A 72,089-nucleotide genomic window follows, 5' to 3' on the forward strand; every position below is an offset into this window, starting at 1 on the left:
ACCTAGTTGTGAAATTGCAGTTGAGACAGTTAGGGAGCTGCGACCTAGTTGTGATTTGCTGATTAAACACACTTTCGGTGTAGTATGACGGTGTAGTATGGTCTCATGTAGATGTCATATTGCTTATAACACGCAATGCAGGACGCTGTGTCACACCTGTGATATTGCAGATTGGACACATAAAATACCTGCTATGGGATATTGCCATTGACTAAAGGCGATTTTTGTTATTTACGTTATTTCTTTGATCTATATTTGTATACAGTCTGTATCTGTTGACAAATCTCACTTATATAAGCCACGCAGTAAAATACTCTATATCACAGATCATGACATTTTCGGCAACGTCATAGCCTCAAGGCATTAAATATACCTTTTCTTGTAAAAAATATGTAGATACAGTTGATTCTCAGTGGAGGAGACGTGTTCCTGTCTCGAGTGTTGTGACATTTCAGAAATGCCTCAAACATGTCTATATGTACACAGGTCTCATTTTAAACGCTAAAACAGCAGTCCACTGCTGTGGGCTTTTTGAATGCCGTCTCTTATCTTTGATTGAAAACTATTTCTGTACAAAGCTGTGCATTTAGGATCGCCAGTTTTAACAGATTTGCGTTGGTACGTATGTTTGCCAGCTGTGAGGTTCCAATGTCACCGAAATTTTAGGAAGAATGATAATTTTATCGCTTGTGTTCTTTTACCATCTTACATAGCGTGAGGAACGAACCCATTAACTAAAACGTAATAGATGTTTTTACTCGATGCTATATGCTCGCTGATTGGTCAGATTACATTTACCGGCTCTGTTACTTAGGGGACGCAACTCTGTACTTCAGCCGTCATATATAACGTTACAAAACACTAAGAACTCAGGTTCTCGAGTACTCATGTGATCGTGTGATCAATCGCCATGGTTACTAAATCATTGTCCTTCAGGTGTGCTTTCGTCTTTATATGTAAAAAAATAAATCACTGAAAACATGTATGTAAGAAAAATATCAAATGTTTTATTCATATTCGTACGTTGTAATGGTAGTAGTATTAGTTTCTTTCTTAGGTACACTGTGTATATAATTTCGGATTGTCGATCGCATGAAGGACGCTTATGGATCTTGAAGTGACTTGAGGTTAACTCTACGTTTCAAAACAGCAACCATTAGTAAGGGCAGATGCCTCTGTGTCTCTATCAAACACAATCACAGTGGAAGCTGTCTAAACCGGCACTCATTGGGACTGAAGAAATAATCCAGCTTTGACAATGTGCCCGATTGTAGATTGATGATACATGTACAAGCCAGGGACGAGACTTAGATTTTACGCCAGTGTTGACAACTTGTCGGATTGGACAGATGACAGTTTTAATCGAATTTCAGCCAATCAGTGTTCATGTCCACCCACCCAAGTGACCGAACAGAGACATGTATAAGATTGCCAGCATGTAAACCTGAAGATTTTGGGGCGGGGTGGGCGAACAGGCTAAAACGTTAGGCTAGTGATCTAGCGAGGTTGAGGTGTCGGGATTCAGCCCACCTGTGACCGGGTGTAAAAACCCTGGCGTCAACTTTGTGCGCAGACTCTTTCCATGTTGTCACATTTCTAGTGTACAGTACCCACGAATCATTTGTTATATGACGCACAATAAACTCGATGCGCCCAGTGGCAGCAAGAGGTGTATACTGCCCATGGAGTTGAGATTGATAATACTATGTGACGTTGAGATTGACATCTTACGAGGGAAACAAATATGAGTGCCTTTAGCAAGCACTAGTTGCATGGATATGTGCGTTATGTAAATATCTTATAATAACAATGATTTAAATCAATGGTAGAATCAAACCGCGATTCCACAGATACTCGTCACTAATAAAATTTTCTGAACCCTTAACTGGGTCTTTACCTGTCAAAAATACCATCAGTGTCATTGTTATTACGGTAGGGGGCGACACCGACCTATGTTGCTGTCAGCTGATATGACAGTCACTGTCAGCCGCACATCCCGGTCAGCCACCGTGACTATCCTACAATGGAAGCGTGACAACTAGACGGTAGTCTAGACGGCGACTTTGTGTACCCTTTGTGTCGATTTGGTCCCTGACTCCCGGATTGGATTCAACCCAACAAAAGTACTAGAATCTGTACTTTAATAAGAAAGTGTAGTTCCAAACATGACATATATTGAATATATAATTGAATCTGGCCACCTTCTAAATGGATTTTGTAACGGGAGAAAAACGATTTACGTTTTTGTTCTGGAATTTTCCATTACAAACATGCCAGGGAGACAGTATTTAGATGTTTTTATTGCACTGATAGGACACGATGACATTTGTCTAACAGGGTCACGGTGATATAAGAATACAGCTTTTGTTGTATTTGCCATTGATCTTTAGCATGCTAGCATCCTTGGCGTCAAGGGTCAAGGCCAACTCTTCTAAACACGACCACAACGCAAGAAATCGTCTCCGCGGAAGCTTAATAAGGTCAACTGGAAGGTTCTTTATTTCGTAATTTACCTCGGAGACGTGATCAATGGAGTTTGAGATGCATTGTGAAGGAAGAAACTCATATTTTGACTAGATGCAAGGATAACGGAAACGCTTGTCGTCAGCGCCATCGATTCCATGGCCGATTTCAGTTTGATGAGATAGAATGAAAACTGACGGTTGTGGACGTATTTATGTACCCTCTTATCTTTATATTGAATGAGATCACTTGAGTGATATTTATTCATAGATTTTACATGATAATGTGTTTCTCGTGTCGTCTTTATTGTGATCTAAGTCTGAGGGCCATTGGTTTTATGTACACACGTCCATTAAACGTACCCCAAGGCGTGGTAACAGACAGTGAGATTCCTTATGAAAGATTTTACCATTCTTCAAATAAACCCTGCTCATAGCTGCCTTTTGTTCACAACTTGTGTTCCATTAACTGGTAGCAGCTGGAGATCTATGGTTGTGTCATGCTTTGGGTTTCAGATTTTCTGGTGGTGTAAGAATGGTATTTGAACCGCGAAAGTGTGTGGAATAATGTGTAATGGATAAGGTCTCGTGTTTACTAGACTTGATGTTGTGGGAAGTAGCTTGCAATATGATAATATAAATGCCGGTTTGAAACGTCTGTCAATATATCAGTGCAGGATGAACGACAAGCGAAATGACGGAAATTTGTTATTCCTTACTCATAGGAGGTCGCACCCAAATCGTTTTGCCATTTAGCAGCGCTGTTTGAAGGACAAAATAGTGCATGAATCTAAATTCAGGAGTATAAAAGACGAATAGCGGAAACCACGGTAGTTCAATCGTCTAAACGGTTACCGGTATAGGGTCTTTGCCAACAGATGCTGAGAGTGAAAACAGCAAGTTAGAGCATCACATAAGAGAAGAACAAAATAAAAGATAGATTGTATTCTTTGCCTGCAACATCTCACGTCATTGGGATAAACACTGGAAAGAGAGCAGACCTTCCAAAGCTCTTGTGTAGTACATCCGCATAATCTTACCCACCCATCCGCCTTTGTATAGTTCAGTTTGAGATGAATGACAAATTTGGTCAAATAATTCTGGTTTGTAACACGTGTGTAAGTAAAGCTCTATTTAATCTTATTGATAAACGTTGGCTTACAATTAGTCAAAGATTCCAAAAGGTCGTCCCAACATGACTGTCATTGGAGGTCCTTAGATCTCTCTGTGTTCTGGGTTCTGAGTTTGGATAAAGATTGGAATAGAAACATTACTAGGACGACACCCAGATGACCATTACTTGGCATTCCAGATATGTTCAAACCATATGTACTCACCCCTTATCTTCTGAATACACCTCCAAAATACAGAAAATCAGTACCAGGCACTCTATTTTGTAGTGTATTAATCTGTAGTAATTTGTAAAATCTTGTGAAAGATTGTTAATTACATCATGTTACCTTGGTGCTTCCAAGTCGAGGTCTTTAAGGACTGATAGCAAGTTACTGTTTTATGTTTTAACATGGCCTATAGATGGTAAATATTCCCGATTAAAGCATAGCTGCCAGACCAAGTGCGAATCGAAACGATGAGACGAGAACATATATGCAATTCTGAATTTTCACTCCAATTCAATTTCTCTTCTAGAATCGGATCCCCAGGGGTCTTGTTTCTAAGATTTACGCCGACAATTCTACATTTACAGAATCTAAAATCTGCATCACATGTAAGAAAGAATATACACTCGATGTACACTGGAAGACAGCGCGATATCATCTATTGTGACAACGTGACCCATGTCTATCTTTCAACAGCTTTATTAACATTCCTACTGGTGACTTTACGAACCGAGTCATTTTAGGCAACATAAAGTAGTAGTGTATATTGGTGTCCTCCATCTAAACTCTGTTGTTGTGTCACATTTACATCACATTTACTTTCTCTGGCTACGCACTCCACCTTTCCCCAGCACGTAACTCTTCTCCCACCTGATATTTCCCTGAAATATATTACCAGTCCTTTCCATGTGAGTTTTCATTAACAAATATCTCAGGCTAAACTAAATTATTTTCAAACAAAAACAGCACTCTGGGGTTTACCTTGAAGCGTCTGTGATTCCAATTACTCCAGTTTGATATGTGACATTCTGCGTTTTTACATGCTGCTCTTAAAAACTTTAAAAGAGAAAACCACGAATGTTCTCCTAACCCTCTTGTCTCCGGGGGAACGTACCGTCTAATTCATATTGATTCTTTCCTCAAGCATACTCGTTAACTCTCCGCCGCCATCATAGATCAAATCCACTTTAACGAAGTGGAAATAATCAAAATTAATAACTCCTCATACTAATTAAGATAAATTACTTTAGAATTTAATTTCCAATATATTATTCATCGATCTCCCATGGGAATCGAAGACAGTCGTAACAGGCGCTATAATTCACTGATTTATTCATTCTCGCGAGAGTGTTTCAGTCAGATTCATACTTATACGTATGCCATATTGCTCTTCACCCAACACGGTCCTTCCCAACATATTTCCCTCCCAATAAAACTGAGATTTAATTAACCGACGGCATTGGTGTCTTGTAGAGGGACGATCTATAGTGAGAGAACACTTTATCAAGACACTTTGCCAGCGAGAAGAAGCGTAAATTATAAGACAGAGAAATCTATATTGGCGCCTCGTGTTTAAATGCTTTGGTAGGACGAAATGAATAGTGAGCACATGATGTACATGTTTCAGTATGGTGCATGCATGGACGACTGTAGTTTGTTGTGGATGAGCGATTCATTGGTGGATTTCTTGTTTCAGATAAGAAGGAAAATAGTCTGTTTGTTTGTTGTTTCAAGTCTCAACCTGTATGGTTCACAGTACATGTCGGTGTAGACTGACATCTGGTTCCAGCAAGTTATCTAAATTGGCAACATAAACCTACAAAAAGTATCCAAATGGAGCAAAGAACAATCAAACCATACGTGAAAAGCATTCTAAACTTGATTAGGACTCATCTTCAATTCCATCTTTAAGTTCTAGGAGACAGACTAACGCGTCGATCTAACATTCACGTCTGGTTAATATGATAAGAATTGACCGATGTGCATGAGATACGACACACCCACAAACCAAGTCAGCAAAGCTGACCACCTGATTCCTTTCCTCGTCTTTTACAGCCAGTATGTGTGGCTGAAATTTCCAGTCAGGATCTTTACGAGTTAAATAAATATACAGTGTATATCTTACATTATTGATCCTGTATAATTAACTCTCCTGTTATGTATAGTAGTCCTACAGAGGATATCCGCACCACTTTAGCGGTATAAAATGGACAACTGTTATCTTTATTTGGAGAGCTACGGAAAAATAGAAGACCCAAGCTGCCATCTGAACACCGACACGCAAAGATCAACCTATGAGGGTAAATACACAAACAGGACCATGATGCTGTTTATACCACTGTGTGTGGGAATACAATGCCAGACTATGTCATGCGATGTCGCCTTTGATGAGTTTGAAGTTTACGATGTTACCATGATGCCAAAATTTATCTACTCCGTGGTATTACGATGGTACAGTGATGTCATCGGTGATCTACTCCGTGGTATTATGATGGTACAATGATGTCATCACTTATCTACTCCGTGGTATTACGATGTTACAGTGATGTCATCGTTGATCTACTCCGTGGTATTATGATGGTACAATGATGTCATCATTTATCTACTCCGTGGTATTACGATGTTACGACGACGCCATCGTTGATCTACTCCTTAGAGGACATTGAGCCTCCCTGTTCGTGAGGAACGTATCATTTTTTCTACTCCTTGGTATTACGATGGTACAATGATGTCATCACTTATCTACTCCGTGGTATTACGGTGTTACAGTGATGTCATCGTTGATCTACTCCGTGGTATTATGATGGTACAATGATGTCATCATTTATCTACTCCGTGGTATTACGATGTTACGACGACGCCATCGTTGATCTACTCCTTAGAGGACATTGAGCCTCCCTGTTCGTGAGGAACGTATCATTTTTTCTACTCCTTGGTATTACGATGGTACAATGATGTCATCACTTATCTACTCCGTGGTATTACGATGTTACAGTGATGTCATCGGTGATCTACTCCGTGGTATTATGATGGTACAATGATGTCATCATTTATCTACTCCGTGGTATTACGATGTTACGACGACGCCATCGTTGATCTACTCCTTAGAGGACATTGAGCCTCCCTGTTCGTGAGGAACGTATCATTTTTTCTACTCCTTGGTATTACGATGGTACAATGATGTCATCACTTATCTACTCCGTGGTATTACGATGTTACAGTGATGTCATCGGTGATCTACTCCGTGGTATTATGATGGTACAATGATGTCATCATTTATCTACTCCGTTGTATTACGATGTTACGACGACGCCATCGTTGATCTACTCCTTAGAGGACATTGAGCCTCCCTGTTCGTGAGGAACGTAAAGGTAATACTGTGGGTATTTTCATTTCTTTAAGAGAAACACTGTAAAATTTGTGCCCGTTTCGTAATATCGTTTACCGGTATTTACAGCTGCGTTTTCAAATGCAGCTCAAATGTACTCAAGGGAAAGGGAGGTAACCCAAGTATAGCACTTTGTGTCAGAGTTGAAAAAGAGGGCATAGCGTTATTCGAACAAATGGAATTTCACACACTCACCGTGGTCATTCTGTGGGTGGAAGTTGATAAATATGAAAAAAGCTCATATACACCCTATAGTCGCCATATCTGCTCATGTCCGTTTTAAGAGACGAACATTTCAAACGAGGACATACATTTTCCTGAAACCAGAAATGGCTGAATCTTGAGTCAGACGTTCCTAATCGTTTGGCTGACAATGATAATAGATTCCCTAATAGCATTGGCAATATCGCTGACTGACTGGAGACATATTTAGAATTCTACAGACATATGGTATTGGGTTGTGTAATTATAATCTCTGCTGGTGTCACTCTACTTTGCAAATCCCAAATAATCTTAATTCAGCAACCATTGTACGAGGACGTCAGTTAATTTCCAAAAGACATTTTCAACTCCAAGATAAAGATGTATCCGAGGAAACAGGGATGTAGTAGACGTGTCGTCGAAGATATTGCTCAGTAGACTTAGCAGAGAGTGACGGAGTAGACGTAGAGTCGTACAAACGATTGGTCTAGACACACGCGCACGACAGTGTGCATTGTAATCAGATATGGCGTTTGATGTCTTCTACATCCAATTTAGATATAACACATCGCGCATAGCAACTAGTATACCCAGTTAGGAAGATCAAACTCCATCATAATCTGTCGACGGTGAAGCGCTCACTGAGCGAATATAGTCATGATTCGTCTAAGGTCTTTAATTGACATACGTGTTCGTTTTACAACATGGCGATTCCCACGTTAATATTCGATATCAATGGTATTCAACGACGACGTGATTTGATTTAATGAGTTTCATGTCTGTACAGAATCACATGTATTCTATATATTCAGTAGATTTAAATGTATGTAGTGTATACTATTGCCCTTACTGTATGTGTTGAAGCAAATCATTGTGACATCCGTAGGTTGTAGCACATTATTATGATACACATTATTATGATACACATTATTATGATACACATTATTATGATACACTTTATTATGATACACTATGTGCCGGGGTGTGTTTGCATTTAACAGCCTTGCGTTTTTTTCTGTAATAGCAAATGCATGGGCAAGACGTGGAAGGTTCAAAACGTATACTGCTTTGGTGAAACCTAAGATAAGGAAAGATAAGGTGCAGATAGACCATGCATTATGATCATGGAGGATATCGGATTTGAACTATTAATCATCGGATTCTGGAAAGCTTAAAGATCACATATACTCTAGTGGGTGCAAATGCATACATCACTCATTGACATCGTTATAAATGAAACCCCGTCATTAAAGCTGCACATTTCGATCTTTAATTGACCTTAAATCGACCTTTTTGACAACAGTGCACAATTCTCAGCCGCAAACGAAATTTCAAATTTCGCTTGCACAAGAATGCGTCTCACGTTTGCACCTGGAGCGCTGAGGCAGCAGTGATGGTGATGATGATGATGATGATGATGATGATGCTGATGAATACTGCTGCAACTGATGATGATGGTATAGCCATACTCCTGAAACAAAATCACATGGACATTCTGCTCATCAGTAATGCACAACTCCTATGCCTTTTATGCGCCCTTTTACAAAACTAATTTACCATCTCAGTAGGCCGTCTTAGCAAAGTGCCACCATTCTGACAGGCTTGCAGTCCCGCCACAGTGACATCGTCTGTTTTTACTGGGTCTACAAGATGCACTCAGTACGTACAACAAGGTCGAAAATACACGAAACACGGCAAAAGATCAATATCCCCTGTAGAAAGAGCGTGTCGGTAATTACTTTTTAAATAAACTCGCAGAACATTCGAGCACTCTTCCTGTCCTACACCAGACAAGAGACACGCCAAGTGTGCCCCGATGGGTTCCTTCCGTTGCAGGTCGAGCCAAGTTATTACTTATTACTCTGGAATCACGTGGGTGTTAGTTCCAGCACAAGGTAATTCTGCGGGCATACAGGTTTAGATGCTATGTGGGTCTTTCATGTTCAAGACAATCCATGTCAAAGTGCATCAGACATGTCAATAAGTTCGGCTTTCATAACGAAACTTCATTATCGGCAGAGCGGTCCTTTAGATTGGTTTCTTATATTCATACTTCTGAAATGACATTAGGATTATCTGCCTTTAGTACGATGAGGTCGTGCGATGTTTGGTACATCAATGTAAGATTTTGTCTTTGTATTGCTCTACAAAGGCTTTTTCTGAGCCTTTAAATGAACCGCCAGACATTTTATCATGCACTTCATATATAGTACGTCTGGCCATATTACTTTTCTGCCCAATGTTTTATTCAGACCGATTTTTCCATATTATATTTAATAAAATATATATATTCTCCGTGTTTGTGGCGTGTCGACAGAACCCTGCAAACGTTGTGATTATAGTGTCTATATACATTTTACAAATTAAAAACGCCAACTATAGAAGAAAATCCGGGTGTCTACCGAAACGAATTCCTTCGGGCCTTGGGTGCTTAATATTTATATATGAATCACCAAAAGTCGCTCCCTGTACCCAATTCAAGCGACGTGTTTTAACAGACTACTTAATGATTAATGCATTAAAGCATTCCTATATGCAATGCGCTGGCACCTCAAAGTGACTTAAGGTCACACTCTAGGAAACCATTCAATTAAATAATGTATTTTACGTCTACACCAGCTGTAACTAGCCCAGTCAATGACATGGCAATGTAGCAGGACACGAGATGCTCGCGAGATGCATGCCGGTCCCTGTGTGTCGTATCTGTAATTCACAAAATTAGACATCCTTGACACTGGCACCGACCTTGAAGTGGAGACATCTTCTTTGACGTTTGGCACGAGCTTTGACGTTCTCAGTAATAACGTTGCCTTGCGTCCGCACAACGATGCTGTCTGACGATGGCTGGAACTATCTTTGATATTACAGTAGAACGTCCGATCACCTATCCTCACATTGGACATATGCCATGGGTTCCTAATATACAATTACCTTATTAATTTAACTGGCGTGGTTGTAAATAATTGGATTATTGATTCTCGATATGAACTCTCTTTCTGGCATCAAAGAGGCACGTAGTCCAAAGCAAGAGTCCTTAGTATATTCGCTCCTGTTTTATCTCAAACCCCTTCTCTGTATACGTATTACGTTTGAGCACCTACATATGACATATAGACATATAAGTGTACGGTCTACAGGTAACAAATATACATGGTTTATAGACTGCGGGTAACACAAAGTATAACCATCTTCTTGTTTGATCTGCATTCTAGAAACTGTTGAGTCAGAAATGATGCATATAATAACTTTGTGGATGGTTATGGAAGACGCAAGGTATGTTTCTCTGCGCATGCGTCTCTGGTGAATGCCAATATTCTGTGGTTCAGTGACAGAGACGCGAACAAAATCAGGAAACCAACCCTGTTGAATTTTGGTGATAGTTTTCACACGAAAAAAATGGCGATTTACTAGAAAATTATAAATATCATATTTCCAAAATAGTAAATGTCTTGTAGATCTCATCTTTGTGAGACACTTACACAGTTGTAAATGTAGACTTTTCCAGTGCTTGTTACATTAAGAGACCCTCTGGTCTAGTAGCCATCAAGATATGATACTTAAACTCATGCAAATTATCAGTATCGATTACATTCAATTTACAAAAAAAGTAAATAAGAAAATAAAATAAATAGGAAATTCAAAAAATGTCACGAAGAAAAAAATACTGTAACTGAAATATTTCCTGGTCAATTCCCCCTACTTGGAATAGAATGCCATTCATGCGATTGTAAATCTCAAGAGAAGAGCGATTTATCCTCACAGACTTTGACGCATTGGTCTCTCTGGCCATGGTACGATTCATGCTGAAAAGGATTCAACATTTCCATTCGGTATTTCATATTGACATTCTTTGGGGCACCAACCATTTGTATCGTGTACTTCGTTTCAGAGACTGATGTATATGGTGTCATCTTGAATTTTGGCCAACAATTCATTCCATTTGTCATATTGATTATCAAATGCTTATCCCCTGGAGTTTAATTGCTTATGAATGCCAAGTATTTTAGGAGAAAGACATTTTGTCTACAATGGTTGTAACCATTGGGACTGGAGGGTACTCAAGTGTCTCCCCATGGGCAGGAGATACGGAAAGCACAGGAACATCGCCTCCTGCCAGCAGTGATGTGGGCTTATACTCTCGACAACAGCAGACTGTGACGGATAACTTCATAACATCTGCATTCTTTCACATATACAAGTGGGAGGAGAACAGAGGTATTTCACTTCATGTCAGCTCACAAACAATTTTAGATGTGATATTTGCAAGTTATTACTTAATACATTTAATTGAACGGTGCAGCTCATATGTGAACTAGCGACTCATTTACTCTGATCACAACGTTCTTGCAATACAGTTTCCTGCAACTTCCAGCCGCCAGCGTTCTTGTAGTAACTGGCAAAAGGGTCACGGATTCATTAGCTGCACATTTATGTGTAGCATATTTTGTTAGGTGCAGTCCATACATTGAGCAAGCACCTATCCCAATCTGATTACGTGCAAGTCTTTTTTTAGCAATACATTTTCTTGAAACTTCAAGCCACCTGGGCCTAGATCGAAGCTCTCTTAGTGCTAAGATAATCATAAGTGCCATTCATTAACATTACCTTACGACAATCTTAGCGCTAAGAGAGCTTCGAAAATCAAGGCCCTGGTGTATTTTGTTAATTTCCATATCGCAGTGTTGGGTGGAGGTTGAAACACCAGGTCAATATTATCTTGTTGTAAAGGTTTTTCCATATTGTTACTTTGAGAATAAATGTCAATTATCCCTTGTCAGAGGCACCTATGAGTATGAAAGTGTATGCTGCCTTGTTTGACGTTTAAACCTAAACGACAATATTAATAAGAACAGTAAGAATAAGATATATTTATAGATTAAATCTAATCACCCATACGATATATCAAGGACTGGTAAAATATGAATCACATGCAAAGGTCAACATTATTATAGCTGAAATATTCCTGAGGTTCATCGGCCAATACCGTAAAATTATTCATTTAATGGGCTCCCATGGTATCAATACTACTTCATGCAGAATTTCCTTAAAACGGATCCCATTAACAGGATTAAATGAAAAAAGGAACCCATTGTTTTTCGTCTTCACATGTGCGAGTGAAATTCCTTGACACTGAATTTAGAGAAAGAAAGTTACAATGTGCTAAACCTTGAGGTAAATTTGCCAGAATCTAATCTGTCCAAAATTTCAGCAAATGAGCATGAAACTCGTGGGTGATTATAAGATCATGTTTAATAGTTAATTAAAGATATCCCTTTTCTGTGTACATTTTCCTGATGTGAAACACTGAACTGTCGTTCCTCGATTATGTACCATCAGCACCCATACAGCTTTAAGGTCTTTGATACTGAGGTACCTCTTCCCACACTATAATACTGACTTCAAATGACGTAAAACAACATTCTCTCATTAACTCGCCTATTGACTGGACTGATTAAAGGCACCGGGAATATCTTCAAAGTCACGAAATTATGCGAAATGGCATTCCTAAAACATGTCTGTGAATGAGGTGAACGAAATTATTGTTGTGTTTAGTGCAAAGTATTGCTGTATCCATTCCACGTAATGGGGGAAACATGGTGCCACGAGGGAAGATGAATGTTTCTTGTGGGAACATCATAGTTTCTCAAGCCACTGTTAATGATAAATCGTGCATATATTAAATGCAACGTGAAGAATGACCTCTCATACTAACATCTGAAATCAGACATACCTAATCGATGTGTTTAAAGCACCAGCTTGGAGTAAACGCAAAAAGGAAAATACAACAATAAATCATCAAATTCCAAGCCATCAGCTTTAACAAAGTCAGACATGAAACGAACCATTTCCCGGTTTAGGATGTTCCACAAAAATATCAAATGAAATTATATATCGACGTCCACCAGTAGTGATACTGAAATGCTCTTGGGAATTAATGGACGCATTCAGGTTGTTTCAACTTGAGGCTTGTGTCTCCCCACAGACTCTGAAGTAGAAAAGGGATCTGGATTTTCATGCACAGTTGGAAGTTGGAAAGAGTCTCAGTATCCAAACAGGATGCTCATACAATGATGTTTAATAATACAAGACGGGGTTGTTGCCCGAAGTTGATCGTAGCGATCGGGGTAAGCATATCGCCTGGAGCAGGACTGGCAAGGAATGAAGTAAGTAGTCTTCAACCACAGGATTGGTAGTGTAGAAGCTTCATAGTAGCTATTTGATGACTGTAATTAAGAGGGATATATGTTGATCGTGTAAACGTCTAGATTACCGTGTTTAAGGGCCGTAGAAAGCCTGGTACTGTTTAAGCGATTAAACTGGACTTTGTGCGAGGGTCATTTTCAGGTTGATGAAATCCTCAGCATGAAAGGTCATCCGCTCATCTGTTTAGGGATTCGGTCATGTGCTAAAAGTTGGCTGTATCAAACGGCTATACGACAACCACAATTATATGATGGGCTTCATCTAAAAGTGCAGAGTTGGGCCCTGTGATCGTCCTTGGATCCGGGAGGACTGGTTTGCGTCCACGAGTGTCCACGATAACTAAGCAAGTCGGGTTCACCAAGCTGTATGAATGTTTTCAACGTTTAAAACCTTCATAAAACTGAATAATAAGTTAGCGTTGTAACATTTTAATACTCTTCACAATTTGACAGGCTCCTTCTCTCGATTTGGTCGAGGTAAAGAGGTGTGGTTGGATAGATTGACGGATGAGTGGATGGATGAGTTTATTTAGGGGATCAATGTGTTGGTGGTGAGATCGATAGACTGCTTGGAGAAGTCATCTGATTGGTTTCGGTTGAAGACGGATCAGCAGACGAACCAACGAATGAACTTATGGATAGCTGACTGGATAGATACATAAATAGACAGACATATAGTAACATAATAGTGCCAACACATATAGTCTATTCACAGAAATAGTCACATAAACACCAAGAGCCCTGGTTATAAATGGCTGAAATACATCGACCACCAACTAAGTTGATTACAGATAAATCTCTGATGACAAGATCAGGTTGTCCCAGAAAGGGAAAGTTATCGGTCACTCCAACAGAAGTGGAAATTACTCGAGATGAAAGAGTTGAGTAGACTGAATCAAGGGCGATTGGAATGGGTTTTATTGCTGGATAACTTCATTGATTAGACAAACACGGCATCTTTCGTAGAAATATTAAGTCCCTCCAATATTCAGTCGTCACTTAACATTCACCATAACAATATGAAGCGACACCGTGTGCAATATTCATTATAATATTCTGTGTGTTATTGACTGTGGCTCTGTTTACAGAGAGTAGTCATGGAGAAAATTACCTTTCGGTGCTGGATGCTGGACAGGCGTTCTTTTCTGTGGTGGATAAGTGTTAGGGCTTGTGAAGTCTTCTTTTACTCACGGTTATAGTGGTATAAAAAAGGTACTTGTTTTTACCGTGCTTGACAGGCATGAACCTCATGTCAAAAGTTGTAAATCGTAACCTTTGTACTCAAAATAGCTAAAACTTTGCACATAAATGTTCTTTGGCCGATATGCTGATTGAATGAATATGCGGATCATCAATATTTTGGGGAATATTATTGTAGTGGAGACTTTTGTGTGGTCAGTATCTATACATTTATGAGTATGTTGGACATGGATTTTGTCTGTTTGCAAACATTCCTTCCTGTGTGGCAAAAACACACTTCTTGCACGATTAATGTTTAACAACTTACATACTACATGCAAGAAAACAGTTACGTAAATGAATGCTTATTGTGGCACGCACTGGACTATCTAGTCGATTATTTATAGACTTCTATCATATATCTGGAATATTGCGGTGCCGTGATAAACAATAAACAAACAAACAAACAAACAAACAACACTTACAAAGTACATACTTACACCTCCAACTGCACATACCTTGTCCCGCCATGATGACAATACCAAACCTCCAAGATGTGTTAGTATTGATCGTATTCTCATCCCATTTGCCCCACTACTGAAAGCCCCGATGAACCTGTTTAAGATATTTACAATGTGACGGATGGACCTGGTTCTGGGTTTTCGAAGCTCTCTTAGGCTAAGACAGTATTAACTAAATGTTAATGTATAGCAGCTACGACTATCTTAGCGCTTAGAGATCTTCGAAAATCAAGACCCTGTTTGTGATATTTACAGTGTCACAGATGACCCCTGTTTGTGATATTTACAATGTTGCTGATGGACATGTTTGTGACCTGTTAGCGAGGATATCCATCTACTGGTCAGTACATGCCTGGGCATTCGAGCAGTGATGAATATATACTTTACGCTTTAAGTTGATTGGACTCCTTGTATGTTTCAGAATCCAAGATCCCTTACGAAACCTGCCACTTTTCTGCACAATTCATGTATTAAGTTAAAGAATTTAAATGCAACAAACAAATTTCAGATACATTCATTGATTATGCTATTGTACCAAATTGCATATTATACTAAATATCAGAGTTAAATGCGCGATAATTCATACCTGGCAATGCTACTTCACAGGTCCATGTTGTAACTCTCAATCCGTATCATGTGCAAACCTCGTTCCTACACGTACATCCTCTCCTTAAAACGTGTTTTTGTGTGTATATGCACATATACAGAGGACATATATCCTTATGACCAGCTTCCTCTCACATAATTTTTTAAGGCTGAATTTTCCCGCCAGATAACAGAGTTTTATATGTGAGGTAAGATAATACTCAATATAGTTCCAACTTTATGTGAGGCACACCCCGAAGGTCATGGACATTTACTGCTCATAACAAAGGATTGGTACTAAATGTGGGGTTCGAATCCACAGTCGTGATTTCTGTCACTCCAAGGGGACTGAACTCTACGTTTCAGGACAGCATCCTCTGTAAGGGTAGATAACTGTGTGCCTCTACCAAACACACTTACTCAGATACTGAGATACACAGCGGATGAACTGCTATGCTTACAAACATCGTTGTCAGTCAGGTATGTTTACCGGTCTCAAATGTTTTCAGAAAAAATAAATAAGCACAAATACGTATGTAAAAAAATACAAAATATTTTATTGATATGGAAACTTAACTTTTTCGTAGTTTGTAATAGTTCTGTATTTCCTTAGTCACATTCTGTATATATTTTCCGATTGTCGACCGCATGAAGTACGAGTATCGAACTTGAGGTAACACCTGACTCTTTGGTCGTTTAAAGTTGCCATGCGCGTTGGAAACCATGCACACTAGTTCCGGGTCACTGACGCGCATGTTCAGGAAGTTGAACAGTCTTCTGGTTTCATTGAGCATGTTGGTCTGGAGGTCTCGGTACTGCATAATGAGAAGTGGTCCATCGAAATTCAACCAATCAGTGTTCATCTCCACCCACCCACGGGACTGGACAGAGACATACGTTTGCCAGTCTGTAAAGCAACATGGAGAATTAACAAGTATGCATGCTTATGTCGCATCACTGGTAGCGGGCGGAAGAGTCACCAGGGGAAGAAGTTTCAGCGTAAAAATAGTAGCAGGAATGACTGCAGTAGTAGTAGTGGTAGTAATAGTAATAGTAGCAGCAGCAGCAACAGTAGTAGTAGTAGTAGTAGTAGTAGTAGTAGTAGTAGTAGTAGTAGTAGTAGTAGTAGTAGTAGTAGTAGTAGTAGTAGTAGTAGTAGTAGTAGTAGTAGTAGTAAAGCATTAAGCAGTATTCCAGCTATATGGCGACGGCTTGGAAATCACCGAGTCTGGAGCAGACAATGCTGTTATCAATAGTATGAGCATCGACTGACATAAGTGGGAGACGATGACATGTGTCAACCAAGTCAGCAAGCCTGACCACCCGATCCGGTTAGTCGCCACGACAAGTCTCAGAACAATTCTAACGCAGATCTTCACGGATAAGGATCGGGATTGAAGTGCTTGTCAGAACAGGTTACTAAAGGAATCGTGTGGTCAGTTTCCCTGACTTGGTTGATGCATGTCATGGTTTGCTGAAGACCAGTTCTAACCCGGGTCTTTAAGGTTAATGTATCTTCGTCACGGTGACATATTTGTTGTCGTAAATAGTAGCGACAGAACCCTTTCCACACCACACACATATCAAAGGATTTCGCTCGAACTGAGAAGACAAAAGAAGTAAAGAATAAATGATTAAATCCACAAAGGCAGATCTTCACAGATGATAGTCATTACAATGGCAAGATTTAGACCAGTGGTAGAAATGATTACAAAGAACAAATTCTAAATCCTCAAATGCCAGTTCAGTCACAAATACCATCGGTGTCGTCACAACGTTAGAGGGCGACACCCAACACTATGTTGCTGCCAGCTAATGTGACGGATGAGAGACTGGTATGGCGTTTGCACCAGCGGTATGGTGGAACTCCGGATATACATACGACTACTTCACCACTTCATCACTTTACAATCCTGTGTATGGTTGTTTGTTCTGCCACACAATACCGCGTTTTAACCCTTTGAGCTACTGTTCACGATAAGTACCCAAATCAGACACTGTGTGGTAATTCTGAACCGACAGGTCCGTTAAAGTCTTTAAGAGGCATTTATAAGCTGGAATAGTAAGGAATGATTCATATACTGTCATCCTTCCTGACAAAACATGGCACCGTGCGACGTATTTTTTTCTGGTCTTAATGTACTCCCAACACATGCTCTGTCCACTAGACTATGCGCTGTTGGACTCCCAAAGTCCTACATACACGTACAAAGGTCAGACACTTCAGATGTTTTCGCAACGCCTCGACACGATTTCTGACTGAAAGCAGTACAGTGATGACTTGACTGGTCTACTGTCTGCCTAATGAGAAGACGGTCGGAGCCTGAGATATCTGAAGCTGCACAAAACAACCCATTCATTCATCCATTCGTTCATTCGTTCTTTCATGCAGACGGTCGGTCGGTCATTTGTGCTCATTTTTGCCAAATAAAAACCAAAATAACAACAACAACAACAACGAAAAACAAAAAAACTGTAGTTAACCGATTGAAAGCCTTTAATTACACGTGTAATATGAGATGAGTAAATTCACATCCCCTCCAAAACAGTTTATACTTGATCGCATCTGATATATAATCCGACGATTAAAGCAGACAATTGCTAGGTCCCACTTTCGAATCTCGAAACCCTGATGTTTGCCTATGCCCGTCCTTGACCTACCTTTGTCAAAGTCATGTGGAAGGGCATGACCTCTGTGGCCTCCATAACGCCGGTTGAACTCCGCCAGGAGAGAGTCGAAGGGGTCCCGAATGAGGAGCACTGCACGAGAGAACTCCCGGCGATGTTCACTCCCCCACTCGTGGGTCTTCACCATCACCACCCGGCTGTCTCTCACCCCTTCTCCGGGGAAACCATGGTGCTTCAGGATGAGGTCATTGTACACACTTCCGGTTGCGATACCTGCAAGGTGAAAGTGGAATTTCCAATACAAATGTGCACGATCTGTATACAGATTTTGTATCGATGCTTGCAGAGTTTTACGTTGCATGTCACCTTTCGGAATATTACGTCGGGGAAATGGCCTTCACAAATGTTACCCATGTGGGGAATCTAACCCGGGTCATCGGAATGAAGAGCGAACGCTTTAACCACTAGGCTACCCCGCCACCCATCAAACATAGCAACAAATGCATCTAAGACAATTGCTCGTTCCAACATAACCTTTGTGGCGGTGAGTGGTCCAGTGCCTAGAACACAGGTTAAAGGTCACATGCAACGTAAAACGTAAAAGTTTTCCCTTCTGATTCTGATGCACTTACCGAAACAAAATCTTCTATAAACGCCAATTCAACCTATAAACTTGAAGAAAAACGCTGTGAAAAAATCCTGCGAGTTCAAACGATTCACTAATTCTCCCCCAGCGCTGGGGGAAAAACTGGGTTCAACAGCTATGCTGCGCTGCGCTGCGCTCCGCACGCGCAGTGTAAAGGTTCGTGGAGCTTCAAACAGTATGCCTGTCCGGAGAATGAGGTCGTGAGCAGTAGTCTACTCTTGGCTGTGTACACAATAAAGTACATAATCTACTCGTTACATAAAAAAACAAACAAAACATGTTGATTGTGATAAGCAGACTCTGTCACAGAGAAAACTCAGTGTCTGGTTGATTCATACTTGTATGTCCCTGCGTATCTGTTAATAGCAATGTGCAATGCACAACTTCAATCACTTATCACATGCAATTTGAAAGTAACACCTTTCGGGCTTATGACTACACGTATAGGCAAATGAACCAGTGGCCAATGAAAAAAGTTCGTCACACATGAGTGCGCAACCACCGGCTCTGACTGGGTTCGGTATCACGGCTGCTTCGTTTCGAGGGAGGTAAACCCAAGTACAAAACATCGTACTTTTTGATTTGCGATTATGTGCTTATAATTTTGTTTATTTGTTTTTCTTAATCAGCAGTTCATTTTGTATATCAGGAATAAGTGATAACTGTGTGTTTTAACTATGTTTGATTATTTGGTTGCATGTGACCTTTAAGCAACGCTGGGCGTGATGAGTCTTTGGATGGGTGGCCTTGTTTGACAACTTGACTCCAGATAGTTTCTAGGACTTCCGTCCTGCCCCCACAACAAAGAGCATGTGATACATGTGGGAAATTGGGTTACCTAATATGATACGATGGTAGTCTGTGTTTGACTGACAGGTGACAAGTTGTATTTCCCACGACGGGTCTCCTGTACCCGTTGTCCAGGGTTAATGTGTCAGCACATGGAGCATGCAGTGAGCATGTATAAATTTTATTATTATTATTTACAGATTAAAAATGCACAGACAGTTCGGGAGATCCTGACGAAGTCGGGCTGATGAGGTTCATCAGTTCAGGTCCCTTGTCCCTCTAAACACAGCCCAGAAAGTGTATGTGACTTCTCGCAGGAAAGTCGCAGGAAGCCTAGTCGAACCCACCAAGAACTTCAGGCGTATAAGTAGACTTCCGAACACTGCAGCCTTCTGCATTATCCAGAGAGTCAGAAGGCTGTGCTGCCGGTGGTGTAGTCTGTCTCACGGTCCCTGAACCACATTATTTTGCCAACTGCCAAGCCTTCTCTGCAGTGCTAAAGCCTTAAATGAAACAAGTCTAGATTTCCTCAGGTTGAATCTTTGGTCTCCCTGGGTCTCCTTTTCAATTAAAATGGATTTGTTTGTTACTATCTAAACCATAAAATATATTCAGAGATTAAGCCTTAGTCTATAAGTGGAGGAGAGAGAGATCAGGAGCTACCACACCTAGGGCACAGAGAACATTGAGGTGTCTGACGACATGCTTGCAGAAACAGTCAACGACCGAGGTCTGGTGGTCAGGCTCGCTTACTTAATTGACACATGCCATCGTAACCCAGCTGTGTATAACGATGCTCATGATGTTGATCACCGGATTGTCTGACACAGACTAGATTATTACAGACTAGCGTCACATAGTTGGAATATTAATGATTGCACATCTCCGTATCGGTCCAATGTCCCCGTATATTTCTCAGTCAATTGTTCGGTCTCATTTTATTATGACATTATAGTATGCTCACGTCGCCAGATACACCAGCCTTCAATATATCCCATTGTCTGTGAGATAGGTCACGGTGACCTACACTGCAACAAAGGGTCTGTTAACGTTAACTTACGTGCCTGGCTTCAGATACAGATGGCTGATTCAGATAATAGAAGTGATTCGACTCTTCAGACAATAACCATTACCACAATATGCATTTAGTTCAATGGCTAGGATATCCAGAGATAAACAAGCACGCTATATTTTGCATACGGCTAAATTAAAATGTGAATTCTTTCTCGGGTATCGGCACGTCTCTTTTACATGTGCGCGTGACATTTTTTTCATTGCTATTTGAAAACAATAATTTTGTCTTGGCCATGTCTCGATCATCCGTTTGTCCACTACACGACTGAGTGTCTGTAAGAACGATTGTCGCTGAAATTTCAACTCATTAACACGTGCTAAACATCCCCAGATGCATTTCTGAGAAAACAAATATGTTCCTCACGCGTCATTTTTTTCCTGTCAAAAATTTGAAAAAGGCCTACCGCCTTCGTCACTTTTGAAAAAAATGTGCCCGAGAAACATTAATTTTTTTTATGCAGCCTAAATGTTTACAAAAAAGAGCCTGTCATTTTCATACATGTGCAGCGTGGACTAAGTGCTTTAATTTCGTATGCTAAGCGATATTACAGTATAGAACCAGCACTTCAACAGGCGGCCCAAGGAGGCTGAGTAGTCTACGGTGCTGTACAAAGGACCGACCCTTTGAGTCTGAAACCTGTAGACGATGGTCATATTTTATTCAGAGTAATGCCACACTTTTACGACATATGATATATGGTGTTATACACAGTAGCTTCAAGGATTATCGATTAACAACACGGAGTTCGTCAAGAATTCTTTACTTCGTTGCGATGAAACAAGTTTGTCAATTAAAGAACCTGAGTGAAACACGGATATATCCAGGCAGTGAGTGCTTCTAGGGCAACAATCAATGAGCGTTTGACCTTGAGTGAGTGAGTGAGTGAGTGAGTGAGTGAGTGAGTGAGTGAGTGAATGAGTGAGTGAGTGAGTGAGTGAGTGAGTTGAGTTGATATTAAAAGTGTTACCAACATAATTTGTTGAAATATGAGACATTGATAATACTCTTCCTCTGAACCATTGCTGAACATCTGGTTAATGGTATCAAAAACTAAGATCTGATATTGATAAGATTGTATAGAAAAATGCATTCCTTGTGCCTCAGATAACTGTTTAACATTGTTAAAGAGTAGTGGTAGTAATAACACAGATAACAAAAGATATTGATAAGATTGTATAGAAATTTATGCCTCATCAGTGTGACCCCGTATACTCCATAACATATTTACGAGTCTACAACACAAAGTCCTGACCACGGCACAGGGAAACTCCAGGTAATAAAAAGTACTTGACACAAGTCTCGATCGCCCAGCTGGCTACTTTCAGTCTGAAGCAAACCAATGCGACGACGTCACATGAGATTTACGGCATGGAAAATAAATACCCAAGTACTTCCTCTTAGGTTTTTTGTTCAGTAGATCCGTGTATCCGAACATGTATTGCACTTCGAGTGAGTGAGTGGTCTTTGGGTGGTTGAGTGAGTGAGTGTTTGAGTGAGTGAGTGGGTGAATGAATGAGTTAGTGAGTGAGCGAATGGGGGCGTGAGTAAGTTGGTGGGTCAGTGAATAAGGGGCTGTAGACTGAGTTGGTGAGTGCAGGAGTGCGTAAGTGGGTGGGTGAGTGAGTGGGTGGGTGAGTGAGTGGGTGGGTGAGTGAGTGGGTGGGTCAGTGAGTAAGGGATCGTAGACTGTGATCCCGAACACTGACGTCAAACTGTTTCTCGCTTGGCAAAAACAAGAACCTACTAAATCGTATAACGATGAAAACCGACAGCTGTTGACTTCATAATTGTGTTGATTAAGAAGGCAATGTACAAACGTCTTGTCTCTTAAGCCAATTTTCCTTCTCTTTATCGATTTAGCAAAACCTTGTTTCACCTTCTGTGACGGAGGAGGCGGGCACTCGACATATGTTACTGGGAATCAATGTCTCTCGGTTTAGGTCTCTCATCCTCGCGATAGTGCCATGTAGAAATCTATGTAGCATTGGACCCACAGCGATTGTTAACAATACAAGAGCTATTTTCCACTCGATGGCGGAAGTCTGGTTACGTCGTGTGCGGTTCTATAAAGGGTTTAGTAAAGAATCACATTCCTCGAGATGAATTAGCAATTTGTCTGAATGATGAATTGTAATTCCTTTCACAGCAGGGTTGTGATGTCAAAGTCAGACAGGAATCTGATGATCCTTATTTTGTCTAATGTCATGTTATTCTTATTCACGATGGAATTGATCTGAAGAAGTCACTTATTTAACAGCAGACGACGCTTCAGGTTTTGGCGTTTTAATCGTTTGAGTGTATCGAGTATTTTTCTTGAAGATGTTCCTTCTTCAGACAGGAAATATTTCGTCAAATTTTTATGTTAATTGGATGTTAATTGTAATTTGTTTACAGATGATCTGATGGATTGTTGTTGGTTGGTTGGTTATTTTTGTTGCTGTTTAACACCGCACTCAGCAATATTCAAGGTATTTGGCGGCGTTCTGTAAATAAATAAGTCGAGTCTGGACGGGACAGCCCAGTGATCAACAACAGAGGCATCGGTCAGTTGGTACACAATGGCATGTGTCAACCAAGTCAGCGTGTCTGACCACCCGATCCTGTTAGTCACCTCTTACAACAAGCGTGGGTTACGACGTATTTTTGTCCATTTACGTGTTTGAGTGTCGAGTATTTTCCTTCACGATGTTCCTCAGCCGTCTTGCTTCAGTAAGGAAATATATCACCAAGATATCATTTCAGGACATGATATATTAATTTTTTACAAATGATTTGATTGGATTGTTTACAGCTGGTTGTTGTTTTGTAACGCCTCGTTCAGCAAAAAGCGACTGTTCCAGACAATCCAGTGATTAATAACCTAACCATTGATTTACACAGTAGATAGAATGACGTGTCAACCACATTATCGCGTCTGACCACCCAATCCCGTTAGTCGCATCCTGCGACAAGTAAGGGTTACTGAAGACCAGTTCTAATCCCGATCTTCATTAGTATCACGTTAGCTATTTCATTGTTCATCGTAGATACTGGTGACATGTGTAGACATATGTGTCTATGTGTATGTAAGACATCTTTGACAACAGAATGGACGCCGCTTATCGTATGAAACAATAGATTTAATCATGAAAGGGATTCACGCGTTGTACAGAGTTAGAATCGCCTCGTCTCAGGCGTGAGTTACCCACATCCTCGAGTTACCCTCATTCTGGTCTAAAACCTTCATAAGTATGAGAGCTCTTCCTCATTTTAAGCGATAGAACCCGACTAACGCTGATCCAGGAGAAGTATGTTTGATGTCAGACAGTTCAGACTAGTCGTAGACAAACATCCTGAACAGATCACAGACATTTACAACGACCATGCCTCATGACTGTTTACACGCAACAAATGCCGCTTTAACCTTGCTGGGACGAGTCTGCTTCACGTAAAAATAAACCACTAAATGGTTTGGAGGAGAACATTTGTCTTGCAGCTTAATACAGATAGATCTCACGATCCGAGGTGAATTGAAATACAGAAGTTAATCACAAGACGTAGTATTCTTGGACCTAAAGCAGAACGACTGAACTGTAAAACAACCGTCCGGTTCATTTGACAGACCCGTTAAGGTCCGGGTTAGAATTGGACTTCAGTAACCCATACCTGTCGACGAGATGACTAACGTGATCGGGTGGTCAGGTTCGCTGACTTGGCTGGCGGATCTCATCGTGTCCCAGCTGTGTAGCTCAATACTCATGATACATACTCATTGCCATTAAGTAAATGGTCAAATGTAGCATGCATTTTACCTGTGATTTCACTTTCACAGAAAGGTACAGATTGTAGTACTTTGGGGGATGAGTCCCATCCAGGAATTTGAACCCACAAAATCATCAGTGACGAATGTTGACTCCGTCTGTAAGCATTTAGATGCCTGAGTCTGAGAGTGTGGGTTCGAATCAGTTGCTCAAGCTAAAAATGGTACTAGAATTTATACTTCACTGAGAAAGTGTTATGTACTAGGCTCATGATATCAGCCACTGGATCGCCAGGTCCAAATTGCATTATTTACAGATAAACATCTGTCTTTTTACGAGTGCAACGTTAAACAAACAAACAAACAAGCAAGCAAGCGTAAACAAGGTGCACATGTAACGAACACATGTTGGATTTAAACCACAAACTCCACCCTTCAATCTCAACACTGAGTACGCGTGACAGCTCCAGTATAGAATCTTCCCTTGAATGTCAACAATGTAGCGATGACCTTTCGTAAACCACCATACCACATACAGTAAAAGCTGTCTTGAAACTTGAAAATGAAAATTTGTGATGGCCATCTCCCGAGGCCTGAATCAATACCGCAATTTCTTGAAGATAAGCTCTGGAATAACCCATAATACTTAGGTTTGAAGTGTTAATGTAGATTTTCAGTGACTTTGGAATGCACAGAGATTTGGATGGTCGTTTTGTTTAAGCGTCACTTCGTCACCGAGAATATTCAGATCGATTCCTCCTTCTGGAGAATGAATGAATGCATGAATGTCATTCTTGTCGTCTTCTGATATGAACGTTGAAAAAAGAATTCAGCTGTGCAGATCAACAAGGGTTATGTATTTTAACCTAGTTATGTCTATTTCATGTTACCGTGAGGGGGCTCGGGTCAACTGTGACAGTGTATTGGCTGTGTGTTGGGTCAAAGTCAAGGTTGATGTTGACAGTCCGCTGATAGATATAGCTAGTGCTGGGACTGACAGTCTACGGAATCGACACGGATCGGTCAAAAACATCATAGGATAAGTGATTCATCAAGCAAAGAAACATCGATCTGTGACTCTGAGGGAGGTAGTCATAAAACTCTATGGTACGGGTTCAGGCCAGTACAAACAAATCGCGTAAAACATTTCATGTAATCTGAAATTAAAACCAAAAGTATGCCTTTTCTATCTCTCATCACAGAACGGATGAGTAAGAATTTACGCCGCTTCTAGCAATTTTCTAGCACTATCACGGCGGTGTCAATAGAAATGGGTTGCGGAACTTGTACCAACGTTGGGAATCGAACGCGGGACTTCAGCGTGACGAGGAACGCTCTACTCGCTTAGGTATCCCATCGTCCTGTCAGATGGTTTTAATCCTGTTTTAACACGACTACAGATACACTGTTTCTAGAGGGGCGTTAAACTGCAAACAAACAGACCTTCATAAACCATGCAATGTTTTTTTGTTTTTCTTTTTCTTCTTGAAAACTGAAGCTATTCAATCTGAAAATTTTCCTCAGTGTTATACCACGCCCCGATGACTTACGTGCATGCTAAATAAAGTAAATACACATATACAAGATAAAGTAGAGCGGTGTCGTATCTGTAAAGAAGAGGCGCATCTAATATCAATAAACAACAATTCTCAGTGAAGCTCTCTCCAGAAGTATTCCGACAGACTAGGTAACGACGCTAGATTTATAGTATTATATATTTCAACAGTCCCTTGGAAGTCTCCGGGATACAGAAGCTCTAGGCGTGCCAGGTCTTGGGAGAGGGAGAGATGTATCGACTCAGAGACCACTTGTGATTAATAATTGGCTTGCAGTGGACACGCGTACCGTAGTTTCTCTTACAAAGGCACATACCACTGATCATACGTTGGTAAATGAGGTTCGGTTGCTGGAACTGTCTCTTTGTAGAGAGCACACATACTGATTAAGACTAGTGTGGCGTCAAATAACAATTCATTTCTGAAAATGAGGTATGGTTCTCGGAATAATCTCTCCGTGGAGTATATACGTACTAATTACACTCTCATAATGTCACATTCCGTAATTAATTCTGCTGAAAGAAATAAGGTCAAACAGCCAACGCTAACACAGTAGACAGTCAGATAAATATATAATTCAAATGATACGTAAATCCTAATTGGTAGATGGTTATTGCAAGTAATATTTGCGGATGTTCCATGGTTACCCCCTTCTGAATCAAAACCCAAAGATGCTTTTTAGTTTTGTTTTTTTGTTTGTTTTTGTTTTTGTTTTTGTTTTTGTTTTTGTTTTTGTTTTATTTTTGGTTTTGGTTTTGGTTTTGTTTTTGGTTTTGGTTTTGGGGTTGTTTTTTTGTTTGTTTTTTGTTGTTTTTTGTTTGTTTGTTTGGTTTTTTTGTTTTGTTTTGTTTTGTTTTGTTTTTTGGTTTTTGTTTTTTTTGTTTGTTTGTTTGGGGTTTGTTGTTTTGTTTTGTTTTATTCTCAGAGAAATCCCCGGACCCTTTATGCTTTGTAACAAATCCTTATGCTACTTTCTTTCCTGTCGAACAGTATAGCAATATCTCTGATATCTCTAATCACATACAGAGTGAATGATTAGGGACTAATCGGCATTTGCCAATAGTGTGGCAGTATCACGGTAGGGTCACCAGAAATGGGTTGCTGAAATTGTACCATGTGGGGAATCAAACGCGGGTCTTCAGCGCGATAAACAAACGCTTTTCCCACTTAGTGATCCCATTGTCCCATCAGATAGGTTTAACGTCGTTTAAACCAGATTCCAGATAAACCGTTAATTCGAACAGAAATCTGAGTAACAAGGTTAAGCAAGGTTAATAGGACTGTTCGTCGATCCAGATTATCACTGCAACTCAAGTCTGTCTTCAAAGATAAGGTACCCATGCTAGGAAGTGCTGAAACACCATCCTCAACTCCACTGGGATAATGTTTCGTTTTACCAGCTGGATGTCAGCCATTAAATCGAGGCTAGCGGTACTGGTTCTCTCGCTGGAAGACAATCAAGACAAGAAGTTTGTTGCTACACTAACATCGACACATATCATCGGCTGTACAGATCAACAATGGTTATGTATTTTAACCTAGTTATGTCTATTTCATGTTACCGTGAGGGGGCACGGGTCAGTTGTGACAGTGTGTTTGCTGTGTGTTGGGCCAAAGTCAAGGCTGACGTTGACAGTCTGGTGAGAGATATAGCTAGTGTTGGGACTGACAGTCTACGGAATCGACACGGATCGGTCAAAAACATCATAGGATAAGTGATTTTTTCTCATCAGTTTTTCATCAAGCAAAGAAACATCGATCTGTGACTCTGAGGGAGGTATAGTCATAAAACTCTATGGTACGGATTCAGGCCTATACAAACCAATCGCGTAAAACATTTCATGTAATCTGAAATCAAACCCAGATCTCTCACGAATGACTAAGAATTTACGCCGCTTCTAGCAATTTTCTAGCACTATCACGGCAGTGTCAACAGAAATGGGTTGCGGAACTTGTACCAACGTGGGGAATCGAACGCGGGACTTCAGCGTGACGAGGAACGCTCTACTCGCTTAGTTTTCCCATCGTCCTGTCAGATGGTTTTAACCCTGTTTTAACACGATTACAGATAAACCGTTTCTAATAAGTAAAAGAGTAACAAAGATACATTATCGATGTGAGTCTGAGAAGAAGGTACCTGTAGACCTAAATGGTAAGGAAAAAACCTATCTAACCTGCACGGACAAAATGTGTAAAACTTTGCATGTAATCTGAAATTAAAACAAAACGTATGCTAGTACATGGTTTTTAAGTGAAAAAAACGTTGAATATATTTTAAAAAATATGTGTCAGCAATATCAAGCAGTGGACACTAGAAATTGACCGCCAGGGATTGTTCCCATGTGGGGAGTCGAACCAGGGTCTTCGCTTTGACAAACGCTTAAACGACTATGCTGTCCCACAGCCACTTCCGATGACAAATGTCATGTGTGAATGACTACTGAAATAGTTTATTAGAGTGTCCCGAATCACTATAGACTGTCATAGACTACAGTTATTGTTGGACATACGGCGAAACACAACTAATCGAGTTACTGTTTCATGATTTATTAGTTAGGACGATGTCTCCCTTTAGAACTAATCCCCATGAAGAGAAGGATCACTGAATGAGTGAGATTACTTTTACGCGCTCAGCAATATTCCAGCAATATGGCGGATGTTCGTAAATACACGAGTTTGGGCCAGACAGTCTAATGATTAACAACATGAGCATCGACCTACGCAATTGATAACCGATGATATGTGTCGACCAAGTCAGCGAGCTTGATGGCCCTATCCTTGTCGTCACCTCTTACGTCAAGCATGGATAAAGACCAATTCTAACTCGGATCTTCACAGGTAAGGAGGATCAGAATTGTATTGCCTTTCACCACAGGTGACTAAAGGACTCGAGCGGTGAGGTTCCTTGACTTGCTTGATATGTGTCATGATACTCTTATTGGGTCGTTCGGTGCTCATGGCGTCAGTCACCGGATTAACCAACATAAATTGGGACATTATGATGACAAACAACAAACCGTGTTCGTGTGTTTCAAATCATATCTCATATCTCACTATTGTTGTGCGGAGTTACCTCCCTTAGTCATGGCACAATTCGTGGATCGTAGACACAAGCTGACCGACAGGCCGTGGTGTTTGACACACTGTTTACTGGGGCACTGAAATCAAACACTCTCTGCGCAAGCCTCAACCACTAACCCGTGTTGTCCGGTTAGGATTGTTCACGGCAACTTTTGCTGGTCGCAAGGGGTGACAATATGAGTAATGAGGAATTTACGACTTGGACCAAGCTCCTCTGCATCATCGGTTTTTTTTACCCTTCCATTACAATGTTATAGTTGAGAAAGTTTATGGCGAGTGTCTGAACCGTGTTGTGTTAATAGACAAGTATAGTATTACGCCGATTTATTTTAACAATTCTAGCAATATCACGGCTGAGGACACCAGGAATGGACTTTACACATTGTACCCATGCCGGGAATCGAAGCCGGGTCTTCGGCGTGACGAGCTTCAGTTGAGAATCTGGGGCACTGTACTAGAGAACGGGTGGAGCAACCACCGATTCGAGTTGACAATGGCTTTGAACGAACAGGTAAGGTTCAACAAGGAGGCCGGAAGTGACGTGTGTCTCAAATTACCACTTCCGTATAATAAACAGCACTGCGTGATGGTGTCACTTCGCGGATATAAAAAATGTGATTCAAAATCACTCAGTGAATTGTTGACACCTTTCATTACACAAACCTAGGTTCTTTGCTTCTCCCTTATTCCCCTTCTTTATGAAAGACTTCGGCTGGGACAATTCACTGATGCACCCATACATCGTGATACGTGTCAGTCTGATACAGCTATCGTATTGTCGACTGGTGTATCGATGCAAAACGATACATGACTTTTTTCAAAACAGTATTATCTCAACCATGTCAAAAATTATCTAGAGAAAAATACGCAAGTATGATAGAATTACGTGCTTCTTTATTAGAATAGTGTTATTATTATACACAAATACATTGAAATAAACCATTTTAAATCTTAATACTATGTCGTTCTTTCAAGGTGTATGATATGCATCGCATCGCAGATAAACTATCGCGAAATGTATTGTAACGTGACATAGTGTCTCGTTCAGCCACATGAAAGACACAATCTCTGAGCGAGGAATGCACCTGCTAGTTGTTATACGAGTTTTGACAGGGCATAACGACACAGCATAATAAGGGGGACACCATTTCTCCAATTGTCAATTTTGTCTTTAATCGAGCAGTATTTTAGTAGGTTCATCCCACTGTGACTAAGGTTCACAGGTCTTTGGCTAGAACCATGCAGGTTTTTTCTTATTTTGAAAAGCCTTACATGACTCCTGCGTGGACTTTGTGTGATCAGAATTACTACATTCAAAGCCTTATGGAAGATTTCGAACGTTTTTATGGTATTGTTGTGCGTTATCCAAATAAGTAAATGCCGAATAAGTAATCAGTTTTATAATTATGTATGACGCAACTGCCTATTTTGATTTGTACCACGTGTACGATAAACAATTCGCATATCTGTTTATGAATCATAATGATGAAATATTGATGTTACCAGGTGTTTGCGTAAAGATGAGCGTATCTTTCCTCCTCTTGACATAAACACACATAGACATTGTTCAACTGAAGAAAAACAAGAGAACGTATGGTTCAATTAAACATAGGGGATTACACAGGACAACACCATCACATTTGCCAATAATACCTCAAATCTTGCAATTTCCTCACCATGTCAGCCAGAAAAACTTTACTGAAGCCTTGAATGTGATGACCTCTATCGAGGTTCTGCTTTCTATAAACTCGTTTCATGGTATAGTATGTTGTTATTTTGCTTTCTATAAGCTCAACACTTTCAATGGACACCATGACAGATCCCTTAAGAAGAAGACAAAAGACACACAACAGACACAATAAACCACAAGTCTCTAACAACAACGTATAGGTCTGACACCATGAAGTCTTCACTGCACTGACGTCCGATGACGATAATTAGGACCGCAATGTTAAACTCGATTACCCTCAGACACATGTTCTATTATGACATAGGTCCAGTATATCCCGGAAAAACAGAACAATGTAATTTGATGAGCGTTCTGACCTTTCTAAACTGCTGAAGGGATAATTTCAGTTCCTTGAATCATTCATGTTACCCATAACGTCACTTATCTGAGCAATAGTTCGAGCACATGTTTGTAATACCTGGAAGCCACGAAGTAGTAAATATTGACTGAGTAACACGATGTTCATATTATCGGAAATGCCGTGTAGGCAAAGTCACCCAATGGCTCAGGGGATGAGTCAATATGGTTGCAGGAGCGGGATTTGAAAGATAGTTATAGGGATGAGGTTATGAAACATACAACTGAATTTTGGTTCCTGAGATGATGTATATTAGTGAAGCCCGTTACTAACAATATCTAGAAAATCACTGTGATATCCCCGCTGTTAGGGAGAATCCGAGACAGAACAGATTCTACGTTTGGTGAAGTTTGGCTTCATGTTTGGTGAAGTAACGTGAAAAGTAGAATCTGATGCTTTCCGGCCGCGCGTCAACGTTTGCAGTTCATGTTATCCGCCATAGGTTTAACTGCTGTACGTTTGATAACGTAAAGACTGCTTCAGTGGCACTGGAGTGGGGTTTCAAACACTCACTCGCAAAGTATTTTAAAAAATTTCTGCACAATGACAGATGTCTACGGTTTAAGCTTGTGTCAGGATAACAGCACATATATGATCCAGGACGACACTGCATCGCAGTTTAACTTGGATATCTCACTCAGACACAGTATACTGACTCGATGGAGACACCATAGCGCCTAGCGAAAGACACGTGCCAGCCGTTAAGGTGTTTTGTTCAGTTAGTGGGTGATGTTTACATCGCGTTGAGCAGTATTCAACGATACCACCGGGGAACACCAGAAATCGCCTTTACACAGCCTACTCATACAGGGAATCGAATTCAGGACTGCGGCGCAATAAGCAAACGCTTTAACCACTACGCTACCCCACCGCACCTTTTTTGGTAAGATTTTCCACACTCAGGGCAAATGCTGTGTCCACTAGACCACAGACAAGATCGTTATCACGATCCTTGAGAACAATGATTATCTTACTAATTAAGTTACGAAGAATTTTACTTTAGCGTTAGATATCAGTTTGTGTTACGTTTGGCTCACACTAGTATTTGAAGAGCATCAAACGCTGAAGACTTCTATCCCGATAGAACCAGACAGTTACACAGCCAGCGCTAATCCTAAGGGAGAAAGAACATCACCTTGACAGATCACCCTACAGACTTGCCGGTACTTCCAGTCAAATGACCAAGGATTCCATACCGGTACAATTACAGCAGGCTAGGAGTGGTTAAAGTTGGACCGTCTACATCAATAGTCTGACAAAAGTAGCGGAAATTGACCTTGTATCATCAATATTGGCCCGGTTAGGGATATTTGCATAGCATTACAACAATACGCCACGCGTGAAGACGGGACGCGCCAAGTGAAAGATGAGGGTATCTCTCTGACCAGATCAGTTATACCATCGATTACGACATGAAGCAGAAGAAATGAATATCCGAGAAGAGCAAACATTACCATTGTACGACTGGGAATATTGCTGTAAATTGTTCTTCTATCGACCCTCCAATGTCTAAGCATTTGGTATGAAACATAGCAGAACACGTCGGTCTGCCTTAATGATACACATTTTCCGGATCGTGGAGGACATAGTGGAGAATGGATATCCTCGTCGCGTTTGTCAATTAAATATCTCTATTAATATATTTGTAATTTTGAAACATTGTGCTAAATAAACTGCTGGGACCAAATATACACTTGAAAAGTGGATTTAACCGAAGAAATATAAAACCTTAAAAACATTACTTGACTGACGACTGTCAAACAAGCATGACACCGCATCAAATGCATAAACATTTCTTTTTTAGCCCGTATAAAACATAATGTATACTTTAGTTTAGCTTTTGATCTGAGTAGAATGGGAAAAATTTGAGTGGGGAGTAATGAATAGTCATGAAGTCAGTAAACAGAAGGATAAAACTGTAAGGGATTACAATTTGTAAGCAAGCTGATGCTGGCTGGCAAGCTCATAATGCACACTTAATAGGCCGATGATATGTGGAGCAGTTCTGATCCAGCTATCATAGTTAATAATCTATTGATGGAATAGACAATAGTAAGAGACAGCATTGACATGTCGCTTTATCCCCAAAACACCCCAAAGCATCAACAGGGTTGTAATTGCCTTTAGTTACTGTCATTATATAATATAGCGGCTGAATTCCGCTCAAGGGAGTCGCTATAAAATCCCAGAACCATATTTATATTTGTCATACCATGAAATGTGGATAGTAAGTGAGTTTGGTTAACAGGTGGTTCAATATAACCCGTTGCTGAGTAAGCAGTTCTCATAATCAGTAACAGTCCACGACTGAAATCAACAATCGGCGGATCACGACACGACTAAGGGAGGTAACGTGCAATATGAGATTCTTTAAAGCTGTAAAATGCAATTGGTTAGCGGATTCAATTATCCTAGCTAGAATTAAAATTCAGTTCTTTATGAATGTAATTAACATTTAACTTAATATGTATCGCATGTGCCTAGCTGTGGGGCAGAACTTCAATCCCAGAAACTCTCGGGAGTTAAGCTGCCAAACACGGCCACCCATCCACGGACTCTCTGAGCACGATGTTGCTTAACTTCAACTGATTCGTGATCTGAGCACAGCACCACACAAAGGCGTTTTCAGGTGAAACCCAAATTAATCATATCTCTGGATTTGAAACCATTCAATCATTGAATGTGAAAAGGATACCGTGACACTAGACACCTGGTTATGTATCCGATGTCTAGACGTGATAATTACTTACTTATGATACACTGGTGCTGCTGACACCTGTCTTAGTGCCATACTACAGAAGGATAGATAGTTTCGCCGCTCATTAGGCGGCGGACAAACCTCAGACGTCTACGGTTACAATAAAGTATTTTTAATGTAATGCGACGGGTGATGCAGGCTTTTATCATTCCTGCCTTGTGTTTGTTTGTTTGTTTGTTTGTCTGTTGTTTAACGTCGCACTTTTCCATCTTCATGGTGTCGGCCCCTTTTTGTGTTTAATAAATTGTGTGGTTACACGTCTCCCTAATATCAGGTTACTGATAGAGCATATTGCTTCAAAGGACATGCAAATGACGTCAACACCTCAAATCATGTGCAACGTCTATCACCTTACTAAATAATTTAAAAATTTTATAAATTTAAATGTTAATGTTACATTTACTGAGACTGACAAATTAAATATTTTTCTATTTCAATAATGTTTGAATGAAGGGGAGCCAGTTAATCGTTTTTCGCTTGGCTGCATACAGTGCATACGACAGACATCTACTGTACTAGGTTCGAATCCCAGTTCACGACATTGTTAGTTTTGCAGCATCATTCACTTGCTCGTCTGTTTTACCAGAGTGGAAAACATCGCAGAAAGGTGTTATGTTCGCCTCTCCTCCTACGTTAAGCTGACATGTTTACATTAAAGCAACTGCGTTCAAACCAACTAACTCACGTATCAATGGCAGGTATTCTGTTCAGTTAATCAACAGAGACACACGCTCGTGAAGCATTTGATAAATGAGTAACTGGAATCTAATTGGGAAAATCAATATAATTAGAGAAAAACGAATCCATCCTCCTCAGCGACGTCCTCGAAAACAGTCATGGAAAATATCTGCAATAGACGTCATGCGCGTTGGAAACCTTAAAATGTATTTATTTTGTACTGAATCAGAAAGGTTGATATTTCCTCTTTTGAACAAAAACGCCCGAGTTTAATCCAGGAGCTAACCTATTTAATGAAAAGATCATGGAATTGCCATTTGACTCCCATGTTTATTTAATGTGATGTCTTTTCATCTGCGCATTCCGTCGTAAATCAAGACAACAAAATAGTTATTACAGTCTGGGCTTTTAAGTCGGTCATAAATCAAATTCATAATTTCCATATCGACATTCGGAAAGGTCTCGTGCGAAAAGGTTTCACAATAATAGGTTTTGCCAAACGAATTGAGAAGATATCTAAACGTTACAAGGTCGGAAACATGTTCCCATGCACTGTCAATTTATGGTCCAAAACAACACTTTCACCTTAGAGTTCATAGGTCAAGGCTACAAAGCACAATGCGATCTTAGCTTTACGACGATCTAAGTTCATGTTACGAACTATGGAAGTTACGAACTATGGAAGTTACGAACTATGGAAGTTACGAACACCTAAGCGCCAAGATTGCTTTGCTCAAGAGGGTCCAGGGATATCTACTTACAAGTACTGTTTGCTGTAACTCTTGACTTAGTTGGTTGATTGTTCCACTAGGGTTTAATGTAGGGTCGTTATTACATGTAAATGACTGTTAGACAAGTCGCACGTATACATCACTGAGAAACTGATTTCATCAATGCTAACGTTACTCCCTCCCCGCGTGATGTTTGTAATTAGCAAATCGTCATTACGACAGACATGCGATCTCTGTTACCGTGTATGTTCCAGATTACAGTGCCATATAACAATAACGTTCCCAGTAACGTTTCACGAGCGTTATTAGATGAACTGGAAACAGTCGCTGAAAATGTTTTTAAGTTGGAAACAGTCGCTGCTATAAGTTTTGTTCACGCACATAACGCTCTTAAACCAATGCTTGCTGTGAAAGACGAATCAGCTTGTCGTAAGAGGTGACTAACGGGATCGGGAGGTCAGGTTCGCTGACTTGGTTGGCACATGTCATCGGTTTCCAACTGCGCTAATCGATGTTCATGCTGCTGCTCATTGGTTTGATGGTGAGCGAGTAAGCAAGCGAGCGGGTGAGTGAGTGGGTGAGTGAGTGAGTGAGTGAGCCTGTGATGGAGTCCGTGAGACATCTTCGGAGTGAGGTGCAGTGACATCTCGTGGTTAAAGCGTTCGCTCGTTACGCCAAAGACCCTGGTTCGATTCCCCAGCATGGTACAACGTGTGAAGCCCACCATGGTGTCACCCGCCGTGATATTGCTGTTATAAAAAAACTCACTCATTCTTCAGAGAGGACCGGAATTCGGACCTACAGGTGTTAGAGTGTCCAAGCGACACTGTCTTGTTCAGCTGAGACGCTTCTCCGATATGTGACCTAATACTGTGGCATCCAAAAGGATTTTTGAAGGTGCAGTTTTTTTGGAAAGTCCCGTTTTTTCATGATATGTTATATGCCCACTACAGTTATATGAACTTCCGATTCACCTAGAGTAAGTGAGCGAACGGGTATATCAAGACGTGCTGTGGGAGAATCTCGATATTTGTCTCCATACAACACCATCGAAGAAGCAGTTTTTGCCTGTCTCACTTGTAGCCACCGTCAACCCTGAATTGTCACGACCTTTTGTTCCGTCAGTTTACACCAGTACCGTGACATGTTGGACTGCACTTCGTCATTATGTATGATCCAGTATAACTGCGTTGTTAGTGCATTTACTGCTTCATAACACATACAATATATTCTGCAATATGTCCTGTAACATACCTTGCAATATATCCTGTATTATGTCCTGCAATATAGCCTGTATTGTGTCCTACAATATATCCTGTAATACATACTGTAGTATAATGTATGATATCTTCTGTAATGCATCCTGTAATATATCCTACATTATGTCCAGAAGTATATCCCGTAATATATCCTGTATTATGTCCTGCAATATATTATGTAATATATCACGCAATGTGTGCTGTATTATATCTTGTAATATATCCTGCATTATGTCCAGCAATGTATCGCGTCGTATATCCTGTAATATGTCCTGTAATATATCCTCCAATATATCCCGTAACATGGACAGTATAATGTACTGTATTATGTCCTGTAATATATCTTGTAATATGTCCTGTAATATATACTGTAGTATACCCTGTAATACATCCTGTAATATGTCCTGTATTATGTCCTGTAATACATACTATAATATATCTTGTATTATGTCCTGTAATACACACTGTTATATATCCTGTAATATATCCTGTAATATGTCCTGTGATACATCCTGTAATATATCCTGTAATACATACTGTAATACATACTGTTATATATCCTGTAATATATCCTATATTATGCCCTGTAATAGATCCTGTATTATGCCCTGTAATAGATCCTGTAACATAATCTCAGGGCCCAGATACCAGATCAACATTGTGTACATACGAGACCTGCCAACTCTCAGGGCCCAGGTACCAGGTCAGTATTGTGTATATACTGGACCTGTCAACTCTCGGGGCCCAGGTACCAGGTCAGTATTGTGTATATACTGGACCTGTCAACTCTCGGGGCCCAGGTACCAGGTCAGCATTGTGTACATACTGGACCTGTCAACGCTCAGGGCCCAGGTACCAGGTCAGCATTGTGTACATACTGGACCTGTCAACGCTCAGGGCCCAGGTACCAGGTCAGCATTGTGTACATACTGGACCTGTCAACGCTCAGGGCCCAGGTACCAGGTCCAATGCGGGGAATTATACGGTGTAAAGTACGTTGGAGATAACTCAATACAAGTGGTTAAGAATACTTATCGTATGCGTTTGTGAGATAACGACATGAACTCAAACACATACATTGTAATATAGATGATGATGATGATGATGATGATGATGATGATGATGATGATGAAAAATGGTGAAAGTATTTATGCACGTAAGGTATGTTTGAATTTACAAAATGGTACAAACCTATGTCACGTGTGTATGTAACTGAGATATCGTGTGGTCCAACTCGACAGGCACACCTCAAACTTGAACATATCACTAATGTTATCAGCCTCTCGGGTGTAAATTAGCTCTCACTCACCTGTAGCCTGTTGCACGAGGTGCCTCAACCACGTGTTGCCCGATCCAGGGAAACTAGCCAGAGCTGTTAACGGCATGGGGGTGGGGGAAAACCCAATCGTCTTGCACGTGTAGCCCCCGCGTCGCAGGTGAGCTAAAAAAAACGGTCCATGATGGGATATCCACGGCGACGGAGCCCGAGACAGATAGTACAGGCACACGACGTTAATTACGACGATGTATACAACGACACACAACACAGAAGACTTGAGACGCCGATAGAATCGCCGGAAGGTGTTCATCATCTTTCGGTGGCAACACCTTCACTCCCGTCATCATCGTCTTGGAGTCGGAGAGACGGCGTCCGATCAGTGTTCCACAGCTTTTAGTGTTCCCTGTTCACTTGTGTATTCCGTATATCGAGCCGACTGTAACGTGCTGGTCTGCACTGGGAGCTGTAGACTGCCTTGTACAGATATCAAGATGGATAGTACAAGCAGCCCTCGCTTGGTCGTCCGGCCTCGATCTAAATCATTATCACTGTACTTACATGCATCTGTGGAGTACACAGACGTATGTACATTCACGGGTTATACCAGTATCGACTGAGGCGAGGGTGTTCACGATTTTCGTTGAACCGTCTCGGGCAGTTACCGTATTTAGTCTGGTGGCGTACTATGTGTAGCTGGACTGTCCTCACGTTAAACATGAGTGAATGAGTGAGTAAATGTATTGGTGGGCTGGTGATGGAGTGAGTGAGTGGGTCAGTAGGACAGGGAGAGAGTGGGTGGTTGCGTGAGTCCTGTGTAATTGAGTGAGTGAGTGTTTTGGGCGGGTGGATTAATGGGTAGGTTAGTGAGTGTGTGTGTTGGTGGATGGGTGGATGAGTGGGTGAGTGAGTGAGTGAGTGAGTGAATGGGAGAGTGGGTGGGTAGGTGGGTGAGTGAGTCCTGAGTATGTGAGTCCTGGGTGAGTGAGTGAGTGAGTGAGTGAGCGGGGTTACACACTCACCTATACCCACACCCACGCCCACGGCCACACCCACACAAATCGTCACATAAGAAATCATGAAAAGTTCAGCACATGAAATACACCCCCAACGTCATCCCAGCCCCACCCCAACACCCCGGAAGTATGTCACTGAATACATAGCTCCGATTACTGAAGTACTCCACCCAGAGAGGCAATAAATCACCAATTCCCAGAAGCTTGTAATTAAATCATTCTCTTTGTTGTAATGCGTTTATGTAAACAACAGCGATGGACCAATTTATATGGGTGGAATTGTATAATGGACAATAGAGCCACACATAGATTCCTATCCCAGAGTAAATGTTTGTCTTATTTATTTAGACCCATGAAGGTCCCGGGGTAGAATAGGCCTTCAGCAACCCATGCTTGTCATAAAAGGCGACTATGCTTGTCGTAAGAGGCGACTAACGGGATTGGGTGGTCAGGCTCGCTGACTTGGTGGACACATGTCATCGGTTCCCAGTTGCGCAGATCGATGCTCATGTTGTTGATCACTGGATTGTCTGGTTTCCGTTTTACATTAGTTGAATAGAAGTACCTTCTCTTTTTCAGTTTTACGCGTTGTGACACAAATCGTTCATGTTAACTCCACCATTCATTTGCATGTGACCGAAAAACCCAAGAAAAGTCGAAATAATTAATTTGACGCAATGGTTGGTCATGTGTACAACTTCAAGGGCAATTGGTTTTGCTGGTACAGAGTTACTCCGTGCAGTTACTCCCTACAGTATAGAAACTGTATCCAGCACATGTATTATTAATTACCATAAACTATATATAAAAACAGCAACCGATGAGGTATGTTTGCTTTTGTTATTTCCAATGTGCTTCCATGTTGTTTACATTTTGATTAATCTGAATACGTTGACAGTATTGGTCGGGCGTGTTTCTGACAACAACTGAAAACAAATGTTGGAACTATATCGGCCACATCCGGTTCACTACAGACCTGGTTCATGATATCAGCCATGGTGGCGACCTGTCCTTTAATGAATTCAGCCCATTGTACACAAAGACAACTTTGCAGAAACTAAGTTTGTTTTAGCATGTGACTTCGGGGAGTCTCGGTTTCGATAGTTTTACTTTATAGTACTTGAATTCCTGACCTTGACCTTTGACCATGACCTTCCTTCAAATCAATCGAAGGAGCAATACAAACATTCACAAAATTGTAAACATGTAGATCAAAGTGATAATGTATTTATCCATATGTAGGACCCGCACTCTTTCTGTAAACGTGCGATTATCGTATATACGCCCTACATGAGACAAGTTGCTTGCCGATGTTAGTTTTGAAAAAGAAAACCCTCTAAAACACCGATTCTAAGCTACCATCGATACTCAGTACATCTCCCCAAACTCTTGAAGGTCCCTCCCAAGTTTTCAGACAGACTTACGACTGTCGTAGATCTACGACCGCTTTGAGGAACGAGGCCCTAATTGAACACGTGACTCGTGATGTAAGTATTGTGCATATTGTTTTTCAGTATGGAAATTGGTGTGTTGTGTTGATAACACGGATATCGACCCAGGACTACTTAGTTATGCACGGTATTAGATCTGATCCATCCTTTACTTAATGGGGACTACGCTCGAGGTAATTGTCACTCCCAGCCAATGTAATGTAAACCTCAAAGCCTGACTCGGAGTGTTTGCTGTTTCATATTTAGGATATATATCTTTAGAATACAAAGTGAATAAAACAGGATCGTAATTCCTGTGGATTTAATTTTAAATGGATTTACGAAAGTCGCAGCAATTTGGTTTCTTGCAACAGGACCCGGATGGGCAGATGAATTGATGCTGTACTGGGTTCTTTTGCGCAGAACAACCGCAGCTCCACGGCTGTCGCAATTTAAGTTAGGGTATAGGAGTCAGGGTATACTATCAACTTAGCGGAACGACCGCTTGTACAAAGGTATCCAACGTGAAACTGTTCGATTCTTAAGCAAAAGAGCAGTCGTATTCTATTATATTCGGACAACCGGAAGATAAATCTGATGTCGTAAAAGCGTGTGTATAAATACTATTGAGTAAATGTCCATGCACACCACGGATCGATGACGCCTGCATTTGTCGTCAGCAGAAACTCGAGACCTGAAAGCAACAGGAATATTTACGTTAGTGGTATAATTACCCGAACCAGTAATATGAAAACATATTGATTTAAGGGTACTCCTGTGTATTGGGTTAATGAGAGTCTTGTCTCCGATCTCTTTGAACCCTGGTAAAGGGTCATCCAAAGTACCAGAGCGTTTGCGTGTCATGAATATGCAAATATGATGTATAATTGATGGACGTACTGCAGACAGACGACTGACCAAAACTGATGATTTGTGTCATAATTTTGGACACCAGAATAAAAGATCATTATTTTGTTGCCACCTTTCGCTAATTTTTCAAGAGTGAGACTACTTGCTGGTAGAACAGTCAGGTAATGAGCAAACGCGTGGAGTGAAATTTCAATTTCCCATCTGGAACTCGCACGGCTGGCTGTTTTAATCCTGTTCCCGGATGTACCTCCACAAGCAGACGGAATACCTGAATCACTAACATTCTTAGTGTCTGTATGTTTGTTGTTTACGACTCACCCAGCGTTATCCCAGTTACATAACGTAAATAATCGAGTCTGGACCAGACAGTCAAGTGACTGACATCATGAGCAGCGACGTACGCCGCTAGGACACGATGACATGTTTATGGGATAAATCACAGAAATGTTCGTGATCTTCATAACGCCACTTCAGTGACGGAAACACATATCCGTACTTAGCCCATGGAATTGAAAACGTTCCAGCACTGCTTATTTTGTGCTGCATCACAATACACTTTTCGTCATCCTCAAACATGTCATTGCGTGTGCATGTGTGCGTGTGTGTCTGTGTGTGCGTGTTTGATGTAAAAAGCTGCTGTCAGGCGAACACCTTGTATAAAACAGGAAGTCGGGCAATTTCATCACGGGCTTCACCAATGCCCATTGTTGTGGCAAGATAAAATATTTTCAATACAATCACTGATAATTTTCTGACATGATCTGACATGATCTGACATGACTGACTGTAGTAATACAAATAACTGAGAGGGCGTGACCACGAACAATAACAAACAACCGCCGCGGTTACCGTAGTGTGGTACCATGAACCAACAGTGTCAGAGAGAGAGTATGGTTTGCAATATTCCAGCAATATCATGTCTTGGGACACGGTAAACGAGTTTCATACATTGCACTCATGTGAGGAATTGAACAGGGTCTTCAGTATGTCCAGCGGACGCTTAACCATTAGGCTACCCCACCGCCCGCGTTTTGTGAAAGTCCCTAACATTTTGTGTGCAATATATTAACAGATTTCACCAGTTGACCAAAGTGACGTATTTAACGGATACAAGAGTCGTGAAAGCAAGTTACCATTTTACATCGTGTCCTGGACATGGGCTAGATTGTTGGAATTACTTGGCGTTGCCTTCTTATCCTTTTAATTCCAGTAATGTTATATTAATAGCTCCCGCGGGTGAAAAAAACACAAGACACTTGTTTTTTCCATCGAGATGTCTTAAGGTTCAAAGAAAGAAGGTATTTCTTTCGGGGGTCAGATCAATCAGCTTTTGATGTCATAACGTTTCAGATTTGACGTGCATTAAACCTTATTTATCACCGGATTGGGCGGATTGGAACTAATTGGTTACAAGCTTGGGGCCAATCGAAAGTGTATTTTTAGCTTGTTTATCTATTTGTGAGAAAGGATGGCTGCAAGTTTACTGGTGACGTCGAGCGACAACGTGTTACCTTCACCCAAATCACATTTTACCCCCTAAACGACTATTCTATTTCAGGGTAGACAAATGAGCTACTCTGTGTACGTGCAATGAGTGATGGAATTCTGAAATGTGTAGTAATCTAAGCCTGCAGGACACGACCTATCTAATGAGTTACCCTGAACTGACGTAAACGAATGATGTTCGAGACTGTAAGAAGTTAGCGTCAAATCACAAGATCATAACCATGACAAACATTGGATTACAACCTACGATCAGTGGTTCCTTACACACATAAGGCGGGTAACTCTACGGGGCTAATCTCTCGGCTATAATGGACGATGCTTTACCAATACTGCGTGTAGCTGTCGTAAATACATCATCATGACCAATAAAATTGGAGGACACATAGTTTTGTTTTCGAGTTTACGTTGGCACTGTCTCTGTGATATGTTCAGGATAGTGACATTTTGCTATCTTAATTTGTTTGGTCACACCCAATCATTGGGAAACCTTTTATCAAGAGTCTCTGTCTCTGTCGATGTTGACATTGTGTGTTTGATTTGTAACCAACGTGAAGTCCCGACAGTAACAACATGTTTGTTGTTCTGATATATGCTGGAAATTGTCGGTGAAAGAGCAACGTATAGCCATCAAATAGATATGAAAGCGAAACGGTAATATCATGAACAAACCTTCACATTTGTATTCACACGTGAATTTATAATTTTCGGAATTCAGATTTAAATTTTGTACATATGAACAAAACAATGTTCAAAGTACATGGCATTTCATTCCATGTAAATCCGCATTTTTCCATCAACGCACTTGGACTCGGTGAGGGGTCTGGGTGTTCTCTAATTACACTGATATTTCATACCAGATTCCTGTTGCTTATTTGAACAACTGCTGCACGTCTGTGTCATGGCTAAAACTGTAGCTCAGGCTGGGCGTGTTCGTGTAGTAAACAGAACTCCCATTTGTTAACTGGGCAAAACACCCGGCATTGATACGAGCGTGAGTGAGTTGGGTTTCAATGTTGTTTTGCACACTTACAATCTTCTTTTAATATATGCGCGTGTCTGCTTCATTTAGAAGAAAAGGCGAACATAACATGTTTTTCAAATGTTTTCCACGTTGGTAAAGCAGACGAGTATAGTTTTGACCAACCTAACAACCTGAACTGAGATTCGAATCTACTACAATAGGTGTTTGGAGTGACCACAGTCAAAGCTGGCGAACAATTATGAAACAGAAAATAAACAATATTAACAGTAAAATTAACAAATTCATCAAGTAAGTATTCATTTAGTAACGCGATAGATGTTGCACTTGATCGGATGACACAAGATCCAGAGCAAAAGGGTAAGAAGATATCCAAGGTTGATATTCCGACACAAACACCTCATTATTCGACGAGATCTGTTTCACTGAGCAGTGGAAGTCACAACAAATTTTCTTGAAGTTTCATTAAACTCGGGGTAGTGTGTATGTACCCCGTCAACTACAATGGAGAGCATATGCGATGAACAACACAACTGTGATACCCGCAAGAAAAGCAAGATATATGGATGTCAACATCTTTACTGTGAATAACACACCCGAGGAAGCAACAAGCGTATACGTCATGCTAATCACAATAAAGACGTTGACATCTTGCTTTTGTTTTGCATTTCACTTCTAAATGTCCTTTCAAGATATATAATACTTGAAACACATAACAATAGAATTTCCGTTTCTTGTTTGTGTGATTTAGCCAGCATCAAACATGGGTACATACGTTCTTTTGATAGGAGGGGCGGTAGCCTTGTTGTTAAAGCGTTCGGGCGTCACGCCAAACACCCGGGTTCGATTCTCCAAATGGATACAATGTGAATACCATTTCCAGTGTCATTCGTCGTCATCTCACTGCAGTATTTCCAAAAGCGGCGTGACACTAGACTCACTCCCTCCTTTGCCTGGAATTGTACGTTAAAGAAATGAAAAGAAGCGTAATCATCTGTAAACGAAAGTTGGTAGAGACATCTCCTGTCTACCTGATGGGCTCGCGTTGTAACCATCTAACCAGTTAGATAATTGTTAACACGCTCGACGTTTTTCATTTCTCCTTTCAGCCTGGTTCGGTCTTTACCTTGGGAAAATCAATAGAGAAACGACGATAGGACGACCCATCAATGTGTTCACTCGCCTCGTTTGTTAGACTTGCCAATTAAAGGTTTCCCACCAGACAGGTCGTGGATTGATTATATTCCCATTGTGTGTCTCTTGTACTTGCAAAGGTGAGTAAGACTGAACGAAACACTTGTGTACAGGGGTCTGGGTTTAGCTAACGTCAATATGGCTGGGTAGTGCATAGGGAAGCTGGATGTCAAAACGTTTCAATGTTAAGCAAGTTGAGGTTTTTTATCGTGTGTACCGATTAGAGTTCACCGATTTCATTCGCAAATTGGGTTGTGTTAACGGGAACCTATATGTGGAGTTAACTATCCAGAGATCACTCTGGGTTTATGAGGTCCTTAAAACTGGACTGCAGGAACTGGCGGGGTCAGGTGGTCTGACTCACTGATTTAATGATGCATGTCATCGTATCCCAATTGCGGAGATTGATGCTCATGCTGTCAGTCATTTGATTCTCTCAGTTACTAACAGACTGGAGTCATATAGCTTGAAATTCCATGAGTTCTTTCGTATAGACAGAGTTTACGTCATATACTCACTCACCCACTCACACGCCCACTCACACGCCCACCCACCCACTCACTCACTCACTCATCCACTCACTCACTCACTCATAGTTCTGTCCTGGCATGCTACTCCTAAGGGACGATCACTAATGAGACACAGCAGCATATTGAACATGAAGTCCCCCACCTGTATAGGTGTGATTCTGTCGGACGCAGCAAAGGATAAGGCAATATAATTGTACCTTGGGAGGCTGACGGCATCAGCTGGGGTGTTTGCAGCCATGCCTTAAAACCAGTCTTAATCGCGCCGAGCACATGTTGTCTAAGTACTAACCTCTTAGTGAGTTACATTGTTCATGTCGATGTATTCTATTTTGGGACAGGTCTGGCAAACTGTGACAACACTAAACCTTACTTAAGATGCACAGCGACTCATTGGAGCAACGAACAGTTTGGTTACCCACCTAGCTTCACTTTTGCCATGTTCTTTTGACATAAATACAGAGAGTCAATAGGTTTGGATACCAGGATCATTTCCTCTAGTTCGAAAACTGATTCATAAAATATGTTCTTGAAACAGTGTGAATTGCACGACTTACAGATATTTCTTGTTCCTAGTGATAACATTTTGTAGCTCATACGGTGAAAATACTTGGTAACAGATCGCTAAACACATGTTATGTTTACAATATGGCTTGCGAAACTCGATAGAGGTTATGATGATGTACAGACACATCTTTGTGCTGACAGATTAGCTGACTCAGCTGTTTATAGTGAGTGAATGAGTTCCACACTCAGCAATATTTCAGCCACATGGCGGAGATCTGTAAATAATCCAGATAATCCAGTGATCAATATCACCAGCATCGATCTACGCAAGTTGGATACGATAACATGTGCCAATCAAGCCAGCGAGTCTGACCACCCGATTCCGTGAGTCACCTCTTACGACAAACAAGGGTTACTGAAGATCAGCTGTAGCCCGTACCTTCACGAACTCAGTTGTTAGTAAGGTGAGTAGTGCAATACATATTACAGTTGAACAAGACATTATGTTCAGTTACTTTGAAGTCGCTGTGTTGCCGAATACGGATGTAATCGAACCAAAGAAACGGAGCCAGACTCTCAGAAGGGTTTACAAGACATGGTAGGTCCATAGTACGGGATTACAAAACAAGCTTGGTACGCTATGTTTGTTTCTCAGTATTATTACAAGGCACGGTTAGTGCTCACTACGTCATGCTTGTCTTCCAGTAAGAATTACAAAACAAGGTAGGTGCACAGTTCGTCATCTTTGTCTCCCCGTATTATTACAAGGTCCACAGTTCGCCATGTTTGGTAAGGATTACAAGGCATGGTAGGTCCACAGTTCGTCATGTTTGGTAAGGATTACAAGGCATGGTAGGTCTACAGTTCGTCATGTTTGGTAAGGATTACTAGGCATGGTAGGTCCACAGTTCGTCATGTTTGGTAAGGATTGCAAGGCATGGTAGGTCTACAGTTCGTCATGTTTGGTAAGGATTGCAAGACACGGTAGGTCCACAGGGCACGGTAGGTGCACACTTCGCCATGTTTGGTAAGGATTACAAGACACGGTAGGTGCACAGTTCGTCATGTTTGGTAAGGATTACAAAGCCACGGTTGGTCCTCAGTTCGTCATCTTTATCTAACCAAAATTGTTACAAGACCAGGTAGGCTCTTGTACGTCATACTTGTCTGATAAGATAAGACAGGGTAGGCCCACGGTCAGAGCGTTTTGTCTTAAGTTCAAGACATGGTGTCTTGTGTGTGTTTCAGTAGGGGGAAACGGTATAGAAAGTTAACGTTAGTAAAACTAACAGACAAGATGTATTTCAGAGAGTACCCCAAACCACTATGACGAATCTGTATGTCTTACACTATTTCCTAAGTTCTGTTTTGTGGAATTATACTATAACGTTTATAAGGTTTTTCGCTATCCAACTGCTCATTAAAGAGCTGTAATTGTTCTGGGGAAAGCAATATGAAGCTAAACGAACACGGTGGTGATATATTTACTCTTTTCTTCGTTTTGAAATCTAACGTTTAAATGAGTACTAATATTCTGCCGGAATTAAACCAAACATTATAGTGTTTCGTTCCGAATAGTGACAACCAATTTCAATAAATCTGCATTTAGATTCCGAGAAATATTGAACTGAAGTGTCGGTTCTGACATTTGGAATTCTTCAGGATGATATCAAAAGCCCAAATTTCCATGATCATGAGTTGAGGGCGAATTATGTAGGCGTTTGAGCTCCACTTTTGTCTGTGTTTAGCGTTAATCAGTTTTATGTAAATTTCTTAAATACACTACGAGAAAACTCCATCATTTTATCAAATGTCAGATCTATTTAAGAATATGAAAATGTGAATATTGAGTTGAGACTTCTATTTTCTTTGGAAAGGATAACAGAAAATGGGAAATCATAAATTTCAAATTTGCCATAATTATTTTGTTTTAATAATAAGAGTCTGCCCTTAAAGATCAAAGGTCCTGACAGTACTGTTTCAGTCGATAAAGGACACTATTTGCAACGCGTCACAAAGTATTGACGTCACTACGCCATTCTAGTTTGCTCCCTCGTTATCAAACGCTCCCCTTAACTGGAAGTGACGTCACTGCCATTGGTCTCAAACAGTAAAATATATACATCCCTTTTCTTGGTTTGCAGTTCCCTCATGCACCTGACATCACTGTTTGAAACATTACGTTTTTTAAATGTTTCAGCACGCTCACAATTAAACCGGGACACGGCAACGTTCGGTAACAGATGTCCGCAGCATCAGAACACAACCGTAGAATGTCGCTTGACCAGTCAGCTTCATCAGGATTTACCTTTTTAAACTTTAGTTGATAGTAGAAATGCGACGTTCATATTGTCCCCATGTGGTTTACGATAATTACAGATGTAAGTAAAATAACGTGTAGAACATGATTAACTCGGGCGTAAATCGTCATGAAACCCGTTAATCATTTGCTTGACATGTAGCGCGTCTTAACGTTGAGGGGTGGGCACATCAATAGAACAACACGTCATGTAGCCCGGAACGAGGATTTCTAATCTTGCTCATAGGCACCGTCACTTTTGTGTTTGTGTTCTGTACATTAATCGATGGTAAGTATTAAATTTAGCATCTTGAAAAGGACATACAGTCTGCTCTACCTGCATGTGTTGTGTAATATCGTATGGTTTTGCTCTGAACTTCAAGCCCGAGGATCCTTTCGTTTGAGTCCTTTAGCTTTACAATAAATTTAGTTCATGGCAAAACTGTATCGTTTCAACACACTTTCGCTATTATGCCACTGAATGTATGGATGACACTGACTGATTAATGCTTAACTGAACGATTATGTTTGATGCATCTTAAAAGAACCATCAGTTGCTTACTGGATGCTACAGCTGTGCCCCAGCAGTTAAAAAAACATACCTTATCACAAAGGCCACCCATTCTTGAACAGCTTCAGATATCTTTGTTTCATTGAACAGTAAAATATTGCGGGTAATTGCATGAATTGTTTCGACAGGTGTTGGCATTTAGGCAGTGTGGATGATGTTTAGGAATCGTATATTTCAACGCATTTTGACTATTCTGGCACTGAATGTTTGAATAAAGATCATTGCTTTTTGGTCGCTGCCAAACTTGCCACTAGCAAAAAACGACCGCACTACCTTGGTGCCGTGTCGACGATCCTTAGTTGAATAGTCTCAGATCTATTTGTTTTATTCCACAAGAAAATAACACAGCATCAATGTTTAATATTATACTTGGTGTTGCATGAAGTCTGTGGCATGACATAAAAATTAATGAACATCAATATGAGATTACTGCCTTTAGCAATGATGTGTGCTCGGTCTCGGTCGTAGCGTAATCTGACATCTCGCGATAATGGTGTGATCACGCGAGATGTTAGCAATAATTGACCTGATAACCACCCCATTGTTAGTTATCAGCAGCCCACCAAGATAACACCCAACACGTATCTAAAATCGTGCAGACGTAATACCTCAAATCTTCAAACATGAAACAGACGTTATCAGATGTATTGAAAGGGTACGTCCTTAACGTACATGCACGATTAGTTACAGAGGGACGATATTGCTTATGTAGACATGGTATATTCTTGAATGTTGGTTTACGTGTAGGATAAACGTAACTATTACAAGTTACTGAGATGCTCAATTGATCTAAGTGTCCGAAACCAGATACTGCATGTTAAAATAAGCTGAGGGTCTAAATATTTTCCTTTGAAAACATATTTTTGGTGGCACACAGTGTCTTTTATCTATTGTCGAATGCATGAATACTAGTATGTTTTCCGGGATATCTGGACCGATGCTGGAAACACTGCTGAGACAGTCCTGGTTAGACTGTCTAAAACATCCGACCGAGTGAGTGAGTTAAATTAGTTACTATTTAGCGTCATATCGGCAGTATAAAGGCCCTATCGTGACGAGAACAATTTAATGTGTATCAATATTAGAATTACTAAATTTAGAACGTAGAAACTTGTCTTCGAAGGACAGTAAAACTACTAGATTATCACAACTATTAATTTTCAACTAATAAGCGTAAAATGAAATCACTAGAGACAGCAGTACAACAGTATAAACAAACGGGTTATAGACCATCAGCAACTGATGAAACATCTGAATGGGGTGTCGCGATCGATGACACATTTGAGCCAGAATCATAGCCACAGGTGTCAGTAGGAAGTGGTGTAGCCATGCTAGAAAGTTGTTTCATGTCTCTGGCTTTCTGTACAACCTGAACGTTTGAAGATAATTTGTTACGTGGACATTCAGTCAAAGGACGTCAGTGTGATTTGACCCTAATCTGTACTGGTGTCTGGTTCTGTGTTTAAGCTCAGGTCTCTAATCAGTTAAAGTTAAGCCACGTTGGGAGCGGAGAGCCTTGTATGGTTCCTTGTTTGGCAGCTTAATTCCTAAGAGTTTCAATACATAATGTGGTAAGCCCATTTCTGCTGTGTTATTACTAGGATATTGCTAAAATCGATGTAAAACTATACTCACTCACTTACTTAGTTAAACTCACATCATTTTATGTCGGTTTCGAGAAGTGTAGCCATGGTTACTGTCCAACTTAAAATGACACCAACAGATCGAAAATCCATATGGTGGAAATAAGGAGCGGTTAAAGTACATACTTTGTACATACACGTTTCTGACAGAGTCGTAAGGAGACCGTATATAATCTGACTGCCATCTCCCCTTGAGATTAAGCTGATTTATGTACATATTTTGTTGCCTGTAATAACACGATCCTGAAATATTCAGTGCCGCTGTCATTCCCTTTTCTCTGAATAGCCGGTTTCAAGAAAACATATTTTCCAGACGACTGAATGTAATGCACAGATATATTTCCTGGGCAGACGTCTCATGGAAGCAATTTACCTCTCAATAGCTAGCTATTAAAGTTGGGGTATAAATAGTTTCTGGTATGCTGTCGGAATATCGGCTATTTATCCCATCAAAGACGCCATGTTGCATGTTGTCTTTGACAGAAAAAGGTTAGGTGTTTTTGAAGGAGTTTCATTTAATCATTAACATTCGCCGATTTAAACCTGTGCTTCCTAGATTATGAAAAACGGGTTCGTATGTCAATATTAGTGACTCGTTGCACACCACGTTTGTACAAAACGTAGACGAGATGTTTGAGAACAGAGAAGCTTGTTTGGTTGTGTATTATTTGTTGTACACGTGTCTACGACTGTGTGTGTGTGCGTGTGCGTGTGCGTGTGAGAGAGTGGGAGAGGGGGAGGGGGAGAGGCAGACAGAGGGACAGAGGGACAGAGGGATAGAGAGACAGAGACAGAGAGACAGACGGGCAGGGGGCAGAGACAGAGGGACAGAGACAGAGAGACAGGGGGACAGATAGACTGAGGGACAGAGAGACAGAGACAGAAAGAGAGAGGACAGAGACAGAGAGTACTATACCCGACTTCTGTTGACGATGACATACGTATCATAAATGTATATATATATGTGTGTCTGTGTACTGTATTAGGCTGTCTGTGATGATGGCATGTGCCTGTATTTGTGCCTGCAAGTGCGTGTGCATGTGCGTGCGTATGTGTGTATGTTTATATGTGTGCGTTTACTGATGCTAGTTTCATGTTGCTACCTACTCACCTTTTAGATCGCTGTCCATCAGAAATGCCCCCTCTCATGCAACAGTTACGATATTAGGAAAAATAAGAATACCGAAGGTAAACTCGGGCCACAGGTCACCTGAAGCTCTCATAAAGTGATGACATTTCTGTGATGGTACTTCTGTGATGTTCCTAGTCGAGACGCCCATCTCCACCAGCTTCCTGGCGAGTAACGGTGTTTCAATACACGTGTGTTATCTAATTGTCGACACCTTCGTGTGCCCCCGAGAGCTGAAGGCAGCAACATCACTGAGCCATAAATCTCTTTATCATTCTAAACTTCTTATGCTGTCAAGAGTTGATATACACGGCAACGTTATGATTCTTTTATCACTGTATCAGTATACAGGCATCGTTTAATCGGCGCTCGTAGGCCCCACTTACGCGTTCTGATAGTCATGGGATATTGACGTGTGTATGCGAGCGAAGCGGACATACAAGTAAATGCATGTTTAAGAACTGGGTTTTCTAATCTGCTTCCTGCAAAATCTGTATCCACCATGAACTATGTGGGTGTATGTTTTCTTTACAGAAATCACGTGCAACGTTACCATTTCATTACCCTGAAGCCTCCGTGGCTCGTCATCATGCGATGATGATTATGCTGTGAACCTCAGATTTGGGAGATTCAACTACAGCCATCTACCCTTCTGTCGAAGTCTGATGTGTCGGATTTACGCTTGACTGGAAGTGATAACATTGTCCTTCGTTTTACGTTATTATTCATCCCTGATTCGGTTCCGTCGAACAGCGGATAACTGCTAAGTATTACGTGGGTTTTTTCACCTTCGAGACAACGGGAGTTGGGTACTAACAGACCAGTGTGAAACTGATGGCACATAACTGTGGAGGCAGAACACTGAGTCTATGTTTGAAGTTGCAGAAAGTGAACACATCACTTGTTCAATACAATGATCAATAGGCCTGGCACTCAGCTATATTCCATTAGACAACAGATGTAGATAATCGTGTTCTGACCAGACATTCCAGAGATTGAAAATATGAGCACAGATCTGAGAAATTGGAATTCGATGACTTGCCCCAACCAAGTCAGACAGCTTGACTACCCGATCCCCGAAAACATGCTCTAGACCAATACCAACCTTGATTTGTACTCTCGTGTGTTCAGGCAAACTGCATCAGCCCTAATAAAATACTTGACAGTATAATATCATATTCCTAATTTGACAATGTGCTGTATTTGGTTGATACTTTTGTAAGTCTTACATCATTCTAGATAGACTAGTGGTGTGAGAATGTGAAGAATAGCACCCAGTTTACGTCCCAGGATCCGCTGATCAGCAAGTATTCGAACACCAGTTTGATGTTTCATAAAGTTTGGTTAAAGGGTTTTGCCGGAAATGGGTATATGTCGTCCAGTAAAAATTCATCATCATGTTAATTCGAGATGTACGAAGATGTCGCAGTGTCTGACATGCGGTCTCTTAAATAAACACAGTCAAGGTAAACAAACAAATATGTTATAATACATGGCCTGGAATAATACGATATTATGGCTTAAGGAATACGACAACCTTTAATATCAGGACGAAGCACCAATTTCCGGAAACCTGACTGGCGATAATTTCCGCCAAGTCTCCTCGGCGTGCAATTCTTTCTGTGGAGGTGTCTTTAGACATGTTCCTATCGTGTCAGAGAATGAGTTCCACTGCCCATTGGCCTAACTATTATGGAAGCAATTTTCTTGCAAAAGTGCAATGTAATCAATAGTCTGTGTTATAATGGAACAAAAACAGAAACCATTATCCTAAAGTACAAGCAAAATATTGGCATGAAAATTCATAAAACATTTTTTTGTTGTGGAGAAAGTAGGGTTTTATTTTTCATGATTTATGGACCCACTAAACATCAACATTAAAATTCAGATGACTTGAATTGAAAAAAAGGTTGAGGATGTGTATATCCGGAAACGATAAAGTTCGCTTCGACAATAAATATAATAATGAAATATTACTGTCAGTTTAGATATATGTTTCTGAAAGATTTTGTGAAGTGTGTCACCACTTGCCAATAAACAACGAAATAAAGAACTCTTTGACAACGTTAAGCAATATTCAAGGAATCGTTGATATCTATATTTGAACTTCGAGGTTCAATCGAACTCTTTCTATAAAGATTTCACACATCAAAATTTGTTTGATCAAGGTCAAACAATCACGAACCCAATAATGCATTTACAATTGCTGTTGAAGACATGCACAGAACATTTCCAAAAGTGGGTTATCTGTGACAAAATAGGTGTGTCTAGAAACATAATTTCCTGTGTAGTTATACAGGCTAACAATTTCCTGACGTTGCATGTGTTTGTGACAGATCCTACCTGCGAGGCAAAGAACGGTCATCTGTTTATTTTTTATCATCGGTATTTGATAATAACACTATTTAAAATAATGTGTTTTATTTTAAGAATATGGAAACGGTTTTCACGTTCAGTTATATCTGAAGGTATGAGAGAGGCCACTCCACCGTCCCCGCTTTATAAAGGAACTAACAATTGTATCAGCTAACTTGTAACAGCTATATTGCAGATTCCGACGTCGTTCTACCTACTTTTGCAGACAGAAAAAAGAAAGTAAAGAAGAGAATTAATCAAACGTTTTCTAATTGTCTCGTATGACATTAAGTCATTATGGAAATCGCATCCCTCTGATTAGCGGATCCTGGCACGAGCACGGGACGCTGCGTTACAAATATTGATCATGGCAATACGTGTTTCTCTACATCACTAACGACTTTCAAACACAAGTGTATACGTTCCTTTGCCTGGTAATGTATGACGCCTCCATTTATAGGAAAGGCGTGACAAGTTTCAACTGCAACCAAATTATTTCACAGACATCTAATTTAAATGAGCCAAAACAACATGCACTTATGAACTAATAGGACAAGTTTCAACATGTGATTTGAAACAATGCACTGCAAGATACAACCCAAATGTGGCGAACAAAAGCGATCTGAAGATTGGTTTGTTGAGCATCGATATAGGCGTTTGGGATATGTGTCTATCAAGTCAAGGAGCCTGACCACCAGTTCTTGCTAGGCGCCTCTAACGAAAAGCATAGGTTGATGAAGATCAGTTCTGACCTGGATCTTCATGGGTTCGATCTGAATGAATAAATGTAATATCTTGTCGTTCTAATTATGAAAGCAGTGCACTCTGCCAACATACGATTGGAGACAAGTCATCATGAAAATAAATTTACAAATAACCTAATAGTTGATGTAGAGAACATATATAAGTTCCATGCTTACTCACAACTGTCATCATAACTGTTGATATAACTGATAGGCCGTATATAGAAGCACAGGTGGACATGCATATTGTTGAAACACACTACTCTTTCAAATATATTCTATTTTAGTTCCTCTAATTGATATCATTTTCCGACTACACACATACGTGAAGTCATAGTTTTTTACCTTTGATATATTCTGATAACTAAATGCAAAGGGATATTACATTTTGACACGACTTGCTGTCCATGTTGCTTATAAATAGCTTGCTATGTTACACGAGTGCTTTGATCACGACACGAGAAGAGACACGGCTACTGAAGGCATTGGGTAATTGGATGTGATGCTTCAAAGCAAGCCGAATGAGTGAATATGGGAACCGTGGCTTATGTAATCGGTACTCCGTGTCAAACAATAACAGGTTTATCAAATCTGATAAATTTAGAACTCTGGACACGTCGATTCCATTTCTGAAACATATTTGCTCAGTTGTGACATTCTGAAGGATGGCGGTTCTTGTAAACGGGATGAGGGGATGCTATCGGGAGCCAACTGCAGGACACATGACGTAGACGACGGTGATGTAGTTGTTTTACGACGTCCAAAAACTGCAGACAACATAGTTATTGGATACATACCTACAATCAAACCTAGCTTCTCTTCAAACTCTTCAATCATCGTCCAAACGTTTTCATGTTTACAAATCCAAATATACCCTATCAAAAAGAAACGTAAGATTTCCTGACAGTCAAACAAAATGGAAAATATATCAAATATAAAACATAACAATAAAAAACATACAAATTCCACATGTCTGCATGCATTGGGGGTGATTTATGTGTGTAAATCAATGTAAGTGAAAATACCAAAATAGTACTTGAAAGGCACAAACGCAACCGTTTGTGAATGTAGCTGCCAAACATACAAAAATATGGAACATGAATTGCTAGACTTTGAAACCTAACCCCAGGGAACATTTAGGGGATGATCAACGTCAGGGATCACGTCAGGAACAACCCCCGAACAACCATCAGCTGGCACAAGCAGTAGAGAAAGGGTTGATGAAGATTCCCAAAGCCACAATTTGTAATCTGATTCGTTGGCAGATCTGGAGTCTCATGGGTAGCCATGCAAGATTATCGAGATGACTTCCAGCTTGACATTTCATTGCTCCATATATGTCACCATAAACATCAGTGATAATGTCATGTCCCAAATTTGAACAATTTATGATCTGGCCATTAATTATTTGTGCACATCAAATATACTTCTGAAAACCGCCTTTGTGTTTCTTCCTCTCTGCAGTACAGATTTTTTATCAGTTATAAGATTACGGTATGCATTACGGTATTTATTCCAAGCCCGGTGAAATATAGTGGCACTGCAGCTAAGGAGGTTATATCAGCGTATAGCCTTCTTACATATCCAGGACCGTATCCTTGGTCAAGTGGATTTACCATCTGTGTGAAGAGGAGGATATCACATAATAATCAACAGGAGAGGAGAGTGCCATAACGTTTAATTCAACATGTCGATTCCTCACATGTGTTCGATGTGTGAAGCCGATGTTTTTGGACCCGTGAAGGGCCTGGGTAGAAAAGGCCTTCAGCAACCCATGTTTGTCATCGGTTCCCAATTGCGTAGATCGATGCTCATACTGTTGATCACTGGATTGTCTGACCCAGACTCGATTATTTACAGAGCACCACCATATAGCTGAAATATTGCTGAAGGTAGCGTAAAACTAAACTCTCTCACTCTCCATGTTTCTGTGTCAAATAGTTTGCAAATACACGCATTGTCAATTGGGGTTCAAACCAAAATCATAAAGCGCTTGTAGAGGAAGGAACATAGCACACGTAATATCTGACAACAAGGGAAGCCTTACAAAAGGACATCTGTGACGAAAATGGAATCGGTGACATTACATTAGGGAAGGAATATAACTTAAGATAGCTCCCTTCGCCCATGCAGGTGTTGCAAGTGCTGCAGTTTCTGCAGGTGTCACCTGCTCTTTCTTGTGTAGTCCTGGAAACACCCAGGGGTCAAGCTGACAAACAGGGCCATCCATAGGAAGATTGTTCGTGACCAGTGATGCTTAATTTCGGCTGATTTGTAACCTGGGTTCTATGCACGAGACCACACACCCCCACAGTGTATCTGCATCAGTGGGTACTGACGCCACAGTCAGCCATGTTCCAACTTCATCACGGTGGTTAGTAAACAGTTGAATCAAGACCAGACATGACAGTGGTGATAGCTGCAGCAACGTTCAAACAGTATTCATGTTTCGCAGTTTTACGGCTTGTTTGAGTGACGTTGTGAATCGTATTTCACTCACAGCAGGACTTACATTAACGCTTACGTGTTTGGTCAAACCCACGATTACGGGTTGGGCACTGAAAAACCCAAATCGTAATCTTAGCAAAACTGGGATTCGAACCCACAACCAGTAGACGCAGGCCTGAATGCCTGTCTTGACTATTTGATAGTAAGTCTAAATCACGTACTTGATATATAGATGGTTTCACAAAATGGACTTTACGCACGCGCACAGTGGACTCGGCGATTTAATTGGGTTTTTTTCTGTTTACTCCTTTTGTTTTCCTTTTAGTGTCTTCGCCTGATAAAACCACTCACGTCCACCATATTCGGAGACAGCGTTAGTGTTTGTAAAGAAATTTCTTATGTTACAATATTCCTAAACGGGAAAGTCGTGATCAGAAGCAGAGTATGATCTTACGGTTTCTTTCTGGTCACTACATCACATTACAGAATTTACCTTATTAATACCACTTCAGTTTATTTGCCGTCATTCATGAATTATTCAACGCGATTTCGTGTTGCAGGTTTTCCATGGAAACCCCTATCGAATCTGTAAACAAGGTCTAGGCAGCATTGTCCAAGTCGATGTGATTGATCATATATTTTTTTCTTTTTATATGCGTAATGTATTCATTTGGTATTTTTTGACAACCCCACACTCAAAGAGATTCATGGGATGAAACGAAATATAAAGCAAGGAATGAGTGAGTTCTCCCATGCAATCAATACAAGAGGACAGTCGAGTCTTTTCAAGAGCTCCTGGCTTTGAGTTGGAACGATGTGTCAAGGCATGATGCATTTGGTTGGTGTTTGCTGTGATAAGCACATTTTCTTCAGTGCGTGGCTGATATGACATAATATGAGAGACTGCGGCATGCTGCTTAATAGCAGATGGTTATTATATGGAGAGCCTGTGTGTGTTGTGTTACGTTGTGAAATCTGCCGTTTCCTCATGGAATGGTGTTAAATGTTTCGGGCTGGGAAGCTTAATGAATACGTTCCGTAATGAATAATTGGTTCCGGAGAACTACGTTACGTCAGGGAGTTAAACAATATAGTGTGAACTACGTTACGTTAGGGTGTTAAACAATATAGTGTGAACTACCTTACGTTATGGTGTTAAACGTACATCAGATTGTGGTGTAAGATGTACTAGTATGGAAAGCAAAGTTAAATGACGTTATATCCCATACATAAAGGCACACTCAGTTTCTATAGTCACAGAACATCTCTGGAAAAGCATTGAATTGTGTAAGTGTGATCTAACATGTTTTGGGCTAGATTTTTTTTATGTTTCGGATTGATAAAAAGGTCTTTTTTGGTCAATCATACACAGTTTAGGATGTCTACAGCACAAACCCAGAACTGCTGGTTCAAACGTAACCATGTATGACCTCAAACGAGAACCACTGACATATTCAACGTAAACTATTCCCTCCCTTCATTGTGTTTTGCAGACATATAACCATTTTAGGCATAACTGTTTGTTGATTTTGATTGAATATGTTTTCATTAACTCAAGGCCAGGCTATCTGTTATAACAATTCATGCAAACAGAAGCAGTATTTTACTGTTCAATACAACAAACAGACCTGAGGCTGTTCAACAAAGGGTCGCCGACACGGCGCCATTGTGAGACTTTAGTGTCTTCGTTTTCTCCTGGTGGCAGGGTTGGCAGCGACCAGCAAGCAATCTCAATATTATTCAAACACTCAGTTCCAGAATAGTCGAAATGTGTTGAAACATACACGAGTCCTAAATATTATTCAGACCGATTAATACTAGTTTCACACCCTTTCAACACATCTGATGAAGTCTGCTCGATGTTTGAAGACTTGAGTTATTACGTCTGTACGATTTCAGATAGGTGGTGGCTGTTAGTCTGAATCCTGGTTGGCCATTGATGGCGAACAATGGGAAGGCTGTCAGGTGAAATCATCGCTGACATCTCGCGTGATCACACCATTATCGCGAGACGTCAGATAACGCCACGACCGAGACTGAGCACACAGCATTGCTAAAGGTAGTAATCTCATATTGATGTTCATTAATATTCCTGCCATGCCACGGACTTCACACAAAACCCAGCATAATATTAAACACTGATGCTGTATTTTCCTGAATAAAGCTAGATGGGTAAAACTCGAGATGATATTTGCATTTGCATCAATGGCGCAGATCGATGCTCATGCTGTTGATCACTCGGTTGTCTGACCGAAAGTCGATTACTTACTTACTTATAGCTGGAATATTGCTGAGTGCGGCGTAAAACAAAACTCACTCTCTATTCGTTATGTATCCGTGATAAGATATCCTTATAATTATTCTTGATATCCTAATGGGACAACGTTTCCTAGAAACAATGTGTGAAGTTTGTTTCTGGTGTTGACGCCGTGATATTGCTTAAACACAGCTAAAAGCGGCGTGAACACATTCGCTCACCTATGCATTGTGTAATGCTTGACTGTGTTGAGTTTTACACCACATAGAGCGTATATAAATCCAAATTTCTACCAGTTTTTAATCGTAGTATTTCTGTTATTTAAATCTATGACCAGACTGGCTGACACCCGACGGGACGATGTAAATCCAGCTGGGGTTCATGAAGGATGCACTTAGTCTCTAGTATGCTGATCTACTTTCAGTTGTTTTCCGACTATAGCCAGTTTGTATATTGTTTTGTGCTCTATAGGTAAGCTGTTTTAGATTTAACTAGAAGGTTTACATACAGTTATATTCTAGTTTTGAATGCCCTCCGCCGACAAGTTTGTATGGCTTATCTTTTTGATTATAAGTTTAGAACTTCTTCTTTGTCATGATGTGGCTGAAATATTGCCGATGTAACTTGAAATCTTAGATCGAAAGATGGACGAGGAAAACAAGTGATAAACGGGTTGATGACGGTTTGCGTTCGGGTTAAATATCTTCTCAAAATCACTTTGAACGTAAGTTTAGAACAGTAGATTCAGATGATCTGTCAGCGACTGAAGCATCTGAGAATGTGCATTACATGCATTTATACATTGCAATAACTTTATGAGGAAAATTGATATGACTATTCTGATAGTAAAGATAACAATTATCTATTATTCACCAAAATACGAAAGTCAACTAAATACATACATTTTGTATTCTTTAATAGATCTGACATTTGAAAACAGATAGCGTTTTCTCGTAATGTATTCAAGACGTTTACACGAAACTGATTAACGCAAAGCACAGACGAAATTGGAGCTAAAACGCCTACATAATTCGCCCTCAACTCATGATCATGGAAATTAAGGCATAAAATGTCATCCTGAAGAATGGAGAGTGTCAGAACCGACACTTTAATTCAATATTTCTTGTCTCGTCGTCTTTGATTTGGATTCTAAATGTAAATTCATTGAAATTGAGTGTCGCGATTCTGAACGAAACGGTATAATGTCTGGTTCAGTTTCGGCAGAATATTACTCATTTGAAAGTTAGATTTCAAACCGATGAAAGGACTGAATGCATCATCATCGTGGTTCGGTATTTCTTTCTCCAGGACATTACAGCTCTGTAATGAGCAGCTAGGTAGCAAACGAACCTTATAAGCGTTATTGTATCATTCTGCAAAATCGAAACAGTCATATAAAAGGAAAAACATACATTTCCAGAATGTGCGTAGCAATGATGTTCTTGAGCACTAAGTCGACTTGGTTTGAAACCCAGGTACTCCCAGAATTGCCCGTTTGTTTTACCAACGTTGACTTTCTATACCGTGTTATCCCTACTGAGAGACACACACCATTCCCTACGAACTACCATATCTTGAAATTTCCACTGAGAGGCAAAACCCTCCCACCGAGGGCCTACTCTGTCTTACCGGCGGACAAATACGATGCACTATTAGCCTACCTTCTCTTGTATTCCGGCAGACGGGCATGACATACTGTGGACCTAGCTTGTCTTGTAATCCGGTGGGAACATGAAGTTAGAAAAGGATTGGGAATTCGAATATTTTTTGTCAGATTCGGGACTTGTTTGCTTGCTTGCTTACTTACTCGGATTCGGGATTCGAATCCTCAATCCCGAATCCCGAATCCGTTTCTAACTTCATGTTGCTTTATGTGGACCTATATCTGTCTTGTAATCCGGCAGACAAACATGACGTTCTGTGGACTGGGCCTACCTCGCTTTGTAATCCCTCAGACAAACATGACGTACCGTGGATCTACCTTGTCTTGTAATTCCGGAAACAGACATGGTGCACTTTGGGCCTACCTTGCCTTGTAATCCCTACCGCAACATGGCGTACTGTCGACCTACTTTGATTTGCAATCCGGCAGACATCCATGACACACTGTGGACCCACCATCTTTAAACCCAACTAGTAGTGTGCTAGGTTACATTCCATCACTCTTCGACAACATAATAAACTCTGAAATATCTCTAATAACGGGGTATAAGGTTCTGCGCAGCTTATTAATATGCGATGCACTATCAATCTCCTTTCAGCAGTCAAGTCAGCTAATCTGCCCTCCCAGAGATGACAGTGTGTCTCTACATATCTACCTTATCGAGTTTCCCAAGCCATATTGTAAACCTAGGATGTGTTTAGTGAACTCTAACCAAGTGTTTTCACCATATGAACTGAAAGCGTTATCCCTAGGAACAAGAATATCCACAAGAAGGCAGAGTTGACCGCACAATTAATAATGTTTGAGGAACATGTGGTACGGAGCAGTTTGAGAAAAGAAGAAATGATCCTGGTATCCAAACCTATTGACTCTCTGTATTTATGTCAAAAGAACATGGCAAAAGTGAAGCTAGGTGGGTAACCAAACTGTTCGTTGCTCCAATGAGTCGCTGTGCATCTTAAGTACGGTTTAGTGGTGTCACAGTTTGCCAGACCTGTCCCAAAATAGAATACATCGACATGAGCAATGTAACTCACTAAGAGGTTAGTACTTAGACAACATGTGCTCAGCGTGATCTAGATTGGTTTTGCCTTTTTGCAAACACCCCAGCTGATGCCGTCAGCCTCCCAAGGTACCATTATATTGCCCCATCCTTTGCTGCGGCCGACAGAATCACACCTATACAGGTGGGGGACTTCATGCTCAATATACTGCTGTGCCTCATTAGTGATCGGCTTCGTCCCTTAGGAGTAGTAGGCCAGAATTGTGAATGAGTGTGTGAGTGAGTGAGTGAGTGGGTGAGTGAGTGAGTGAGTGAGTGAGTGAGTGAGTGAGTGAGTGAGCAAGCCGAATGTTCGATTATATGGTGTAACTCTATACAGAGGAACTCACGAGGTAATTTGATTTATTTTCCATCTGTGTGACGGCAGTCTGTTGGTACCTGACAACCAAGCGATTGACAGCATGACCATCAGTCTCCGTAACTGCGATACTATGACATGCACCATTTAAATCAGTGAGACAGACCACCTGACCCTATTACTCGCCCGTTACTGCAGTCCAGTTTCTAAAGAGCTGAGAATCCAGTGAGATCTCTAGATAGTAATTGCAGACATGCGATATCGTCTTTGATTATGCACATGAGGACTTACAAACCAGTTTTCACTCTATTTACAATGTATCTCATTCCGACACCACAACGCATGAGTTAACTCCACACATAGGTTGGCATTAACATAAACTAATTATCGAATGAAGTCGATGAACTGCGAAAGAAACACACGATAAAAACCTCTGACAACTTGCATAACACTGTGACTTTTTGCCATCCAACTTCCCAATTCTAAACCAAGCCATGGAAATGTGAGTCACATGCAAAGCCCTGTACACAAGTGTTTCGTTCTGTCTTACTCACCTTGTAAGTACAAGACACACACAATGGGGATATAATCAATCGAAGAACAGCCTGAAGGGAAACCTGTAATTGGCAAGTCTAACAAACCAGGCGAGTGAACACATTGATGGGTCGTCCTTTCGTCGTTTCTCTATTGATTTTTCCAAGGTAAAGACCGAACCAAGCTGAAAGGAGAAATAAAAAATTATCCAACTGGCTAGAAATTGTTACAACGCGAGCTCTATCAGGTAGACAGGAGCTGTCTATACCAACTTTTGTACAGAGATAGGTACTCCTGTGCATAAAGTTCAGGTCACAACCATTTGTTGTTAGGAAAGGTGGGTGCGGAGAGTGTCTGGATGGGTGACCGTGTGCCAGAGCTTGACTCCTGAGAGTTTCTGGATGGGTGACCGTGTGCCAGAGCTTGACTCCTGACAGTTTCTGGGTGGGTGACCGTGTGTCAGAGCTTGACTCCTGAGTTTCTGGATGGGAGACCGTGTATCAGAGTTTGACTCCTGAGAGTTTCTGGGTGGGTGATTGTGTGTCAGAGCTTGACTCCGGAGAGTTTCTAGTTGCTAGTTTCTTCAGTCCTGCCCAGCGACGAGGTAGGTACACGTAAAGCTTCTGGTGTCATCTTTATGTTATTTTCGAACTTGTTTCTGTTTCATCCAGCGGAGAAAGGATACCCGGTGAAATATGTCCCGAGACTATTAACTTTCTTGCGCATAACAGGCTGCCTGGGTTGAGATAATGACGAACATATGATGAGTGGGCTTTAAACAGGATATCTACTCTGGAAAAGGCTCGTCATGGTTATTCATATTATCATTTCTTTAAATTTCTTTGCAATGTAAAATTCCAAAGGAGTGAATGGATGGGCATGATTGTACACCGTGTTTTGGCAATAATCAAACATTGTCACACCAGAGGACACCAGAAATGGGCTTCACACATTGTACCATGTGAGGAATCGAACCCGGGTGTTTAAAGCAAATTAACAAAAAGGCTACTAACCGCCCCTCCAGGCAAAGGTAAGTATGTACCCATGTTTCATTCTGTCTAAATTATACAAACATGAAATAGAAATACGATGGTTATATACTTGATACGGGTATTACGGGTATCATTTGCACTGTGGTACCATTTACCTGTATTTCTCGACAAGAGTTTAAATCAAACCACAAGTCTGTAGATGCATCCATGTAACATTTTTATTTTAGTTAGCATAATATTATCTAATAATCTATTTCTGTCGTTTCAGATCTCGTAGAATTATGATTTATTTGTGTCGAAATATCAACTCTGGATATCTTCTGCACCAAAGAAGTGTGGTTCCAAAGCTAATATACCTATCAAAACTGGAGCACGCCTGGTACCTGAATCACTACAGACTTGAAATGACTGGATTAAGCGGTATTAAACTAAACTTACCTTCTCGCTTTTGATAATGTATCCCTACATTAAGTGAAGCATCTATCACTATTTGACTGTCATTGTTAAGTTTACTGAGAAATATTTTAAATAGTTTTCTATTTCTTGAATTCTACGAATTACGGATAGTCTGTACATGTGGTCTTTGCCGGGCAGCGTTGCGTACACTGGGCACGCCACACACATATTGTAGTACGCTCGAATTCCAATTCACGACAACACTATACCTCTACTCGTCTGCTTTACAGAAGTGGAAAACATCGGAGAAACATGTTATGTCCCTCCCGCGTTAAACTGACGCATTATATTGAAGGAATACTATTCAAAACGGCATTCGAACCCAACTCAACACTCACCCACCCACTCAATGCCAAGTATTTTGCCCAGTTAACAAACGGGAGTTCTCTTTACAACACGAACATGTCAAACCTGATTTACAGTTTTAACAGGGACACACAATCGTGTAGCAGTTGTTAATTAAGTAACAGAAATCTAATTTAGAAAATCAATACAATTAGAGAGCGTCCAGACCCCTCACCGAGACCAAGGACATCTTTTTGTCTGCGCTAATGGGAAAATGTGGAATTACATGGAATAAAATGCCATGTACCTTGAAGATTGCTTGGTCAGATACGCATATATTTCAGAATAATTTTGAATCAGAAATCCGAAAATGATAAATTCTCGTGTGAATCAAACTGTTTTGTTTGTTATGTTGCCATATCTATGTAATGGCTATTCACAGTTCTTCCACTGATAATTTCTATCATAAATCACAACAACAAACGTGTTGTTACAGTCGGGGCTTCACGTCGGTTACAAACCAAACTGATAACATGATTGGGTGTGGCAAAACAAATTGAGACGATAGAAAATGTCATTAGCCTGAAAATGTGAGCGAGACAGTACCAACGTAAAGTCGAAAACAAAACTATGTTTCCTCCAATTTTAGGGTTAGTGGCTTTGTGACTTGGGTGAAGGAATGTCTCTGTCGCTCGACGTCACGAACAAACCAGCAGCCATCGTTGCACACAAGTAGATAAACAAGTTCCAATACATTTTCGATTGGCCGCAAACTTGTAACCAATTAGTTCCAATCCGTTCGATCCGCTGATAAATGCACATCACATCTCAAACGTTATAACATCAAGAGCTGATTGATTTGACCCCTGAATGAGATTCTTTGGACCCTAAAGCGTCACACGATAAACTTCTCGAGTTTGAGAATGTGAACATTCCAACAACTCGCCACCAACACCAATTGCAGAGTTGTCAAACTGTTGGCGACAAACAGAATCGGTACATATTATCACCAACTTTCCCATCAAACTTTCGGTGTTGTCAAATTGGAGTTTGACGAGTGAAGTGTCGTCAAACTCGTATTGTTCAGCAACGACCAGTCGCAGTCAACGAAATTGGCACGTGACCGTGTCGGTAGAGCTATGGGTCCCAAATGACACGAAAGTTTGACGTGTGAAAGCACGAGTTTGACAAGTCTTTAAAGCTCCAACAACATGTGCTGTCAAACTATAGTTTATCGTGTGATTGCCGATTAAGACATCTCGATGGAAAACGAAACTGTCTTGTTCTTTATTACCAAGGTGAGCTATTATTTTAAAGTCAGTGGAATGAAAAGGATATGAAGGCAACGCCAAGTCTGGTCCTTATCCAGGACACGATGTAAAATGGTAACTTACTTTCACGACACCTGTATACGTTAAATACGTCATCTTTGGTCAACTCAAAAATGTTCTAAGAACACAAGGGTAGCTTTGTGGAAAGAACATTTGCTTGTCACGCCGAAGACCCGGGTTCAATTCCAAAAATGGCTACAATGTGTGAAGCCGATTTCAGGTGTCCCCCGCAGTGATATTGCTGGAATATTGCCGTCGACCTGTCACGCCATCTTTCGTACTACTACAGTTAGCCATTCATCCTTCTCATGATACTCTCTGTTTGCTGTTTAACGCCACACTCAGCTTTATTCCCGCAGTATGACGGAGGTCTGTCAATAACCGAGTCTGGGCCAGACAATCCAGTGGTCAACATCATGAACGTCGATCTGTGCAGATATAAAAACAGACATCAATCACAATAGGTATCCTGATCTCCCATTTACCCCTTACTGCAAGTTGGTTGTTGAAGATCAGTTCTAACCCGGTTCTTCACGGGTACCTCACATTACTGTGCATACCGAAACACGAGTCTCATTAACCTATTCAGACAATAACCTACTTTTCGGCCGATCCGAATTTTCTCATGTGAAAGTGAAAATAGACACCAGAAACAACTCCGGTTACATTGAAGTCCAGTTCCTTGTTTCATAAGAAAATGGTATTCACACATGAATTTGAATTTTAAACTTTACCAGCGCCGTATTTCTATATTTTATGTCGAGCTTTATGCAGCATTCCTTAACTAAGAAGTTACAGGCCCCTGTTTGATGAGGTCGTAAAATGACTCACAATGGCTTACTTGTTACACCTGTAACACCTGTAGCAGCAGAGCCTCGTTTTGAGATTTCCACTATCTCCAGGTGTCTTTTTGTCAGAACTTTCTGTACCACAGAACACGCTGTACGACGTGTCTGCAATGATTAGAAAGGGTGCAGTGTTGCAATATACAAGTGCTTAGGCGTATCAAATCATACTGATTAATATTTGATATGCATCCAGTTAAATGAAATAGTCTAAAAAATCTGAAATGGTTATAGCACTAAGTTAGGACGGAACCCAGTAAACAAGAAACGAGACTGTTTTGTAATCAATGTTTTGACTTGTACATGTGGCCATACTGACATTAATAAAATAAAAAAAAATGAGTGGCGTTTTTCACTTTGAGAGGCGCAGGATGATTTCAGGGGTAACATGAGGTTACCGTTAGGTCCAGAGAGCATGTCGTTACCGTCTGAAACAGAATACATCTGCCCAAATAGCACAGCATCCGTTGAAAAACATATGGAACGTGAACCGTAGTGTTGAAATAGGATATGCTATTTTGCTCTAAACCCGGATGTAGAAATGGAAAAAATGTTACTTCCGGTTCCATAACATCCGGTTACTTCCTGTCATGTTCATCAGATAGATAGACATACACACCATGCAACTGCTGACATAAAAGGCTCGCATGTTTTGTACAACAAGGCTCACTTTGCATGATAGTTAGAATAGTGTTAGTTTAAATAGACTCACAACTTATGAGGATAAAGGACTGCTTTTAATATTTGTAGTTGACACAAAATACAACCAAGGGAAAACAGCAATCAATATGTTTACCACAGTTTATCTGAATGAAATTATTCCGGGTATTTTTTCAGGAAAGGAAATATTATGTTACACTGCTTACTAGCCACTATCAACACACTGCACAAATGAACTCGGACACACACACACACACACACACACACACACACACACACACACACACACACACACACACACACTAAGGCATACAGCAAAGAGCGCACGCACGTACTTACACACGAAAACATACTTATTTCATTATTTATATTTTACACTGCACTATTACCTGTTTGTCAAATTATCTCTGACACCTTTGAGATGATTAACCTGAAACTGAAAAACTCACGACAACCATTGTTGTTTTTTTCTTCTATCACATATGTACCGTGTAATCAGGATTTGTGTATTTTCTGACAGACAGCCTGTGCTACTGTTTCACCTCCCTTTAAGAACTGTTTTTACATACATACATACATACACACATACATACACACACACACACACACACACACACACACACACACACACATATACATACATACATACATACATACATACATACATACATACATACATACATACATACATACATACATACATACATACATACATACATACATACATACATACATACATATTAGGGATAGTGAATTTTTATGGTATCTTACTCTTTTGATGACTGAGCACACACTTCATAACTTTAAGCGCCACATATTCACGATCCTTACAGTATTTTAAGGTTCAAACGTACACATACATCTGAATTTATTACATTGTTGCTAATAAGCAGAACCGGGTCTTTCCTTAATTTAACATGTATGTTGTCTTGTATTTCATGATATTTGAGAACGACAAGAAGACAAACTATCTTGTCTGTTAGTCCCTCTGTCAGTCTGTCTCTCTGTGGTACCTACATCAATTATACATCATATTTGCATATTAATAATAGGCAAACGCACTGATGGTTTCGATGAACCTTTTTCAGCGGTTCAAAGAGATCGGAGACAAGACTCTCATTAACCCAATACACAGGAGTACCCTAAAATCAATATGTTTTTATATTAATGGTTCGGGTAATTACGACTAAAGTAAGTGTTCCTGTTTCTTTCAGCTGTCCAGTCCCATCGAGTGTCTGCTGACGACAGAGGCAGGCGTTATCGATCAGTGCTGTACACGGTCTTTCACTCTACGTGTACTTTATACACACACTGTTATGACTCCAGCCTGATCTTCCGGTTGACGAGATATGTTAGAAAACGACTCTTCTTTCAAAAGGGTTATTTCAGAACTCAACAGTCCCACTCGGGGTGCCTTTGTACAAAACGATGTTAGTGGTAAGGTGCTCATGGACTTAATGTTGCCTTGTGCAACATAATCCAGTAGAACATCAAATCCATCTCCTTTTCTGAGTCCTGTTGAAGGATCCATCATAACGATAGTACAGTCGTCAGTCCATTTTAAGATATAGGAAGTGCGGAAGTACAATCACTTTTTGCAGGATTTTTACATTGGCAGCGCAAGGTGATCGTAACTCACAGACACATAGACACGTAGACTTACGATTGTAAATGTCACCTTAGCAAAATATATCACGAGAATGTGTAACAAGCAATCATTATTGATAGTTTATAAATGAAGTTTCACGGTATATACAGCCAAACACAAACGGAAACTGATGACTAAATATGAAATACTTGGGACCAACACTTCTACTTCGAGACAACTCAAAGATATGTATCTCAAAGATATGTGCCACAAAAATACATCAGAGGGCACTCCCAGTCGTGTTTAAGAGATTTTAATCAAATTGGCCGGGACGGACAATTTCCCCGAGCTTAGCCCTCCTTTAAGAAAGAGATGCACCAGATCTAATACCGGACATAGATAAGTAGATAGGTTCTTTTTATAACTGTGTTATATGTCACTAAAGCGACACAACAATTTCCATAATGACAAGAACTATGTCCTAAACACAAGAGTCCAGTGCTCTACCAGGGTACGGCTGCGTATTAGGGCCACGGTGAAAAATCTTTTTGGTGTCATTATCTCCTACGTATATGACTTATTATCTCCTACGTAGGACTTACTACTTAGTATCTCCTACGTAGGACTTGGTACTTATCATCATGTATCTCCTACGTAGGACTTATTATCACCTACGTCCTACGTCCTACGTAGGAGATACTAAGTCCTACGTAGGAGATACTAAGTCCTACGTAGGAGATAGTAAGTCTTACGTACTCTTCCGTACCGGGGCCTCGTTGCTCAAAGCGATTGTGACTACTTTACTGTCGTAACTTAGTGTTAAAGTATGGGAATTACTATCATCTTAGGGTTACGATCGTATTGAGGGACGGGACCAAGGAGCATGTGTTTATACATGATGAAATAGCGATGACGCCAGCTGCAGGCGCAAAGTCCAAGAAAAACATGAATCCAGTGACTGATCTATCTCGATCACCTGCCAGCAGATACCTATCACCGTAGAATGAGAACTGGCACTGATAGATATACATTGTAAATCATTTCAAATCAGTGATGACACCAGGTATTCGCGACAATGGTAGGCTTGTCCTGCCCTGCTAGAAGCACCCGCCTCTAACATGATTTGCATAGAAAAAAAAACGTATAGATACCAACAGATTTCTGACTAAAATCGTGGGACAGGTTTGTCAGGGGTTTCGAGACATAAAGTATCGAAGCTTAAAATCAGTGGGGTTTTTTTGTTTGTTTTTTTGTTTGTTTTTTTTTACGTGTCTCATGTAAAGCGTACATGCGATAATCATGCTACTATGTAATCGTGCGGGTTGTATGTATACATAATACATGTTCACTCTGATTTACATGTTGGCAGTTTTGTGAAAAGCTATGGTTAAAGGTCAGTGTCACGGTTTTTGGAACGTGTGATGCTCCGAACATCATGTAATATAAATTAGTAAAAACTATCGACACTGGGGTTACCAGAAGTCGCATGCTTCAACAAACTTGCAAAGGATCGTTAGTTTTATGCAAAGTTATCTTTATGTACAACGTCTATGGACTGAGTCCATTAAAGACGAACAGGTCGCCACCATTGTTGGATATCATGAACTGGTAAAAAATAAATCTGACGAGGCCCAAATAGTTCCCACGTCCTTGTTTCCAGGTTTGTTTGTTTTGGGGTGTTTTTCTGTCGGAAACACGCCCGACTAATACTGTGAAGGGGTTGAGATTGATTAATGATCATATAATATTGATGCACGCTGGAAACAATGGAAGCAAAATTACCTCAACGGTTGCTGATTTTATAGTTTATGGTAATTAATAATACATGTGCTGGATACAGTTTCTGTACAATCGGGAGTAATTGCACGCGATAACTGTGCCAATAAAACCAATTGCCCTTGAAGTTGTACACATGACGACCCTTGCGTCAAATTAATGTAGCATAGGTTTTACTGCCTGATAAAGATGAATGGCAGAGTTTACATGTACAATTTGTGTCAGGGTGTGTAAACTAAAAAAAGGTAGATCTGTTCAACTAATATAAAACGTAAACAATTCTCAATGAAATATTACATGAAACTGTATTTTGATATTTTTAAAACCAGAAGATAATTTTGTCACGGAGATACATAAGAAAGCACAGTTATGCAATCTGCGACTAGAATTATCGCTATAAGAGTATAAACGTTCTGTATTACCGACTTTAGGCAGCTGAATTTGCCAAACATTTGAACAATCTTGCTAATATGTTTAATAGCAGAGGTCATCAGCAATCCATCCTTATCGGAAGGGTCGACCGACTAACGGGATCGTATCCCAGTTGCGTAGACTGATGCTCATGTTGTTGATCACTGGATTGCCTGGTCCAGACACGATTATTTTCAGACCGCCGCCGCCATAATTGCTGACTGCGGCATAAAACAACCAACTAACCGACCGTACGTCATCAGATGAAAGCTATGAATCAAGACTGTGGAATAGTAATTTATGTGTAGTTCTGTCGATTCGACTATTCCCACATTTTATGAATTGGTTTATCGCTCTTGTTTACATAAACAGATTTTTACAAAGAGAATTATTTACGAGCTTCTTGGACTTGGTGATCTATTGTTTATTTGGGTGACATGCCTCCGGGGGTATTCCATACATTGAACTGCGTCTATTTGGGTGACATGCCTCCAGGGGGTATTCCATACATTGAACTGCGTCTATTTGGGTGACATGCCTCCGGGGGTATTCCATACATTGAATTGCGTCTATTTGGGTGACATGCCTCCGGGGGTATTCCATACATTGAACTGCGTCTATTTGGGTGACATGCCTCCGGGGGTATTCCATACATTGAACTGCGTCTATTTGGGTGACATGCCTCCGGGGATATTCCATACATTGAACTGCGTCTATTTGGGTGACATGCCTCCGGGGGTATTCCATACATTG

At 40.6% G+C, this 72,089-nt stretch overlaps 1 protein-coding gene across 1 annotated transcript; it reads right to left on the bottom strand.

The window, feature by feature from the left end:
- Positions 1-16,194: 16,194 nt before the first annotated feature.
- LOC137284665 (WSCD family member CG9164-like) lies at positions 16,195-38,578 on the bottom strand. The gene is made up of 3 exons (XM_067816574.1): positions 37,994-38,578; positions 18,319-18,558; positions 16,195-16,564 (listed from the first exon to the last, which is right to left on the bottom strand). Exons 1-3 carry the CDS (start codon positions 38,274-38,276, stop codon positions 16,230-16,232), a joined length of 858 nt encoding a protein of 285 aa, XP_067672675.1. The 5' UTR covers positions 38,277-38,578; the 3' UTR covers positions 16,195-16,229.
- Between the last annotated feature and the right edge of the window lie 33,511 nt (positions 38,579-72,089).

This window comes from Haliotis asinina, chromosome 1 (assembly GCF_037392515.1).
Source record: "Haliotis asinina isolate JCU_RB_2024 chromosome 1, JCU_Hal_asi_v2, whole genome shotgun sequence".
Taxonomy (NCBI): Eukaryota; Metazoa; Mollusca; class Gastropoda; order Lepetellida; family Haliotidae; genus Haliotis; species Haliotis asinina.

Coding starts and splice junctions, on each gene's coding strand:
- LOC137284665 (XM_067816574.1), bottom strand. CDS start 38,276: ATGATGAACACCTTCCGGCGATTCTATCGGCGTCTCAAGTCTTCTGTG. Junction 18,559..37,993: donor CCTCGTGCAACAGGCTACAG/GTGAGTGAGAGC, acceptor TTCACCTTGCAG/GTATCGCAACCGGAAGTGTG. Junction 16,565..18,318: donor TCCACATGACTTTGACAAAG/GTAGGTCAAGGA, acceptor GTTGCTTTACAG/ACTGGCAAACGTATGTCTCT.